The following is a 71,020-nucleotide window of genomic DNA, read 5'->3' as shown; positions in this document are numbered from 1 at the left end:
GGATTACTGCACAGGACCGGAAGTACAAGATTCCAGACTAGATCTGGGTGAGGAATTTCTACCCAAGAGGAACGCCTTCTGTGATTTAATCCCAGATTACTGCAGAATTGCTTCAAGTTTTTCAGACGACAGAGCAATCCAGCAGGTTAGCAGAATAACAGAGGAGTTGGGAGGGACCTTGGAGGTCTTCTAGTCCAACCCCCTGCTCAGGCAGGAAACCCTATACCATTCTAGACAAATGGCTGCCCAATCTCTTCTTAAAAACTTCCAGTGATGGAGCAACCACAATTTCTGGTGGCAAGCTGTTCCACTGGTTAATTGTTCTCACCGTCAGGAAATTTCTCCTTAGTTCTAGGTTGCTTCTCTCCTTGATTAGTTTCCACCCATTGCTTCTTGTCCTGCCCTTCAGGTATTTCAGACAATAGCTTGACTCCCTCTTCTTTTGGGCCAGCCCCTCAAATATTGGAACCCTGCTATCATGTCACCAGTGGTGGGATTCAGCCCTCTATTATATTTTTCAGGCAAAATACCTAACAAAAATATTTCTGGCTTTCAATCTTTATGTTACTTTATCATTTTTTTTTCTAACCACGTGTATATTTTTGCCCAAATATTTATTTTTTGCCTTTGGGCAGTTCCACCACATGTGATAGTAAGAACCCGATATCTGGTTGCATTTCCAGCATTTGGCGGATGTGTTTTTGAACATCTTTGCTGGCCTTGAGCGCTGTTGCAACTTCCAACGGCCACTAAGCGAACCGTCGTAAGTTGAGGACGGACCGGTATTGACGACGGTTGCATCGTCTCATATTTTTTTCTCCTTTCGTCCAAGGTTTCCTGGATGGTTCTGCTTTCCCACAATGCCTTCCGGCTTCTCTCTTTCCCCGCAGGAATACGAAGGCTGGGTCACCAACCTGATCCCTCCCGTCTGCCTGAGTTCTTGGCGGGGTCACCTAAAAAATGTGATCAGCCTCCGATACGTGGAAAAGTTCAAAGCTGTCCTCACAGCCAGCCAAGACTGCACCATTAAACTCTGGCTCTTGACCGGAAGACACATGGGTAAGGAAGGCATTTTCATGGGTCTTGGATGGGAAGTGGGGGAGCTAGCTCGGGTGGGCCGGGGGAGGGGTGAGAAAAGGGGTTTCCCCCCCCACCAAGGAGCATTCTCCTAGCTGGTGCATCTTGGCTGGGTTGCTGTTAGTAAGTCCTTGGCTCTACCTATCATTAAATGTGTTATGTATTGCTGTTATGTGTTATGTATTGCTTCCTCCTCCTCCTCCTCCTCTCCTCCTCCTCCTCCTCCTCTCCTCCTCCTTCTTCTTCTTCTTCTTCTTCTTCTTCTTCTTCTTCTTCTTCTTCTTCTTCTTCTTCTTCTTCTTCTTCTTCTTCTTCTTCTCCTCCTCCTCCTCTTCCTCCTCCTCCTCCTCCTCCTCCTCCTCCTCCTCCTCCTCCTCCTCCTCTCCTCCTCCTCCTCCTCCTCCTCCTCCTCCTCCTCCTCCTCCTCCTCCTCCTCCCCTCCCCCTCCTCCTACCTATAAACACCAATCCTTCTCACACTGATGATGTTGCCTAGTTGGGACATGAAATGTCAACAAGAAAACAATCACACTCAGAGAGCACCCAAGACCCACATTGGTCTCCTCCTCCTCTTCCTCCTCCTTTCTGCAAACCCCACTCTCTTCTAACACTGATGATGTTCCCTAGTTGGGTCATGAAATATCTGCAAGAAAAGCACCAAGCTCAGAGAGCACCACGGACTCAACAGTCCTCCTCCTGAATGAAGGCAAATAGACACGTCCCAGGATAATGTTACAGGATCCAATCTGGGTCATTCACAGAGTCTTCCTCCTCTTCCTCCTCTTTCCTTCTGCAAACCTCAGTTCCTTCTAGCACCGATGATGTTCCCTAGTTGGGCCATGAAACATCTGCAAGAAAACCACCAAGCTGCCATCTGTCAGGAATGGTGTAAGGTCTCCTGCTTGGGCGAGGTAGGGGGTTTGGGGTTAGACTAGATGATATACAAGGTCCCTTTTAATCTGTAAAAGTAAAGAAGAGTGGACATGTGATAAAGCAAAAAAAATATTTGGAGTATGATTCATATTTTAATTCAAAAATTTTTGAAAATGGAGATAAAAATGAAACCAGAACTTTTCCTTTTGGGCTCAATGAAAAAAGAACTGGAGAAAAAAATTTGGCACTTCGTTATTTTATATGTTGATGGCAGCAAGGCTGTTGCATGCCCCAAAATGGAAGGAGACTTCGATTCCTACTACGGACGAATGGCTGCAGAAGCTGATGGAGTCGGCTGAAATGGCAAAATGGACTCCTTTGATTAAAGAAAAGAATATAAAAGTACTTTTGTTTCCACTTGGTGCTTGAAGTGGAAAAGAATGAGAGTTTGATTTTGGGTTTTACCGAGTAGATTGATAGATCTTTACAGAAAGGGCTGGTTCATATTATTATGAAAAAGCAAAAAGTTGTGATTTGATGGTAATGCCTTAGTTTACTGCAACAGAGAGAGTCGGAAGTCAGTGATACTTTTTTTTAAAAAAATTGATTTATATGCCGCCCTTCTCCGGAGACTCAGGGTGGCTTACAGTGCGTTAAGCAATAGCCTTCATCCTTTTGTATATTTATACAAAGTCAGCTTATTGCCCCCACAAACTGGGTCCTCATTTCACCTATCTTAGAAAGGATGGAAGGCTGAGTCAACCTTGAGCCTTGGAGAGATTCGAACTTGCAATAATTGCAGACAGCTGGAGTTAAATTACAATGCTTTAGTCTGCTGAGCTATCCATGCTCCTTTTCTTCTTTCCTTCTCCTCCCTCACTTCTCTTCCCCCTTTTCCTCCTCACCCTTTTCCAATTTATTTTTTGTGTTGTGTATCTTATTTTATTTTATAACCCAATAAAAATATTAAACTCAAAAAAAAAAAAAAGTTTATTTCTGGGTTGACTCTTAGGGACCTTCGGACAGTCGTTATGGAATCTGGGAATATCACACTTAATTCCAGCAGAGGTCCCCGAGGAAATCCGTCATGTGGCATCTCTACACACCCTCAAGGTTCTCAATGAGGGCCGGCAACCTCACTGGGAGTGAGTAAACGTACTACTTGGCCCATAATGCACAAGTATATAATGTAGAAGTATAGAATAGGTGGTACCTTGCTCAATAGTAGTAACTGTGAGAGGGATCTTGGAATCCTAGTGGGCAGCCATTCAAATAGGAGCCAGCCGTGTGCAGCAGCTGCCAAAAAAGCCAACACAGTTCTAGGCTGCATCAACAGAGGGAGAGAATCAAGATCACGTGAAGTGTTAATACCACTTTATAAGGCCTTGGTGAGGCCACACTTGGAATCCTGCATCCAGTTTTGGTCGCCACGATGTAAAAAAGATGCTGAGACTCTAGAAAGAGTGCAGAGAAGAGCAACAAAGAGGATTAGGGGACTGGAGCATAAAACATTTGAAGAACGGTTGCAGGAACTGGGTATGTCTAGTCTTATGAAAAGAAGGACTAAGGATGACATGATAGCCGTCTTCCAATATCTCAGGGGCTGCCCCAAAGAAGAGGGAGTCAAGCTACTCTCCAAAGCAACTGAGGGTAGAACAAGAAGCAATGGGTGGAAACTAATCAAGGAGAGAAGCAACCTGGAATTAAGGACAAATTTCCTGACAGTTAGAACAATTAACCAGTGGAACAACTTGCCTCTAGAAGTTGTGAATGCTCCAACATTGGAAGTTTTAAAGAAGATGTTGGATAACCATTTGTCTGGAGTGGTGTAGGGTCCCTTGCTTGGGCAGGGGGTTGGACTAGATGATGTCCATGGTACCTTCCAACTCTGTTATTCTATTATTCAGTGGAACCTCCAGAAGCTGTGGATGTTCCATTGCTGGAGGTTTTAAAGAAGAGATTGGACCACCAAATGACTGGGATGTTATAATGTCTCCTGCCTTGAGCAGAGAGGTTGGATTAGAAGACCTCTGAGGTCCCTTCCGGCCCTAGGATTCAATGTCCTAAATTCTATGGGACCTTCTTGAGGTGCTCATGGCACATCCCTCCCTCCTTCTTGGTCTCCCCCAGGAGCACCCGCAAAATTGTGAAGACCCTGAGCCAGCAGAGGAGACAGCAGTCCATTCTGATGGACTTGGTGAGTCCCAAGTCCTCCCTCAGCATCGAGGCTGTGGAGAAGATGCAGGACCTCATCCAGAAAGAGACGTGGATGACCCGGTATAACGACGAGCAAATCGAGGCTTCCTTTCAGAGATGGGAGGAGTCTGGGAAGGTGAGTTTCTCTCCCTCTCTCTCCCTCTCCCTCCCTCCCTCCCTCTCTCTCTCTCTCTCTCTCTCTCTCTCTCTCTCTCTCTCTTTGTCTAACTATTTTTGTCTGTCTGTCTGTCTGTCTGTGTGTGTTCTGTCCCTGTTCCACTCACGCACCCCCACAGACGGCCCGGAATTAATAAGCCACACAACAAAACTCTTTGAAGATAAAGCTGGCAGCAACCCAGTGGCTAGCTGCCAATTCAGACTTTACTCACACAAAACAAAGATTAGACTGCAAGCATTCCGATAAAGCAGGCAAAGTTTCCGCAATACAAGGATTAGTCCAAATGCAGTCCGACAAGGCAGGCAAAGTCCAGTAACGCAGAGATCATGGATTAGTTCTAGTTTTTGCTCGTCACAAACTGAACCGGCCACCACACCCACATTTATACCCTGTGGGGTATGGTCCAGTGACTCAGCTAATCTCTGGCACGCCTTCCCCTCTGCTGCGCACGCTTCTCCCTGCGCCTCTGGCGAGGGTCCAGCCAGCACTTATCTCCTTCGTCGCTGTCCACCTGTGGCTGCGGGGATGTGCTTGGCTCTGAGCCGATCGTTTGGCCTTCGGTGTCCTCCGGAGGCATTGCCAGAGAGGAGGGTCCTGGAGAGGGAGGCCTTGCCAACTCCTCTCCCTCACTCTCAGAGTCTGCATCTGTCGATCGCCCAGGCTCAGGCAACGGAGCCACAACAATCTATCTGTCTCTCTCCTATTCTATTCTATTCTATTCTATTCTATTCTATTCTATTCTATTCTATTCTATTCTATTCTATTCTATTCTCCATTTAATTCCATTCCATTGCGTTCCATTCCATGTTTTCTCTCCTCTCCTCTCCTCTCCTCTCCTCTCCTCTCCTCTCCTCTCCTCTCCTCTGTTCTGTTCTGTTCTGTTCTGTTCTGTTCTGTTCCGTTCCGTTCTGTTCCGTTCCATTCCAGACAAATGGCTGTCCAATCTCTTCTTAAAAGCCTTCAATGATAGAGCACCCACAACTTCTGAAGACAACTTCTGTTTCACGGGTTAATTGTCCTCACTCTTAGAAAAGTTTCTGCTTAGTTCCAAATTGCTTCTCTCCTCGGTTAGTTTCCATCCATTGCTTCTTGTCCTAGCCTCTGATGCTTTGGAGAATAGGTTGACCCCCCTCTTCTTTGGAGGAGCCCCCTCAAATGTTGGAAGTGTGCTATCATGTCATCCCTAGTCCTTCTTTTTTTTTCTAGACTGGCCATACTCAATTCCTGGAACCGTTCTTCATACATTTTAGTCCTCCAGGCTTTTAATCCTCTTAGCTGCTCTTCTCTGCACTTTTTCCAAAGTCTCGACATCTTTTTTGGTAATGTGGTATAAGCCATGAGTAACATATCCTGGTTTGTTTGTCCACCTGCAGAAAAGCGACATCCTGGGCCACGCCTACAAGCAGAAGTCCCGCCGGCCTTTGCTGAAGCAGCTTCCGGAGGTGAAGGCCTCGGTGGCCAACAAGGACCAGGTGAGCAGAGAAAAGGGAGCTTTGAATGAAGGTGGAGACTTCGGAACTTCTCTTTGAGGGCCCACAGCTCACATGAGCCAACTTCTGGAGTGGGCTGGGAGTTCACCCATGTTCCTGGTCCCACCATCTGCTGAAGCTTCCAGAGATCATTTCTGCTTCAAGGTTTACAGTTTTCTGTTTTGTTGTCACTGAATGGAAGGATTTTGGAATCCTTGGTGCTCTCTGATCTTGGTTGGGTTTTTTTTTTTGCAGATGTTTTGTTACCATACTAGGTGACATCATCCGTGCTAGAAGGGAGAGAGGGTTGTGGGGAAGAGGAGGAGGAAGAAGAGGAGGAGGAGGAGAAGGAAGGCGGGAGGAAGAGGAGGAGAGCTGTTGTGTTCTTAGTGCCCTCTGAGCTTGGACCTTTCCTTGAAGATGTTTCATTACCAAACTTGGTACTGTCATCAGTGTCAGTAAGAAATGGGATTGAGGAGGAAGAGGAGGAGAACCGTGGAGTTCTTGAAGCTCTTTGAGCTTGGTTTTCTTACAGACATTTCCCCCAAAGGTGCTTTTTATCCAGAGGCAACTGAACTTTCTTGGTTTTTCTTTGAAGACGTTTCACTTCTCATCCAAGAAGCTTCTTCAGCTCTGACTGGATCATGGAGAACGGAAGGATTTATACTCCTTGCAGACAGCTGGTCATTTGCATCCTTTCAGAGAGTCATTGAGGCCACTTGAAGGTTTACCTGTGTCCTCAGGGCCTTCTTGGTCTTGTTGAAAGAACTGTGTTGTAGACCGAAGTTAGCTGGTGTTGTATCCCTCCCCCTCTGTTGCGGGAGGGCTGTTGATCTGTCCCCGTCCACACACACACACAAACACAGCCAGCCGAGGGTTAAGGAAACACTTTGGCACACACCCAGGTCTTTATCTCCAACTTGGCAGCGATTTACACACCGTCTGCCAAGTGCATTTATTTCCACAAAACAGAAAGATAAGATACTTAGCGTACAAAAGTCCAATCAGAATAATATTCCTCTCAGCAGTTTCCGGACGAGGCTTTAGTGACTATCCAAGGTTTACTTTTGTTCGTCACAAGGATCACTGGCCACCACCCTCTATTATATAGTCTCTAGGGTGTGGTCCAGAGACTCAGTTCTAATCCCTAGCACACCTCCTGAGCTGCTGCAATCGTTTATCACGCCTTCGGAGGCGTAAGTCCAGGAATGATGTCTCTCCCTCGCTCTCATCCGAGCCACCTGTCTCCCGGCTAATCTCCTCTCCCTCGGCCGGCACCTGAGACAGTGCCAGAGGGGAGGGGCCTGGAGAGGGAGGCCTGGCTGACTCCTCTTCCTCATGCTCGGAGCTTTCTTCCTCCGATGGGACAGGCTCAGAGGGCGGGGCCACAACAGCTGTTCAGTTTGGACACAGATGGCCCTATTTGACCCCTCTTCCAAACCAGTGGTCCTCTCTGTCCAAAATGTGGACTTTGCTGTCTTCAAAAGAGGGGCCTTTGTCTTTTTAAATGCAGATGGATGTGTCCTGACCTAAGCTCCCTTAAAAAGCAGGAAGCAGAGGCTTGGCCCTGGCAAAACCACTTTTATTTACACGACTGTGAATTCCTTTCATTCACAATCAGCAAGGCCTGTCCAAACAGTCTTTCAGAGGAATATTTATCAACACAGACCTTATCTCGCTTGGCAGGCTGCCACGTAACTCGTTTCCAAATGCAGTACAAGGCAAAACTTGGCACGGAGTCTCTCAGAGTCACGGAACGGACAAATTGTTTCCTGCAAAAGCCCACTCCCTGTCTGCTCCTCTTTTGTTTCCTATGGGAGGGGCCAATCACCTCCAAGGTGTGGCTTTACTCCCGAGTCGGCCCTGCATTCTGAGTTGTTCTTGTCTTCTGGCAGCTCTGCGCATGCGCACACTGGGGACAGGCTCCAGCTGTTCCTCTGCCTCTCTGTGCCTCCAACGCAGAGCCCTTGTCTAAGCTTTCCCCAGCCCCCAGGACTGGCCCAAGTTCCTCTCCAACTGTTCTGCCCCAGGTACGGATCCCAAAGAACGCAGCACACACAAAGTCCGTTCAAACCTCAGTTTACTGAATAAACCAGTCTTTTACAACAGTGGCTGTTAATTAATTGCATTAACAGCCACCAAGAATTCAAAGAATAATAACTGAAAGCTTACTATGGTTGGCAGAATGCCCAGAAGCAATTTGCAGGAAGCTGATAAGATAAGCAAGACAAGACACAAAGGTATGTGAACTAAGTTGTTCCCTGCAAATTGCTTCAGTCAGCGTTCCTCCTTAAATAGGCTAAGGGAGTGGCCAATTAGCCCCAAGCCTTACTCTCGAGGAGACCTCCTCCTGAGGAGCCACTCCTGCCTTTTGGCAGCTCTGTGCACCCGTGCATCGAGAAGAGGCTCCTCTTTTTCCTATTCACTTATGGGAGCTTCTGGAGGTTCTGAAGGCCCTGGCTGAATCCCTGCCTCTGGCACCACATCTTCTCCAGCCTCCTCATTGTCCGGCTCGAGTGCCAGCTGCACAGGCTGCTGGCGCAGCACCACACCAGCCTCCTCGCTGTCCGACTCTGCTGCCAGCTCCGCTGGCTGCCGGTAGGACACAACAGGATGGCCGAATCTAGTCCTATGTAGTCCTAGTTCTCCTATGTTGTGCCATGTGTTTGTGAAGTGGCTGTTTTGTTTCCCCAATGTACACATCTGCACATGGTTCAGTGCATTGTACTGCATATACCAGGTTGCTCAGTACAGGGCTTTGGACCAAGTTATTTGAAGGACCATCTTTTCCCAGTCTCATCTATTGGACTGTGGACTGTTCAATTTGGAGACAGATGGTGTCTTTGACCCCTCTTTCAAACCAGGTCCTCTCTGTCCAAAATGTGGCTGTCTTCAAAAGAGGGGCCTTTGTCTTCTAAATGCAGAAGGACAGCTGAATTTAGTCCTGATGGACTGGAAGTATAAATCCTTCCCTTCCCTACCATCCGATCAGAGCTGAAGAAGCTTCTTGGACGAGAAGCGAAACATTGTTAAGGATATTGTTGTGTTAACCAACCAGCAGAGTGTTGAGCACAGGGAAACGGAGCTGAGAGCGATGAATAAAATACATACAAACTGGTTTATCAAAGTTTTTTACTTTGTAGTGAAAAACAATCTCATAGTCTTTAATCAATCCAAGTCTTAGCCATGCAAATTAGTCCAGTGATACAAGAGTCTTCTTACCATACAAAACAGCAGTAGGTAATAAACTGCAGCACATTCACGCTGGTAACAGATCACGATGGTAGCATATCCAACCACGATGATAGCATATCCACACACAATGGTAGCATATCATCACACGATGCTGGTAGATCATCAATGACTACATTTCAGCTCCCTTCTTAAATACAGTTACAACAGAGCTTATCCAATCAGGATACAATGACTCAGCAGTACTTCTTAAAGTCATAGAATACATATTCATGTTAAAGTCATAGAACGTATATTGCCTGGACAACCTGTTAGACATACACCATATCCTAACAAACATCTTCCAAGAAAAAACAGAAAGTCCATTTGTTGCCTCTTGAAAAAAAAAAAAGCACCTTTGGCTTTAGAGGTTTAAGTTGCAGCAGGAGTGACCACGCGGGTGTAACCACGTTTTCTTTCCTCAGCCGCGGATCTACCACTGTATCCAGTACACGGATCTTCACCCGTTGATCAGTCCTCAAATCCCTGATGTTTTGGCGGAAGCCCAACAGATGCAGGCTTTGGCGGACATCAAAGGTCTCCGGAAGGGAAAACGATGGATGGCCTTGACTGGCGTGATGAAGCCCACTGTGAAGAACATGATGGTACGCAGGAACGCCCTCGTGGCCAAGGAGTGATTCCCCCAACCCAAATGTTCAGGAGCTCAAACTTGCAACTCTTTCCAGGCCCGATCCGGTCCCGTCTCCAAATCCCTGCGGAAGATTTTTTGCAAAAGGGTTTTAAGCGACCGAAGGTTGAAAATAAAGAGAATTAGTGAAAGTTCCATGGCTTGGGTGGTCTCTCCGGCCCAAAGGAGGGTGGAGGAGGGTCCCCGCTGGAGAAGGACATTCGGGGCTGATGCATAAGGTACCCCCTTCAGAGCCGGAGATTCAAGAGCAGGTTTTTAGAGGGAGGGGCTTATGATCCATTCCGAAGGGAAAAATGGGCTGATCGATTTCCTTCGTGGTTTCAAAGTTTTTTTTATTTTATTTATAACACAACACAATATAACAAACACAAAACATAGAACATAGTATATGTTCCCTTTTTACAACTGTTTCATAACGGTAAAATTCTAATATTTACATTTCCCCCCAATTCCCCTTATACTATTCATTTCCTTCTTGTCCCTTTTTCTCTTATTTATGCTATAATTCCTAACAAGCACAATATTAATTTTATACATTTTATACATTGTCCTATAAACATTTTACATTTATAATTTCTCCCCTGTCATTATTGTTGGCTTCAAAATTTTATTAGTTTATCAGAATATAATATATAGGTAGTCCTCAGAATGACAGAGATGGAATGGACCTTAGAGGTCCATCCTCCCCTCCCCTCCTCCCTCCCCTCCCTCTTCTCTTCTCTTCTCTTCTCTTCTCTTCTCTTCTCTTCTCTTCTCTTCTCTTCTCTTCTCTTCTCTTCTCTTCTCTTCTCTTCTCTTCTCTTCTCTTCTCTTCCCTTCCCTTCCCTTCCCTTCCCTTCCCTACCCTTCCCTTCCCTTCCCTACCCTACCCTACCCTACCCTACCCTTCCCTTCCCTTCCCTTCCCTTCCCTTCCCTTCCCTTCCCTTCCCTTCTCTTCTCTTCTCTTCCCTTCTCTTCTCTACTCTTCTCTATTCTACTTTACACTTCTCTTCTCTGCTCTTCTTTGCTCTTCTCTTCTCTTCCCTACTCTTCTCTGCTCTGCTCTGCTCTGCTCTTCTCTTTTCTTCTCTACCCTTCTCTTTTCTTTTCTTTTCTTTTCTTCTCTGCTCTTCTCTTCTCTTCTCTTCTCTTCTCTCCTCTCCTCTCCTCTCCTCTCCTCTCCTCTCCTCTCCTCTCCTCTCCTCTCCTCTCCTCTCCTCTTCCTTCCCTAATTATGGCTAGATCCTAACAGTCACAGCTTGTAAAGACAGGTTGTCCATTCTCAGGTCTGTTCAAATAATGCCTGGACAGCCATCTATCTGGGCTATTTAAACTCCCACCCAGGGCAAGGGGTTGGAGTGAGTAACTTCAGCAGCCCTTGGGTGGGGAAAAAAGAGTCAGTAAAGCCTGCAAGTGAAGCTTTGGGTGGTTTTTACAAAGGCCAGGCCATTTCTTGGGTGTGGGGCAACCTGGTCTCTATTTGGCTTCCACATGCCAGGATCTACCTGGCTGCCAGGCTGGGGTGCCCCTAATGGCATTGACTGACCTGAATTGCGTCCTCACCTCGTCAAGATGACGTCCGTCCCGGTCCTGTGCGGCACCGGCTGGCTTTTCATTAGCCACCGTTGTTCCTGACTTTGATCTTCTGGGTGGGCTTGGCAACGGGCGGCAAAGAGTTGGTGATGGATATCAGGGCTTTAGTAAGGCCACACCTGGAATCCTGCATCCAGTTTTGGACACCACATTACAAAAAAGAGGTTGAGACTTTGGAAAAAGTGCAAAGAAGAGCAACTGAGATGATTAGAGGGCTGGAGACAAAAAAAATATGAAGAACGGTTGCAGGAATTGGGTATGTCTAGTCTGATGAAAAGAAGGACTAGAGGTGACATGACAGCAGTCTTCCAATATTTGAGGGGCTGCCACAAAGAAGTTGTGATTGTGGTTGATTTGTGTTGTGGTTGATTTATTTTCCAAAGCACCAGAAGGCAGGACAAGAAACAACAGATGGAAACTAACCAAGGAGAGAAACAACTGGGAATCAAGGAGAAACTTCCTGACAGCGAGAACAATTAACCAGTGGAACTGCTTGCCACCAGAAGTTGTGGGTGTTTTATCACTGGAAGTTTTAAACAAATGGTTGGGACAGCCATTTGTCTGAAATGGTATATAGCAGGGGTCACCAACCTTTCGGACCTCAGGGACCACTAAATTCATAATTTTAAATCCTGCGGACCACTAATGTGATCTGCCTAATGACGTGCTGGGTGGGCGTGGCCAGGTGGTCATGTGACTGGGTGGGCGTGGCCAACTCGATGTCACTCACATCGAGGGATACCTCCCAGCCCCTCCTCACCTGCCCGCCTGGTTGAGGAAGCCCATCAAGTGGAAATGCTATCCAGAAAAATAGGTCAGAAATCTAACTTCACCCTATTTCTATGGAGATTTTCCGTCATCATGGTTTTCCTCTGAAGATGTTTCGCTTCTCATCCAAGAAGCTTCTTCAGCTCTGACTGGATGGAGGGGAATGGAAGGATTTATACTCCTTGCAGACAACAGCTGTATAAATCCTTCCATTCCCCAGCATCCAGTCAGAGTTGAAGAAGCTTCTTGGATGAGAAGCGAAATGCCTTCAGCCTTGATGCCTCTTGAAATTGCACCTTTAAGATTAACTTCACCATGCTTGTCCTCCAGTGGGGTCAATTCTCAACTTCCCAAATGATGGACCTGCCCTTTCCTGGTGGTCTCCCATCCAAATGCTTTTTTTAGTTTCTAGCAAGTCTACACGGGTGAACCCATGAAGTCAAGAGGATTTAAGTTTGACCGGAAAGGGACTTCACCCGAAAAAAAGATTGGGAACAAGAGATCCCTCACCCCATCACCAGGTCGAAGTGGAAGCTATGACCACTTCTGGATTACTCTCCACCCAGGTCCTGCAAGAAGGGTGGAAAAAATGGGAGAAGAAGCCCATTCAGGACAACCTTCTTGTGAAAATGATCATCTGCCCAACATCTGCTCTTTTCTAAGAGAAAATGGGCTGCCGGCCTCCAAAGCTTGTTTCATCTTGGCTTAGACCCAAAATGAAAAGCAGAAAAGAAAGGAGAGGTCCCATCTTACTCCACAGGTGTTGAGAGATGTTACTCAGCCTCAACCTGTTCCCCAAAGCACCTGAAAGCAAAATAAGAAGCAACGGATGGAAACTAATCAAGGAGAGAAGCAACCTGGAACTGAGGAGGAATTTCCTGACAGAACAATAAACCTGTGGAACTGCTTGCCTCCAGAAGTTGTGGGTGATCCATCCCTGGAGGTTTTCAAGCCAATTGGACGGCCATTTGTCCAGAACGGTACAGGATCTCCTGCTTGAGCAGGGGGTCAGACTAGAAGACCTCCAAGGCCCCTTCCCACTCTGTTATTCCACTCTGATCTTCTCTGCAGTAAGGCTCTGTCATCCCCACATGAGAGAGGGCTTCTCTTAGGCACACCTTCTGCATTGTTGGCTCTGTTCTCCGGCTCCTTTGTGTTATATAAGGTCACTTCGTTCCCGGCTGGGTGAGATCTGGGGAAGGCAGCCGCCGACGGTCAGATCAAGATCAAACAGATCTTCAAGAGGTAAGGTGCAAGGAAGGGGTGGAGAGGGGACCTCTGGAAGTAGAACACCCCCCGATCGACACTTTCAAACCCCAAGGTTGAACCAATAGATAGATAATAGAATTCTTTATTGGCCAAATGTGATTGGATATACAAGGAATTCGTCTTTGGTGCATATGCTCTCAGTGTACATAAAAGAAAAGATACGTTCGTCAAGAATCATAAGGTACAACACTTAACGATAGTCATAGGGTACAAATTAAAAAACAGTCTATATAAATCATAAGGATACAAGCAACGAAATTACAATCATAAGTGGGAGGAGATGGGTGGTGGGAACGATGAGAAGATTAATAGTAATGCAGGCTTAGTGAATAGTTTGACAGTGTTGAGGGAATTATTTGTTTAGCAGAGTGATGGCGTTCGGGAAAAAACTGTCCTTGTGTCTAGTTGTTCTGGTGTGCAGTGCTCTATAGCGTCGTTTTGAGGGTAGGAGTTGAAACAGTTTATGTCCAGGATGCGAGGGGTCTGTAGATATTTTCCCAGCCCTCTTTTTGACTCGTGCAGTATCCAGGTCCTCCATGGAAGGCAGGTTGGTAGCCATTGTTTTTTCTGAAGTTCTAATGATCTTCTGAAGTCTGCATCTGTCTTGTTGGGTTGCAGAGCCAAACCAGACAGTTATAGAGGTGCAGATGAAGACTCCATAATTCGTCTGTAGAACTGGACCAGCAGCTCCTTGGGCAGTTTGAGCTTCCTGAGTTGGCGCTGAAAGAACATTCTTTGTTGTGCTTTTTTGATGACGTTTTTGATGTTAGGTGTCCATTTTAGGTCTTGAGATATGGTAGAACCTAGAAATTTGAAGGTCTCTACTGTTGATACTGTGTTGTCTAGTATTGTGAGAGGTGGAAGTGTGGGAGGGTTTCTCCTAATGTCCACCACCATTTCTATGGTTTTGAGTGTGTTCAGTTCCAGATTGTTCTGGTTGCACCACGAGGCTAGTTGTTCAACCTCCCATCTGAGCTGAAGGTCCTGCCTGCCCCACATGATGTGGACGATGGCTCCCTCTTGACTTGGAAGGGGTGATGCCGCCCACCCCTTCCCTATTTCTCATCACTTGAGACTTTCAAGAAGAGACTGGACTGCCATTTATCAGAAATGGTGTAGGGTCTCCTGCTTGGGCTGGGGGTTGGACTAGATGACCTACAAGGTCCCTTCCAACTCTGTTAATTTGTTAATCATTTCTTTCAGAGGCTTCCTCTTCTAATCTGTGTGTGTGTGGGGAGGTGGGTCTGCAGGATATTTATTTATTGATACAGGTAATCCTCAACTTACAACAGTTGGTTTAGTGACCCACTAACAACAGCTCATTTAGTGACCGTTTGAAGTTATAACACCCCTGGAAAAAGTGACTTTTGACTGTTTTTCACCCTTACAACTGTTGCCGCGACCCCGTGGTCGTGTGATCAAAATTCGGACACTTGGTAACGGACTCATATTTATGATGGTCGCAATGTCCTGGGGTCACGTGATTCCCTTTTGTGACCGTCTGACCAGCCAAGTCAATGGGGGTCAAATTCACGTAACAACTGTGCTACCACTTTAGCGGTTCATTTAACAGCGACGGCAAGAAAAGTCATAAAATGGGACAAAACTCCCCAAACCAATGTATCGCTTAGTAACAGAAATGTTGGGCTGGATTGTGGTCGTAAGCCGAGGACTAGCTCTATCCCACCTTTATTAGAGTCAACGGGAGTGAGAGGGGCGGCGCATAAATTTAATAAATAATTTTTACAAACAACTCCAAGCAGTAAACGTATCCTACTCCTATTTTACCTACAACACCCACCCTGTGAGTATGGCCGAAAGGAATCAAAATCATGGCTGTGACAGGTTAATCAAACTTCCATCTGTCCCTCATCAAAAACAGGCAGTTTTAGACAGAAACTCCAAATATAGAATGAATGCTCTGTTTGTGTAATTTTATCTTGTATTGCACACAGCTTACAAAGGAGTTGTTTTAAAGGAGGAAAGTCTTTGTCCAGTTAAGTTGACCCAGTGTCTTAGCAATGAAGAATAGAAGATAAGATTTCTAGACACCGGGCACTTGCTATCACATATGGTGGACGTGTGTGAAAGCAAAGAATTACTGGATAAAAATACATACTGTATTTTTCAGAGTATAAGATGCACCTTAGTTTTTGGGGAGGAAAATAAGAAAAAAGCTGATTGGCGGATGGGTGGATCAGAATACCCCCAATCAGCTGTTTCCAGAGGTGAATTTTAGCAACAGGTTCCTTGGTTGTGAGCTCTGTGCCTTGCTTTCCCCCCCTTTTTTTCTGCCTCTGAATCTTCTGAAACACTGTTTCAGAAAAAACGTTTTTTTCTGCCTCTGAAAGCCTCCAAAACAGCTTCAGAAAAAAAGCCTCTGAAGCTCTGTTTCTGAGGCTTTTTTTCTGAAGCTCTGTTTGGAGGCTTTTTTTCTGAAGCTTTTTTTCTGAGGCTTTTTTCAGCCTCTGAAACCTCTGTTTGAGAGGCTGGGTGGGGCTACATTCGGAGTGTAAGACACACCCAGATTTTCACCCTCTTTTTTGGGGAAAAAGGTCTGTTTTATACTCCAAAAAATACAGTACATGGTTAGAAAAAATGTTAAAGATGCATATAGATTATACGCCAGGAATATTTTTGTTAGGTATAAGACCAGAAAAATATAACAAGGGGAATTTGTGTTTTTAATATTGCATGTTTTGACGGCAACAAGAATTGTATTTGCACAGTATTGGGAAAATGAAGAAACACAGAGAAGGAGATGTAATTAAAAAAAAAATTAGATTGCTCAGATAGACTGCCATTAAAGATAAAAGAAAAGGAAGATGCAGAGTATTTTCAAATATGGGATTTGTTTTATAAATGGTTAGATAATAGAGGCAGAAATTAGGAGCAGGGAAAACATTATTACGTAAGGAAATTGACCCAGACAATACACTGTTCACAAAACAGAATAGAATGAATGAGCTTGAAGGGACCTTGGAGGTCTTCTAGTCCAGCCCCCTGCTTAAGCAGAAGAACCATTTATGTATGTTAAATGAAAATGCACAACTAAACTATTAAGTCTAAAAAAAAAGAAGAAGATAAGATTTCGAGCTGCATTGCCTCTCCATCTGAAAGTCTAGAGAGAAGACCAGATACGTTCTAAGAATTAAAGAGAGTAGAGATCAGAATGAACCAAGAAAGATTACAGTAGAAAAGGAAGGTTTGGGAGAAAATTGTGCTGGACTTCCATAGCAGATGACACCTTGACTTCTTTTGGCCATGCAGTGCTGTGTACCCGATGGCCTGAAGGTCTCTTCTTCTGCACCCACCTTCCTTTTGGACCTCCATCCTTGGAGGCCACCTGAAATAATCCAGGTCTTTCTTCTGTCTCCAGGTTCCTTCAGCATGGCCATTCTTCTCCTTCTGAGTGTCCTGGTCACCTGTGTCTCCTTTCATGGGACGTCGGCCAACACTGGAGTTATCATCTCCGGAGGCGCATTGGATAATTGTAAGGGGGCTCAGATACAAGGTTGACTTCTGCTCCTTTATTGATGGATTTTGGCTTTGTCTCAGTGAGGTGTTCCTTTCTCTCCTCAACGATCTCCACAGTGGACCTAATAGGATGACGGAGTTGGAAGGGGCCTTGGAGGTCTTCTAGTCCAGTGGTCACCATCTGGTGGTCTGCGAGAAAATTTTGGTGGTCCACAGAAAAATTACTTGCATTTTTTATATTGCACTAGATCAGGGGTCTTTAAACTACGGCCCCTGGGCTGGATACGTGCAATGAACGTTTGTGTTGCTGCAGAGAGTCTCCCCCTTTGGGGTCTTTTTGTGTGGGTCGGAGGGGGGCAGAAATTCTGACTGTGGGTCTGCTTCTGGTGGGGGGCTTTGGGCGAAGGCTGGTGGGAAGCACCGCTGGTGGCAAAGAGCCGGAGGACTTTATTCCAGTGGGACAGCATCATGGCCTGGAACTGGCTGACCATCTCAGCCCGCTGAGCCACCAGGCGCCGGTACCTGGCCTTGCACTCCCGTAAGCCTTCCCTCTGCTTGGAAAGCCTATGCTCCTAGTCCTCAGTGAGGAGCTTCTGCTGAGCCTCCTTTTTGGTCAGATCCAATTTGAACTGAGCTGTTTTGCCAACTCTTTCTCCTGGTGGCTGCTTAGCTCCAACAACTGCTTCCTGCTGGGGCCCTAAGGAGCCTGGGTGGGGAGGCAAGGATTGGCTGGGAGGGGAGGGGTGAGTAGAGGCTGGCGAGGCACCCCTCGACGTGAGTGACATCGAGATGGCCACCCCCACCCAGTCACATGACCACCTAGCCACGCCCACCCAGTCGGTCACTGGCAGATCATATTAGTGACCCTTGGGATTTAAAATTATGAATTTACTGGTCCCTGAGGTCTGAAAGGTTTGTGACCCCTCTTCTAGTCCAAGCCTTGCTCCAACAGGAAAGCCATTTCAGACAAATGGTTATCCTATCTCTTCTTAAACACCTCCAGTGATGGCGCATTCACAACTTCTGGAGGCAAGTAGTTCCACTGGTTAATTGTTCTCACTGTCAGGAAGTTCCTCCTTAGTTCCAGGTTGCTTCTCTCCTTGATTAGTTGCCATCCGTTGCTTCTTCTCCTGCCTTCGGGTGCTTTGGAGAATAGATGGATCCCCTCTTCTCTGTAGCAGCCTCTCGAATATTGAAAGATGGCTATCCTTCTCTTTTCTTAGACTAGACTTTGGGCATGCGTAATGTGCCACTTTGAGCACTTTATGCGTGTCCAAAGTGGCACATGAAGCCATGTCACCTGGCATACGCAGCATCACCTGTTCCTCTCCCGGGTTTCTGGCATCCATGTGCATGAGACAATTTGGCCTTTGTGCATGTGGCAGTGCCGGAAACCGGAAGAGTTTGTCTTCCGTATTCCTGCATGAGCATGGACGCCGGTAAGCTGATCGGCGTGTGCGCATGTGCGGCAGTAAGGGGAAAACTTGCTGATCGGCAGGCGCCCACCAGAAACTGGAAGTACCTTAACCGGCACGTGCATGGCAGCTCCTCTTCCTGGTTGCAGCCCTGATGAGTGCGTGCACATGCGCGAAGTGCTCCCTTTTTGGTACTTGGTGCCGAAAAGGCTCACCATCACTGGACTAGACATACCCAGTTCCTGCAACTTTTCCTCATATGTTTTAGCCTCCAGTCCCCTAATCCTCTTGGTTGCTCTTCTCTGCATTCTTTCTAGAGTCTCCACATCTTTTTTTATATCATGGCGACCAAAACTGGATGCAGGATTCCAAGTGTGGCCTCACCAAGGGATTATAAAGCGGTATTAACACTCCACGTGATCTTGATTCCATCCCTCTGTTGATGCAGCCCAGAACTGTGTTGGCTTTTTTGGCAGCTGCTGCACACGGCTGCCTCATCTCTAAATGGTTGTCCACCGGGACTCCAAGATCCCTCTCTCAATTACTGTTATTGAGCCAGTTCTTACTATTGACTTCTGGTTCAGAATAGAATAAATATAAAATAACAGAGTTGGAAGGGACCTTGGCAAGTCGTTCCACTGTCTCACTGTTAGGTAGGTTCTCCTTAATTCTAGATTGCTTCTCTCCTTAATTAATTTCCATCAAATCATTCTCCATCGAATCCATTTCCATCAGTTGAGTTATTGGAAGCTAGTTGTGATGTGAGGGAGTCAAGCTACTCTCCAAAGCACCTGAAGGCAGGACAAGAAGCAACGGGTGGAAACTAATCAAGGAGAGATCCAACTTAGAAGTAAGGAGAAATTTCCTGACAGTGAGAACAATTCTTCAGTGGAACAACTTGCCTCCAGAAGTTGCGAATGCTCCAACACTGGAAGTTTTTAAGAAGATGTTGGATAACCATTTGTCTGAAGTGGTTGTAGGGTTTCCTGCCTAAACGGGGTTGGACTAGAAGACCTCTAAGGTCCCTTCCAACACTGTTATTGTATTCTATTCATCTTCAGGCTTGCACCCAACTCATGCTCGTGGCTGAAGGTCTTCTTTTTCTAATGCTGAAGGTCAAAGAAGGGGTCAGCTGTTCCCTCTCAACTCCACTTTTGATGAAGTTGGCTAAGATGAAGTTGCTGATTGTGCTCTGGCTTTCTTCTCCTTTTCAGTTTACCAGTCTTCCAGAGAACCTTTGCAATCAGAACTGGAAGTTTACCTGAAGGCTTTGGCTCCCTTTATCGTGTCTGGACACTTCCTTGAGTGAGTACCACCGTGCCCACCCCCGCTCTCAACTAAAAAGGGGAAGACCAAAGGTCAAAGGGCATTTCCCCGTGGGGCAAATTTTGAAGTGGGCAGGATTGAATGGACATAAAAGTTATAACTTGCGTAAGCTTTATATAGTGTGAAACTAATTTGATTTCAGGGTGGATAAAAATCAATGACTTTTTTTAAAAAATCAAAAAAATCAGATTTTTTTGATTTAAATCAGATTTTTTTGATTTAAATCGGATTTTTTAAAAATTTTTCTTTCTTTTTTTTTCTTTTAATTTGATTTATATGCCGCCCTTCTCCGGAGACTCAGGGCGGCTTACAATGCGTTAAGCAATAGCCTTCATCCTTTTGTATATTTATACAAAGTCAGTTTATTGCCCCCACAATCTGGGTCCTCATTTCACCTACCTTAGAAAGGATGGAAGGCTGAGTCAACCTTGAGCCTTGGAGAGATTTGAACCAGCAGAAATTGCAGGCAGCTGTGTTAATAACAGGGTACACTAAACCACTGTACTATCAAGGCTCCTATCGAAGTTATCGAAGTTATTTTAATAAAAAACTTTTGGGGTAAGAATCTATCGTAAGATAGTTTTCTATTTAAGATACATAAATAATTTAGTTTATTCAGCATGAAATGGAGCTTAGTTATGTAGCACGAGGCTGTATATTCTGCAACACTGGGACTATCGGTGAGTCAACAGTAGGAGTAGCAGAGATGACAGTTGCTCTTTAAAAATTATGATTTAAATCGAGTTGATTTAAATCAAGCCTTTTTTACTAGTGATTTAAATCATGATTTAAATTGTGATTTAAATTGACTCGATTTAAATCAAATCCACCCTGTTTGATTTTATTGATCAAGTTTATATGCTGCCCCTCTCTCACTATCTTTTGGAGCGGCTTTTCGTGACGTAACCAGAAGTTGAAAACGACAATTTAAATCTTTTATTTATTATATTTGTTATTGTAATTTCATTTTCAGACATTTCATGACCCAACTAGGTAACGTCATCAGTGCTGGGAAGGAATGACGTTTGCTCTCTTTATAGACAAGTAGCTTATCCTAATGGTATTGGTGGGCGAGGTCTTGATAGTTCCTTGATGAGGCTGTTGTTTACTGTTTGACTGTGTGTCTAAATTGGTAGTTCCTTGATTGTGGTATTATTTACTAGCATCAATTAAGGATTGTTGGTCTGGAGCAGTGTTTCTCAACCTTAGTAGTTTGAAGATGGGTGGACTTCAACTCCGGGGGATTCTGGGAGTTGAAATCCACCCATCTTCAAGCTTCCAAGGTTGAGAAACACTGTTCTAGGGCTAATCTTGGTGTTAATCTCCGGCATGGAGATTGTTCTGATCTTTTTGTTTCCCTTTTGATTGTTTCTTTTGAATGGTATGTCACTATTGTTTATCTCCGTGTGCCTGTTGATGGCTGGTTTGTCCGAATGGCAGGCTTCCAGGAATTCCCTAGCGATTTTGTACTTGGTTTAGGTTACTCACCGTTGGAACTGTGATGTAGTCTCTCCGTGTGTTGTGCAATTGAGGACTTTTCAGCATGTCTTTTGACTGCTATCACTCATCACTCTCACCAGAGGTGGGATTCAGCCGGTTCAGACCAGTTTTGAACGAACCGGTAATGGCGACCTGCGGTCGGGCTTGTCCACCCGCCCGGGCGCAATCCAGTCCTATATTGCTGTGTTTTTGACGCTGCATGCATGTGCGGATGGCGCGTGTGAGCGAATTGCCGTGTTTTGTAACGCCGCACACATGCCTGGATGGAGTACATGCACATTTCCAGTGTTGGGCGAACTGGTAGCTACAGTATGCGAAGCCCCAATGCTGACTCTCACCAATGTTGACAGGGCTAACTACCATATTGAAACAGAGAGCAAACCCCTCTCCCTTCTAGCACTGATGATGTTACCTAGTTGGGTCATGAAATGTCTACAAGAAGACAACCAAGTTCAGTGAGCACCAAGTGCTAGAAGGGAGAAGGGTTTATGGAGTGGGGAAGGAGGAGGAGGAGGGGGAGGAGGAGAGAGAGAGAGGAGGAGGAGGAGTTGAATTAAATAACTCCTCCTCCTCCTCCCCTCCTCCTCCTCCTCCCCCTTCTCCTCCCCCCTTCCCTCTTCCTCCTTCCCCACTCCACAAACCCCTCTCCCTTCTAGCACTGATGATGCTACCTATGAAATGTCTACAAGAAGACAACCAAGTTCAGTGAGCACCGAGGACCCTTTAATTCAACTCCTCCTCTTCCTCCTCCTCCTCCTCCCCTTCCCTCCTCCCCCTTCCCCACTCCACATACCCCTCTCCCTTCTAGCACTGATGTTGTGATCTAGCTGGGTCATGAAACATCTGCAAGAAAACAACCAACTTCAGAGACCACCAAGGACCCCCCCCCATCATCCCATTCCGAACCACAAAACATTCTCTTTTATCGGTGCTTTGGGTCAGACATGCCTTCTTCAAAGCTCCCCTTTGTTCCCCAGAACTAAGCTGGGGATCCCCAGTGCTGAGTTGGCAGTCAGCCGATGGGGATGAGGAAGGGAAGGGAAAGGAGGGAGGGAGGGAGGATGCTGAAAAAGGTTTGATTTTGAATTCCCATCTTCCACTTCTGCAGGGTCACCATCACCGCTGTGGTCGTAACCAAAATAGAACTGAGCTTGGTACCTGGCTTGGGCCTGAACGTTTTAGTTTGTGCATCGATTCATCTCCGTTGTGTGACGTGCGTATCCTTACCAGCGTTTGTGGTGTGGGTCCTGCACAGCCTGGGTTTGGGACCAACGTGGACCCCTGTGCAACATTGACCTGCAAGCTGGGGGGAGGAGTGTCTGCTGGGTGTGGACAGCAACATTGTGGTGGCCATCCATGTGTGGTTGAACTTCCATCTAACAGACTAACAGCGTTGGAAGGGACCTTGGAGATCCTCTAGTCCAACCCCCTGCTTAAACAGGAGACCCTACGCCATTCCAGACAAATGTCTTCTTAAAAACCTCCAGTGATGAAGCACTCTGGAGGAAATCCATTCCACTCATGAATTGTAACAGACTAACAGAGTTAGAAGGAGCTGTTCTGCCCCAGCTATGGACCCCAAAGAACGCAGCACACACAAAGTCCGTTCAAACCTTAGTTTACTGAATAAACCAGTCTTTTACAACAACGGCTGTTAATTAATTGTATTAACAGCCATCAAGAATTCAAAGAATAATAACTGAAAGCTTACTGTGGTTGGCAGAATGCCCAGAAGCAATTTGCAGGAAGCTGATAAGATAAGCAAGACAAGACATGAAGGAGAGTGAATGAAGTTGTTCCCTGCAAATTGCTTCAGTCGGCGTTCCTCCTTAAATAGGCGAAGGGAGTGGCCAATTAGCCCCAAGCTTAACTTTTGAGGAGACCTCCTCCTGAGGAGCCACTCCTGCCTTTTGGCAGCTCTGCGCACCCGTGCATCGAGAAGAGGCTCCTCCTCTTCTTCCACTTTAATTATGGGAGCTTCTGGAGGCCCTGGCTGAATCCCAGCCTCTGGCACCACGTCTTCTCCAGCCTCTTCACTGTCCGACTCGAGTGCCAGCTGCACAGGCTGCTGGCGCAGCACCACACCAGCCTCCTCGCTGTCTGAATCAGCTACTAACTGCACAGGCCGCGTACGGGCCACAACAGGGACCTTGGAGGTCTTGTAGTCCAACCCCCTGCTCACGCAGGAGACCCTATGCCATTCCAGACAAATAAAATGGGGCAAAGCTCACTTAATAAGTGTCTCACTTAGCAAGAGAAAGTTTGGGCTCAACAGGGGTCGTGAGGCAAGGAATACCTGTACAAGTAACCCTCGACGTACGACCATTCTTTTACCAGCTGTTATGATAGTGCTGAAAATAGTTCGGTCCTTGCACTTATGGCAGGTCCTCACACTTACAACCATGGCCTGACATCAACTCCACGGGCACACGATCATATTCCTGTTGCTTAGCAACCAGTTTGCATTTACGGCTGGCTGCAGAATCCTGCAGTGCCATTATCTCAATTTGCAAACATTTTACCCATTTCTGGCAAAACCCAAGAACGGCTTCACACTTATGACCTTCAGCATTTGCTTAACAAGAATAGGTTGGCTCTTCCCCCACTAAGAATTTAAAGGAACAAGTTTTAACTCTTCAGTCCCAGAAACCTGATTTTAATATAATAGAATTTCTCTTAGAGGAGATTGAAAGAAGGGATGAGATTGTGAATCAGCAACTTGAAAAATTTAAGCAGGAAACTAAGGAATTGGTGAAATCCAAGTTTGACTTTTTGCAGCAAAAAATTTTAAAATTGTCAGAATTCATGATTCGGTTGGATACAAATACTAATTTACTAGAGTCAAAAATGGATGAAATTCAAGATAAATTGGACAATAGAATTCAAAAAATTGAAAATGATTTGTTAAATATTCAGGATTATAGTTCAGAAGAAAAATTTAAAATGGATGCTGACCAAAAGTCTGGTAATGTAGAATATCTGGAACAGAGGATTCAAAAAGAGGTTCTAAAGATACAATATAATTTCATAGAATATGCAATAAGACTTAGAGGTTTGCAGGAAAATAACAGAGATGACTTAAGGAAAATATCTTCTGAATTTCTAGCTGGGATTTTAAAGATTCAACCTGAGGAAGTGTTTTGTAGGATTGACAGAGCTTATCGAATAAACTCCTGGACTGCCAAGCAAAGGCAATTGCCTAGAGATGTGGTAATCTATTTTTCAGATAAAGAAATTAGGAATAAAATTGTGCAAAATTCCTTCAATTCTAATTTGCAATTGTATGGAAGAAAGATTTGGATTTACAAGGAACTCCCACCTAAGATACTAATGGAAAGGAAGAAATTTGGCTTTCTGGTGTCTGAGTTAAAAAGGAGAAATATTCAATTCCGGTGGGACGTCCCAGTTGGTATTATATTGAGATATCAAGGAGAAAGATACCAGTTAAATACTGTTGAAAGGGCGGAAGAATTTTATCAAAATAGGTTGAAAATGAATTTAACGTCTTCAGATATAATACAGGATAAGCAGAAGGAGCTGGAACTAAAGACAGAGACTGTACCAGATAAATTGCCTTTGGATTTATCGGATACCCCAGCTGGATTATCTACAAATTTGAGAGAAGTGCCATCTGATTTTAATGTGATGACTTATCAAGGCAAGGACAAGCATGGAAACCAATTAGAGGATATACAAGGGATAAAAAAGAAATGCGAGACACAAAAAATTAGGATGGAGGTCAAACCCACAAAAAGAAAACAAAAAAAGAAATAGGTTGTACAAAAATAGAAATTTCTAACCCAAGCAACAGTGAAGCCAGTGATTTTAAAATATGAATGATTATGTGAAAACATAGAGGAGGCGACATATTGGTCAATATCATCCTGAGGATAGTGGCAGATCTCTGCATTGCCGTAATTTTGGGACATGGAAAGAGCCTCAAATTGATGGTTTTGAATTATCTACTTTGAAACTTCTTTTTGTGTTGATAAATATATTATAATTATCTTGAATTATAAGGCAAGAGAATCACATTGGGACATGCAGAAGATCGGGTTGTTACCCAATACGATGATGGAAATTAATAATCCTGATGAAACCCACAATTATTATTATATGGAATACAATTATAATGTCACTCGGGTGGTTGTTTTTACTTTTATATATATAAGAAGATGTTTACTACTGATGGGGGCAGATATGATTGGAGATCTTGAATAAACTGTTGCATCCGCAAGTTATGTCACCCTATTATGGATGTTGGTTTTAACAATCCAGTGGAAAGACTTCAAGAAGATATTATATGGACTATAAATTTAAAGTTATTGTCTTTTCTTTTTTTATTTAGATATAATGGAATATATATATATATATATTTAAGTAGTGTGGGCAGTGAATTAAAGATATCAAGAATTGTTGTGTATGGTAAATTTGTAAGACAGTGGGTGAATAAGCTAGCTACAGACTGATTAGTTTAAGAAAAGGGATTTTTAAGTGATACATTTAGGGGAGTGGAGGAAATGGATAGAGTGGAATAAATGTTAAATTAGATTTTATGGGGAGCCCGCTTTGAAATGTTATTAAAGTAGGACTTATTGTATAGTTTTAAAGTGGAAGGTGGTTTTGAATTGTTGCAATAATGCATAGATATAAAACACTATTATGCTAAATTAGAGTTATTTTATAATAGTTATAGTATAATGTGTTTGTTTTTTTTTGTTTTTTTTTTTCTCTTCTTCTTTTCTGAAATGTATGGATAAAGGGGGATTTATAATACTTTTAGTAAGTAAAGGTCAGTATTTTGAGGAGGGAGTAAGTAATCTGTTATGAATTAGGGTTTTTTTTTGTTACGAAGAAGTCACAGGGGGGGAAGGGTGGGGAGGGGGGGTTAGGGAGGGGGGGGAGGGGGGGGGAAAAGGGGGAAAAATTTGTATTTGAAAACCTTTTCAATAAAAAAAAAAAAAAAAAAAAAGAATAGGTTGGCTCAGCGACCGCAGCAGGTTTGCTTAACAACCATCGTCAAACACGTGGTCGTAACATTGGGTGCAATTCGCGTTAGGACCACAATGGACTCCCAGCAGAAATTTTTCAATTTCTCTCAATTGTGGTCATAAGACACGGTCATAAAATCCGGCCCCACTTGAGTTACAACTGCAGTGTCTTACGACATCAATTCCTGTTCCGGTTCTGGTCATAAGACGAGGACTGCCCGTAATCCATTTTATTCCTTCGTGCCTTTTGAATAAAATGCTAGCGAACTCCCGTTTGCTAAGTTAAATAGGAGCCAAGAGTGTGTGGCGGCAGCCAAAAAAGCCAGCGCAATTCTAAACTGCATCAACAGAGGGATGCAATCAAGATCAGGTGGGGTACTACTACCACTCTACAAAGCCTTAGTAAGACCACACCTAGAGTATTGCATCCAGTTTTGGTCACCACACTATAAAAAAGATGTGGAGAGTCTAGAAAAAGTGCAGAGAAGAGCAACCAGGATGATGAGGGGACTGGAGGTTAAAACATACGATGAACGGTTGCAGGAACTGGGCATGGCTAGTCTAGGGAAGAGAAGGACCAGGGGAGACAGGAGAGCATCTTCAAATATTTGAGGGGCTGCCACAGAGAGGAGGAAGGGGGTCAAGCTATTTTCCAAAGTCAGAAGGCATAATGGATGGAAACTGACCAAGGAGAGATTCAACCTAGAAATAAGGAGGAATTTCTTAACATTGACAGCAATCAACTGATGGAACAGAAGTTGCCTTCAGAAGTTGTGGGAGCTTCATCACTGGAGGCTTTCAAGAAGAGACTGGACTGCCATCAGTCAGAAATGGTGTAGGGTCTCCTGCTTGGGCAGGGGGTTGGAGTACTTGACCTCCAAGGTCCCTTCCAACTCTGTGAATCTGTATAAATCTGTATAAAGTTCGTGGCGGTTCAAAACTGCAACCTTGGATCAAAGTGGGTGGGTGGGTTAACTCTGGCTCCTGTACTCCTGTTTGTTTGTTTGTTTATTTAATTTATGTATTGTCTCTTCTCTCCCCTCTGAACGCAGGCTGGCCTCGGTGAGCGTGACTGTGATCGCCAACGTCTGTGTCACTCTCCGGCTGAGAGTCACCTCTCTGGAGCTGGTCGTTGATGACTGCAGTGCTGTTTTTGGAGAAATGCGACTTGATCTCTTGAGGTGGAGGCCGTGTTTTCTTGTTCCCTGGGTGGTAGAGGAGGGCCCGGTCATCTGGGGTCATCTCTCTCTCTCTCTCTCTTTCTCTCTCTCTCTTTGCGATGCCTCTGTACCTGCCATTGGCACAGTATGGCACGGAGTCCTAGAGAGAGTCCTGCAAACGGCTGAAGGTTGGGAAGGATGCCTGAACTGTCCTGGTGGACCATCACTGGACCTCTCCCGAATACGAAAGGAGGGATGGACCACACTTAGAATCCAGCATCCAGTTTTGGTCACCACACTATAAAAAAGATGTTGAGACTCTAGGAAAAGTGCAGAGAAGAGCAACAAAGAGGATGAGGGGACTGGAGGTTAAAACATACGAAGAACGGTTGCAAGAACTGGCATGGCTAGTAGTGATGAGAAGGTGTTTTGGAGAATAGGTTGACACCCCCCCCACTCTTCTCTGGGGCAGCCCCTCAAATATTGGAACACTGCTCTCATGTCACCCTTAGCCCTTCTTTTCGTTAATCTAGATATACCCAATTCCTGTAACTACTCATTGTAGAATTTAAACCTCCAGACCCATTCCTTATCTTTGTAGAAGAAGCCTGGTGTTTTATGGAGGGTACAGAATAACCGAGTTGGAGGAAGGGATCTTCGAATCCAACCCAGTGCTCAAGCAGGAGAACCCAGACCCATGATGGCGAACCAATGGCACGCGTGCCACAGTTCATATCTGTGGGCACGCGAGTATTGCTGTAGCTTGGGTCTAGTGCACATGCGTGCATACGCGCGCCGGCCAGCTGATTTTTGGGCCGTCCGGGCCCACTGGAAGTTGGGAAATGTGCTGTTTCCGGGCTCCGGAGGGCCTCCGGTGGGTGGGGAAGGCTGTTTTTGCCCTCCCCAGGATCCAAGAAAGCCCCTGGAGCCTGGGGAGGGCGAAAAAAACGGGTCTACCAGGCCCACCGGTAACCTTTTTGCCATCGCGTGCCCAAAGTGTGTGGGGGGGCACGGGGGCAATGAATTATAGGTGTGGGCACGCACACGCGCAAGCCCCCTGCGCAATCCCCCACTTTTGGCACGTGACGGCAAAAAGGTTAGCTATCATTGCCCTAGACCAGTGTTTCTCAACCTTGGAAGCTTGAAGATGGGTGGACTTCAACTCCCAGAATCCCCCAGCCAGCGCTGCTGGCTGGGGGATTCTGGGAGTTGAAGTCCACCCATCTTCAAGCTACCAAGGTTGAGAAACACTGCCCTAGACCATTCCAGATGGTCTAATGTCTTCTTAAAAGCCTCCAGTGATGAAGCACCCACAACATCCGGAGGCAAGCTCTTCCAGTGATTAAGTGTTTTCACTGTCAGGAAATTCCTCCTTAGTTCTAGGTTGCTTCTCTCCTTGGTTAGTTCCCATCCGTTGCTTCTCGTCCTGCCTTCAGGTGCTTTGGAGAATAGGCTGACCCCCTCTTCTTTGAGGCAGCCCCTCAAACATTGGAAGACTGCCATCATGTCACCCTTAGTCCTTCTTTTCATTAAACTAGACCTACCCAACTCTTGCAACCGTTTTTCATAGGTTTTAGCCTCGCAGTTCGAAAGCACGCACATGCAAGTAGATAAACAGGTAGCATTGTTCCTTGGGCCTCGGCATGCAGTCATGCTGGCCACATGGCCATTTGGACAATGATGGCTCCCTTGGCTAAGGAATGATGATGAGCACGGGAATGGGACAACTCACCACAGCTAACTTGCTGCGGCCAACTCATTGCCGGACAATTTACCATTTCTGTTTAATTATTTCAAGTACATAAACATTATTTTAATTTTGGCCATTCTCACCTCATTCTGTCCCTCCTTTTTGCATCCTTTCTTTAGTGATTCTATTCTACCATTTCTCTGATATTAGTGCAACTCTTGTCCTGCAGCGAGTTGGTCAAATTTATCAGATTAATAGAGTTGGAAAGAAGGGACCTTGTAGGTCATCTAGTCCACCCCCCTGCCCAAGCATGAGACTCTACACCATTTCTGACAAATGGCAGTCCAATCTGAACCAGATGTGACAATCCGAATTGTCATAGACCCGATGAGCACTGACCCCTAGAATCGGACACGACTGGACAGGCGAAATCTTTACCTGTGTTGTTAGCTTGGGATTTGCTCACCATAAAGTTAGCTGAAAGTTGGGTGTCCCAACATTGAGCATCGGGGACCCCGGTTCCTCCGTGTCCCTCCCGGAGACACCGACTCAGGTCTCATCCGTGTCTCTCTTTCCTTCCAGCATATCGATCCAGGTGCCCAGAGTTGCACTGATTGGTGTTTTAGGCGGTCCGGTGAGTGTTGCTGAGGATTTCCACTTTCTATTGCAATGTTTCTCAATTTTAACCACCGTGAGGCAGGTGGACTACAGCTCCCAGAATTCCCCAGCCAGCCGCATTATGAAATGGCTTCCTGGAATTTTCTGGAATAAAATCAAAACCTTTGATTTTAGCTTTTGATGAGCGGAAGGATTTTCGTAGTAGGCTCATGCCCTGGCATGCATAGACCCTAATAGTCCTCGACTTACGACAGTTCATTTAGTGACCGAAGTCACAACGGCACTGAAAAAAAAAAGTGACTTAGGATCGTTTTTCACACTTATGACCATCGCAGCAGCCCCGTTTCAAGCTCCGAATGATTCACATTCGGAGGCTTGAAAACTGACTCACATTTATGACAGTCAGAGTTTCCCGGAGTCACGTGGTGTCCTTTTGTGACCACCTGACCAGCAAAAGTCAATGGGGAAAGCCAAATTCACTTAACGACCCTTAACCCTTATATCAATATAAGGGTTAAGGTTGAGAAACACTGATTTAAATATATTTAAATCAGTGTTTCTCAACCTTGGAAGCTTGAAGAAGGGTGGACTTCAACTCCCAGAATCCCCCAGCCAGCGGTGCTGATTTAAATGAACTTCATGGAAAGTTGGCATAAAAATTTAGGAAGCTAATGAGGGGGAAAAAAAACCCCTCATAAGGTTGTTTAGAGTCCGCAAAGGGACAAACCAGATGCCAATTTAACACTCACAGGTATTTATCAAGGGACAACAATACTACAAAGTCCATGTTGTGCAGCCTTCAAATGAGACAACTAGCCTGAAAGATTATGAAGCATAACGTCAGGGTTGGAGGTGGTATTATTTTGATAATCGACTGCAATTGAAGCAAGTTCATAATCAAAATCATAAGTTTTATTTGTCAAGCATATATAAGATAACAGGTAAAAGTATAAACATAATTTGAATACATGAAAAGAGTAAGAGTAAAAAGGAATATTAGGACAGGGACGGAAGGCAGGCTGGTGCACTTATGCACGGCCCTTACAGACTTCTTAGGAATGGGGTGAGGTCAACAGTAGATAGTTTAAGGTTAAAGTTTTGGGGGTTTGGGGAAGAAGCCACAGAGTCAGGTAGTGCATTCCAGGCATTGACCACTCTGTTGCTGAAGTCGTATTTTCTGCAATCGAGTTTGGAACGATTTACCTTGAATTTGTCTCTATTGTGTGCTCGTGTATTGTTGTGGTTGAAGCTGAAGTAATCATTGACAGGAAGGACATCGTAGCAGATGATTTTATGTACTATGCTTAGGTCAGACTAAAGACGGCGAAGTTCTAAATTGTCTAAGCCCAAAATTTGGAGTCTGGTGGCATCAGGTATTTTATTGCGGTTAGAGGAATGGAGGACTTTTCTCGTAAAATATCTCTGGACTCTCTCGATTGTATTTATATCCGATATGCAGTGCGGGTTCCAGACAGATGAGCTGTATTCAATAATTGGTCTAGCAAATGTATTGTATGCTCCAGTTAGCAGTACAACATTACCAGAGAAGAAGCTACGCAAGATTAGGTTAACAACTCTTAATGCCTTTTTGGCAATGTTGTTACAGGGGGCTCGGGCACTTAGTTCTTTAGAAATGAGTACTCCAAGGTCCTTGACAGTTGGAAGCCTTTTTTTTTTTTTTTACTTCTCTCTTTGAACATGGCTCCCCCCCTTTCCCCCCCTAACATTCCTTTCTTTTAATAAGCATTGAATAAGCGTTGTTATATTTTGCAAACAAGATCTCATCGTGTCGCTCGATTCGGCTTCTCTTGCAGATTTGCCAGGCATATACTGTGGTGTGTAGGAGGCTGAATTTCCTGCTCGTGGTTGACTTGGGTAAGCAATCCTCGTTTGCATCCAGACAAGCATTTATAGCTAACCATGAAGCTGGGCTTCATTTTCTATTATCCTTCTCATCTTTCCTACTACCTGCTCCCGTTGGTACCTTACGACCCTCCCCTTGTTAGCATCAAATACAGCTAACCTGTTTAAAAAATGATTGAGCAGGTTTTCCACAATTTTTTTTTAAAAAAGAGGGGATATAATTTTTTTTAAATAATTGAAATAAAAATCTATTCTATGCTATTCTATGCTATGCTATGCTATGCTACGCTACGCTACGCTACGCTACGCTACGCTACGCTACTCTACTCTACTCTACTCTACTCTACGCTACGCTACGCTACGCTACTCTACTCTACTCTACGCTACGCTACGCTACGCTACGCTACTCTACTCTACTCTACTCTATTCTATGCTATTCTATGCTATTCTATGCTACGCTACGCTACTCTACTCTACTCTATGTTACGCTACGCTACTCTATTCTACTCTACTCTACTCTATTCTATTCCATATAAAAAAACCCATAAATCTTGGTCCTACCACGGAAGGGAAGGAAGTACGCATTCACACAATGTACTGGATCCCTCTTGGAAGAGTTGAGAAAAAAGAGGGAAAGCTTTAGGAGATCTGGATACCTTGTTGGGAGGATTCCTTACCGGGTTTAACCTGGATGGATTTGCTGCTTAGCATTAATGGGGTACATATTTCAGCTCAGTTCACATGAGACAGAAAGTTTTAAGATGGGTGGACTTCAACTCCCAGAATTCCCTGGCCATTATGCTTTAAGATGGGTGGACTTCAACTCCCAGAATTCCCTGGCCATTATGCTTTAAGACGGGTGGACTTCAACTCATGAGCTGGGGAATTCTGGGAGTTGAAATCCACCCATCTTGAAGCATTCTGACTAAGGAATTCTGGGAGTTGAAGTCCACCCATCTTAAAGCATAGTGGCTAGGGAATTCTGGGAGTTGAAGTCCACTCATCTTAAAACTTTCTGACTGGGGGATTCTGGGAGTTGAAGTCCACCCATCTTAAAGCTTTCTGACTGGGGGATTCTGGGAGTTGAAGTCCACATATCTTGAAGCATTCTGACTGGGGAATTCTGGGAGTTGAAATCCACCCATCCTGAAACACTCTGACTGGGGAATTCTGGGCATTGAGATCCACGCAGCTTATAATTGCCAAGGTAGAGAAACTTTGCATTAAAGCATCAACTGCCCAGGTTCCCACGCACAGCCTCTGTGGTTAGTTTATAGCTCAGTTTCCCATGCAAACCCAGAACATCAGCTTAATTGTTATTTTAACATTTCTGCATTTATGATTTTGCGCTATTATCAGCTGCCAGGGGTCGCTTTGGAAAAAAGGAGGTGGGTGTCATAAATGTAATAAATAACTAAAACAAAGAATTGAGTCCATCCTGGTAAAGATTAATTGCAGGCTAGCCTTGTGAAGGAACCCTCCTGCTTTTGTTAAGAATGGATGGAAGTTGGTTATTTGGTGTAGGGCAGTGGTGGAATTCAAATTTTTTTTACCACCGGTTCTGTGGGCGTGGCATGGTGGGCGTGGTGTGGCATGGTGGGTGTGGCTTGGTGGGCATTGCAGGGGAAGGATACTGCAAAATCCCCATTCTCACCCCACTCCTGGGGGAAGGATACTGCAAAATCCCCATTCCCATCCCACTCCTGGAGGAAGGATATTGCAAAATCTCCATTCCCACCCCACTCCTGGGGGAAGGATACTGCAAAATCCCCATTCCCACCCCACTCCTGGGGGAAGGATATTGCAAAATCTCCATTTCCACCCCACTCCTGGGGGAAGGATACTGCAAAATCTCCATTCCCACCTCACTCCTGAGGGAAGGATACTGCAAAATCCCCATTCCCACCCCACTCCTGGGGGGAAGGATACTGCAAAATCCCCATTCCCACCCCACTCCTGGAGGAAGGATATTGCAAAATCTCCATTCCCACCCCACTCCTGGAGGAAGGATATTGCAAAATCTCCATTTCCACCCCACTCCTGGGGAGAAGGATACTGCAAAATCCCCATTCCTACCCCACTTCTGGGGGAAGGATACTGCAAAATCCCCATTCTCACCCCACTCCTGGGGGGAAGGATACTGCAAAATCCTCATTCCCACCCCACTCCTGGGGGGAAGGATATTGCAAATTCTCCATTCCCAGCCCACTTTGGGGCCAGCCAGAGATGGTATTTGCCGGTTCTCCGAACTGCTCAAAATTTCTGCTACCGGTTCTCCAGAACTTGTTAGGATCTGCTGAATAGCATCCCTGTTGTAGGGTTTCGTGCCTAAGCAGGGGGTTGGACCAGAAGATTTCCAAAGTCCCTTCCAACTCTGTTATTCTGGAGTCTATTCTGCTTGGCCAGTGCAGATTCTGGTTTGTTTTAAACCAGGTTGCCACCATTATTTGCATTTATTTTTGTTGGTTTGCTTTGCAGCTCCAATTTCCTTGCCGGCGGGCTGCAGGTATGATCGGTTCCCTCCCAGGATCACCGCTTCGTTGCTCGAGTTGCCTTTTGTCGTGAGTGACTTGCCGTTTTTTGGGGGGATGGGGCAGGACTGGTCTCCATCCAGGGGTTCCTCTTTGCTGTGTGCAAAAGCCTGGAGCTTCTGCAGCTGTTAGGCCCACATACGTGTGTATGTATGTGTGAGCAACGATGGCAACTCTGCAACTAGTGGACTTCAACTCCCAGAATTCCTGAGCCAGCTAATGCTGGCTCAGGAATTCTGGGAGTTGAAGTCCACCAGTTGCAAAATTGCCATTGTTGTACATACTTCTGCTTGGTGGGATGCCATGTTATCCTCTGCACGGACAGTCGTGGGGTCCCCCCCCCAGTGCCTTTCTTGCGTGCATGCCTTGTACACACATTTGTTAGGAAGGCTGCAGCACACTGACCCAAGTTAGCCACAAATGGATGGAGCACCGTTTGCTTGGCAAGTCCGCAGACCGTGGCGGTTTCCAGGCCTTGCCCCGTTGTATCTTGCAGGCAGTCTGCGCAGGGGTCTCCAAACAACAGCCCCCTGTTCTCAGTTGCGGCCACTTGTACACCGGAGCCCTGGACAACAACTTTGTGTATTACACCAGCGCAGAAGACTTGACTTGTTTGTTCACTGCTCTGTTGGACGCAAAAGTCTTTGACAAGGAGATCACCCCGGTGAGTAGCAATAGTAGTATGTAGCAGTAGTAAGTAGCAGTAAGTAAGCAGTAAGTAAGTAGTAAGTGAGTAGTAGTAAGTAAGTAGTAACTAGCAGTAGTAGTATGTGTCTGTGGGGTCTTGCCTGTGTAATATTTTAAATTGTAAATGAATTTTAGTTGGGGTGTTTTAAACTTATTGGGCCAAAATTTTGTTTAATTCTTTTTAAAATTTTAAATTTTGTACGTGATGTTTTTATTCTTGGCTGTTCACCGCCCTGAGTCCTGTGGGAAAAGGGCGGTATAAAAATCTAATAAAATAAATAAATAAATAAATAATCCAAAGATGGAATATCTGGTCCAATTCGGTGAAAGAGATGGGTTGCATACTTTGAGGGAAGCCCTCTCTGTTCGAAGGAACCACGAAACATTTGTCTACGGAGATTCTCCATCACCCAGGTCCCAAAAGTTCTTTTCCAAGAAGCAACTGGACTTTGTTTTTCCTTGAAGACGTTTTGCTTCTCATCCAAGAAGCTTCTTCAGTTCAAAATGTTTTCAAGGCAAAAAAAAAAACCCCAAGAAAGTCCAGTTGCCTTTGGAAAAACACCAGCAAAAGCTGACTGGAAAAGTGCTTTCCTCCGTGTTCTCCTGGTTTTATTCTTTGGTGGGCCAGATCTCTTGATGGACTCTTGCAACCGAGCCCAGAAGACGGGCACCAAAATAAGGACCATGGTCTTCTCTTTGCAGACGACTATGACCACCACTGTCATCGTGGAGAACTTCCCACAGGTACGTCTTCCTTCGAAGCCTTCGCGGGTTGGTTAGATGTTCCATCTTGGGAAGCAACTGATGGATGCCTCCTGAGATCGGCAGCGTCAGGTTCCTCCCAGCGACGGAAAAGGGGAAGGGTCTTCTTCTCCTTCTGAGGTGAGCCAAGGGATCTCCTTTGGAGAGGCTCTGTCCTATGGAGCAGAAATAAATTTTATGTTTCCGAAGACAAATTATGAAGAGTCAGATTCAGATGAAAATTTGGATAAAGGGGTTGATTGATGTCAAGATAGACATGGGCAATCCTTCCCAAAGATCTGTAGATTTCAACTCCCATAATCCTCCAGCCAGGGTGGATTTCAATGCCCATAATTCCCCAGCCAGGATGGACTTCAGCTCTCAGAATTACTCAGCTATGGTGGACTTCAATTCCCATAATCCCACAACCAGGGTGGACTTCAACACCCATAATTCCCCAGCCAGGTTGGACAACTCCCATAATCCCCCAGCCAGGGTGGACTTCAACGCCCATAATTCCCCAGCCAGGGTGGACAACTCCCATAATCCCCCAGCCAGGGTGGACTTCAGCGCCCATAATTCCTCAGCCAGGGTGGACTTCAGCTCTCAGAATTACTCAACTATGGTGGACTCCAATTCCCATAATCCCCCAGCGAGGGTGGACTTCAACGCCCATAATTCCCCAGCCAGGGTGGACTTCAGCTCTCAGAATTACTCAACTATGGTGGACTTCAATTCCCATAATCCCCCAGCGAGGGTGGACTTCAACGCCCATAATTCCCCAGCCAGGGTGGACTTCAGCTCTCAGAATTACTCAACTATGGTGGACTTCAATTCCCATAATCCCCCAGCCCGGGTGGACTTCAACTCCCATAATTCCCCAGCCAGGGTGGACGTCAATTCCCATAATTCCCTAGCCAGGGTGAATGTCAACTCCCAGAATCCCCCAGCCAGGGTGGACTTCAGCTCTCAGAATTCCCCATCCAGGATGGACTTCAATTCCCAGAATTCCTCAGCCATGGTGGACTTCAATTCCCAGAATTCCTCAGCTAGGGTGGACGTCAATTCCCATAATTCCCCATCCAGGATGGACTTCAGCTCTCAGAATTCCCCATCCAGGATGGACTTCAATTCCCAGAATTCCTCAGCCATGGTGGACTTCAATTCCCAGAATTCCTCAGCTAGGGTGGATGTCAACTCCCATAATTCCCCAGCCAGGGTGGACGTCAATTCCCAGAATTCCCCATCCAGGATGGACTTCAATTCCCAGAATTCCTCAGCTAGGGTGAATTCTGGGAGTTGAAGTCCACCCACCTTAAAGTGCCCAAAGTTGAGAGACACAGCTTGGACCCCCTTGGGTGAGATTCTCATCCCGTTGTCTGAGGATAAACCATGAACAAACCCTCATAACAATGGAGCCAACCAAACCAAGCATACAAATTCCATCCTGAGGAAATGAATGATTGAGTGATTGATAGCAAGGGAGTCAAAAAAATCATGATATTACTCGTGGCCCCTCGGTGCCACCACCCTTCCAAATCCCGATTTCTTATCATTTTCTGGCAGGAAATGCATGGAAACCGTTCCACAGGTGGTCCTCGACTTACGACCACAATTAAGCCCAAGATTTGCATTGCTAAGCAAGGCAGTTGCGAAGTGAATTTTGTCCCATTGTACGACCTTGTTTGCTAAGCGAATCACTGCCGTTGTTAAGCGAGTGACAAGGTTGTTAAGTGAATCTGGCCTCCCCATGGACTTTGCTCGTCAGAAGGTCGCAAAAGGGGATCACGTGACCCCCCTCCCCCTAGGACACTGTGACCGTCATAAGTATGAATCAGTTGCCAAGCACCTGAATTATGCTCACGATGCTTCAAAGGTCATAACTGTGAAAAGTGGTCGTAAGCCACTTTTTTCAGTGCTACTGTAACGTTGACCGGTCACTAAACAAACCGTTGTAAGTCAAGGACTAGCTGTAATAGCTTCCCCCCTTGCAAAGCAGATCCAAAATTTACAAGCTTCCACATCTATCAGCAACCCAGTTGACCTATCATACGTAGGAAAGAAAAAAAAAATAGATAACAGGTTAGATAAAAATTTATAAACGCCCATCATCCTTAGAATGAAATAACAATAAAACAATATTTGCGGTTAACACCAGATTGGACTCCCCAGAGTCCTGGTGCAAACTGATCACATCTCTTGCATACACACAAACACCTCTAATTGGGTGGGGTTTTGGTTTTGAAGTGGTGTAGGGTTTCCTGCCTATACAGGGGGTTGGACTAGAAGACCTCCAAGGTCCCTTCCAACTCTGTTATTGTTGTGATCTAGGCTTCCTGAGTCATAAAAACACACGAGTAATCCCCAAAACCTCTTTTATTGCAACAGCAGTGAATTATGTTCATTCACAGCTGAGTCCCAATTAGTTGCAAAAAGTCCTTTGGGATAATTACCCATCTTTATCTCCCTTGACACTCTGCCAAAGACCTACTTGGCAAAGCCACACAGAGTCCAGAATCAAAGAGAGATGCCGACTGGGAACAGAATTAACAACGTTGCTTTCCTGCAAAGGGCCCACGTGCCTTTGCTCCTCTTTTAAGCCTTATTGAAGGAGCGAATCATCTCCAGGCCTTACTCCAGAGTCGTCCCTTTTGTTTTAACTGTTCTTTCCTTCTGGCAGCTCTGTGCATGCGTGCACTAGGAACAGGCTTCTCCTGTTCCTCTGCCTCTCTGCTGTCCGACTCTGGAGGCTCCGGAGTCTGCACATCACTCCCAGATGGCCCTGGCTCCATCTCTGCCTCCGACGCAGAGCTCTCGTCTGGGACTTCCCCAGACTCCAGGACTGGTCCATGTTCCTCACCAGCCTCCTCACTGTCCGACTCCACTGCCAGCTCCGCAGGCTGCTGGCGGACCACAACAATTATTCTATTTCTATTTCTAATTTCGCAATCTCCTTGAGCAGGTGAAGGTAACTTCTCTTTAACTTCTGCAGGTCAACTGCCCGAGGGGTTTGTCTGTCGTTGTTCGGATCGTGTGTACAAGCCTTAAAGCTGAGATCAGGACATCTAGTATCTATATTGATTTCGGCTTCGGGGTCACAATTGGATATGTCTCATCAGGGGGAGGATATGTCCCCGTTCTGCATTTTGTTGTGGTAAGCAGCACAACTGTCCAGCCAACTCTGGGAAAGTCCAGCCTTAATCCATGGCAGATTTATCTGGCTGGTAACTCAGTCATAGTAACTGTGAGAGGGATCTCGGAGTCCTTGTGGACGATCACTTAAGTGACCCCTGATTTAAATGATTAAACCACATCATCTCGAGGGTGCTGCTGTCCAAAATCTAAATGAGCTAGCCAGGGGTGGGCTCCTGGGGGTTCGGCAGGGTTTGGGTAATCCTTTAGCCAAGGATCTCCGGGATTCGGCGAACCCTCAAATGCCACCCCTCGCTGGCCATGCCCACGGAGCCTGGGGAGGGTGAAAAACAGGCTTCCCGGAAGTTCCAGAAATCCGGAAACGGGCCTGTTTCCGGCCTCCGGAGAGCCTCCAGACCCCAGGGAAAGCTGTTTTCAACCTCCCAGAGGCTCGAGAAAAGCCTCTGGAGCCTGGGGAGGGTGAAAAAAACAGGCTTCCCGGAAGTTCCAGAAGTCTGGAAACGGGCCCATTTCTGACCTCTGGAGGGCCTCCGGACCCCAGGAGGCTCGAGGAAAGCCTCCAGAGCCTGCAGAGGGCAAAAAACACCCCCCCCTGCTGTGGTGCAGGTGGCCGACTAGGCCACACCCACCATGGCCACTCCCACCCAGCAACGGAGCAGCAAACCCATTGCTAAAAGATCTGAGGCCCATCCCTGGATCTAGCTATTTGGCTGTAGGCTTAACCAGTCTAATAACAACATCCATATTTTAAGTTTTACATAACTTAATTTTATTCATACGTCAATTTATCATTCGTACGGCGTGTTTTTTAAATAATTAAATGTCCTGGTGTTTTATGTTTTGACACACATTTTATACACATATTTGATACACACCGTGGGGTGTGATGGCTCAGGAATTAAAGACCTGGAATCTTGTCACCTGGAGAGCTGACAGCCCGGGTTCGAGCTCCGCGCGACAGGGTGAGCTCCTGCTTTCCTTGCCTCAGCTCCTGCCCACCTAGCAGTTCAAGAGCATGCAAATGCGAGTAGATTAAGAGGTACCACTTGGGTGCGAAGGTAACCACGTCCCGTGTGCTTCAGCTTATAGTCATGCTGGCCACATGGCCACAGAAAATGTTTTTGGACAATGCTGGCTTCCTCAGCCAAAAAATGGAGATGAACATTGCACCCTAGAATTAGACGTTACTGGACAAGGGAAATCTTTACTTTTTTTTTTTTTTTACACATTTTATATCTTGTTTTTGTGAGTTTTATGCATTAATGTATTTATGCTGTATTCTGTTATACCATACTAAATAACTAAATAACTAAGTAGCTAACTAAGTAACTAAATACCTAAATACTTAAGCAACTAAATACCCACAGTAAATAACTACATAACTAAGGTAACTACATACCTAAATAACTAAGTCACTAAATAGCTAAATACCCAAATACCTAAATAACTACCATGTTTCTCCGAAAACAAGACCTTGTCTTATATTTTTTTGAACCCTGAAATAAGCGCTTGGCCTTATTGCCATGTGCTCAAAAGCCCAATTGGGCTTATTATCAGGGGAGGTCTTATTTTGGGGGAAACAGGGTAAGTAGTTAAATAACTAGTAACTAAATACGTAAATAACTAAGTCACTAAATACCTAAATAACTAAGTAACTAAATGGCTAAATACCTAACTAACTAAATAGCTAAACACCCAAATACCTAAATAACTACCGTGTTTTCCTGAAAATAAGACCTTGTCTTATATTTTTTTGAACCCTGAAATAAGCACTTGGCCTTATTGCCATGTGCTCAAAAGCCCGATTGGGCTTATTATCAGGGGAGGTCTTATTTTGGGGGAAACAGGGTAAGTAGTTAAATAACTAAGTAACTAAATAACTAGTAACTAAATACCTAAATAACTAGGTCAGTAAATACCTAAATACCTAAGTAACTAAATAACACATAACTTAAATAACTAAATTTCCTGATGCTTGACACACCAAATGGACTTTGACCATATTTGGTAGAATTCTTGATACTCTTTTCTTCCCCATTTGTAGACAGGAAGGTTTGGTATCCGGGCTACCATTAACTGTGCAAGGAGATTGGTCTCGATCACAATGACTACATTAAGGTAATGGATCTAAACTTGAATGGTAAGGATTGGATTATCTGGAAGTTGGAGGCAAGAAGATGTTTGAGTCGGGAAGGGGGGTGATATAAGGGTACGTGAGAAAGACCTTGAGAAACAGTGTAGAAATGCTGCATAAGGGACAGTTAGAAAAAAGATGCCTTAGCCCTCAGCTTTATAACAGGTGGAGAGAGTCACTCAGAAGAGACCCTCCCTAGTTTCTCAGGCTGTAAAGGTGACAGTGAGAGAATTGTACTTTCAGACTTGCAAGGTTTTTGCAATAGGTGGGAAAGACCTTGGGAGACGAGGAAACGAGGCACAGCCAAGGAAATGGTCAGATAACAGTCAGCTGAGCCTGCAGCTGGATAATGGGTGGAGAAAAGACACTCAGAAGGGACCCTCCCTAGTTTCTCAGGCTGTAAAGGTGACAGTGAGAGAATTGTACTTTCAGACTTGCAAGGTTTTTGCAATAGGTGGGAAAGACCTTGGGAGACTAGGAAAAGAGACACAGCCAAGGAAATGGTCAGATAACAGTCAGCTGAGCCTGCAGCTGGATAATGGGTGGAGAAAGCACACTTAGAAAGAGCCCTCCCTAGTCTCTCAATCTGTAAAGGTGACAGTGGGAGATTTCTACTTTCAGACTTCCAAGATTCCATTAATGTCACTCTACAATCAAGTAGAATTAGCTCGCCTCATTGTGTTCCCTGTCCGGATTCCCTGAGAAGGCTGCCAACGAAGAGAGATTTAGCTACACCACCTTGAATTTCTGGAGAAGGCCTGGCACAGTGGTGGGATTCAGCCGGTTCGCACCACTTTGGGAGAACCGGTGGTTAACTTTCTGAGCAGTTTGGTGAACTGGTTGTTGGAAGAAATCATTAGGGCAGAGAAACGGTTGTTAAATTATTTGAATCCCACCACTGGCCTGGGGTAGAGAGCTAGATAATAAATTAGGCAGGAGAGTGGTTACAATCATTCTCTGGGAAAGGCTGGGAACTGGCTTAAGATCGGAGGAGGGTCTGGATAAGATGCTGATTACATCTTGGGTCATGATGGTTTGTTTCTCCACCCAGTGCGTTCAACATTGTGGGATCCTGTGCAACGGGCTCGTGCGTAATTGATGTGAGTACGTGGCAAGGAGTACAGGAGGACAAGGGCAGGAGGCCTTGAGTCCCGTTTTTAAATTTATTTATTTATTAAATTTATATGCCGCCCCTCTCCGGAGACTCAGGGCAGCTATCAATAAAAGTCTCTTTCTCCGTATCTAGAGAATCAAAGGGATGTAGAATTAGTTCAGCTGAGATCTTGAGTTCAGCTAAGAGCCAGTTTAGTATAGTTGTTAAGGTGAAGGCTTAGAAACAGGAGATTAACAGAGAAATAGAGTCAAGATCACGTGAAGAGTTAGTACTGCTTTATAAGGCCTTGGTGAGGCCACACTTGGAATTCTGCATCCATTTTTGGTCATCACAATATAAAGAAGATATTGAGACTCTAGAAAAAGTGCAGAGAAGAGCAACCAGGATGATGAGGGGACCGGAGGCTAAAACATACGAAGAACGGTTGCAGGAACTGGGCATGGCTAGTCTAGTGAAGAGAAGGACCAGGGGAGACAGGAGAGCATCTTCCAATATTTGAGGGGTTGCCCCAGAGAGGAGGAAGAGGGTCAAGCTATTCTCCAAAGCCCCTGAAGGCAGGAGAAGAAGCCACGGGTGGAAACTAATCAAGGAGAGAAGCAACTTAGAACTAAGGAGAAACTTCCTGACAGTTAGAACAATTAATCAGTGGAAGGACCTTCAGAGGCTGTGGGAGCTTCACCCCACTGGAGGCTTCCAAGAAGAGATTGGACTGCCATTTATCAGAAATGGTGTAGGATCTCCTGCTTGGGCGGAGGGTTGGACTAGAAGGCCTCCAAGGTCCCTTCCAACTCAGTTATTCTTTGTCTTCTTCCTTTTGCAGAGTGCTGTCGCGGAAAGAGTCTTCCCTCTGGGAACATGGTGTAGACAGATATTGAGTGGTGGGTATTGCTGGCAGCCACCTTTGGCTCCAGCCACTGGTAGAATTATATTCTCTGGAGGGAGGATAGGATCATTAGTCCTGGAACTGGTTGGTCCCACTGATCACCTGCACAGGTAGATAGATACCTGTGGAGTTTCTCCCTTCTTCGTTTTCTGGAGGAAGAAGACGATGGCGTACAAGGGGCACATCTTTGTAGGCCCTCTGGGTCCATGGAGTCCCAGGAGCAGCAATGGTTTGGGGGGTGAGAGGGAAATTTAGGAAGGCAGGAGGTTCCCGTGTAGGAGAAGAGCAGGTGGGGCTGGGGTAGTGGTGGAGTTGAACGGATTCATGTCAGGTGCAAAGAACCAGGACCAATGGTTAGATTACAGCATGGAAGATTTATTAAAGTTTATGCAGGGGGTCCTCGACGTACGACCACAGCTGAGCCCAAAATTCCTGTTGCTAAGTGAGACATTTGTTAAGAACCGTGGTGGCGCAGTGGTTAGAATGCAGCACTGCAGTCTACTTCCGCTGAGTGCCGGCTGCCAGCAGTTTGGCAGTTCAATCCTGACCGGCTCAGGGTTGACCTATCCTTCCGTCCTTGCAAGGTCGGTAAAATGAGGACCCAGATTGTTGGGGGCAAGAGGCTGACTCAGTAAACCGCTTAGAGAGGGTTGTGAAGCACTGTGAAGTGGTATATAAGAGCTATTGCTATATTTTCCTACCCTTCTTTCCTTCCTTCCTTCCTTCCTTCCTTCCTTCCTTCCTTCCTTCCTTCCTTCCTTCCTTCCTTCCTTCCTTCCTTCCTTCCTTCCTTCCTTCCTTCTTTCCTTCCCTCCCTCCCTCCCTCCCTCCCTCCTTCCTTCCTTCCTTCCTTCCTTCCTTCCTTCCTTCCTTCCTTCCTTCCTTCCTTCCTTCCTTCCTTCCTTCCTTCCTTCTTTCGTTCCTTCTGTTCTGCCCTAGCTACGGACCCCAAAGAATGCAGCACACATAAAGTCTATACAAAGCTTATTTTACTCAAATAACTTTTTTCAACCAAAGGCTGTTAATAAACGTGCTTAACAGCCTACAAGAATTCTAAGATAAGGTAATCACAATTCTTACTAAGGTTGGCAGAAAGCCCAGAAGCCATTTTGCAGAGAATCCAGACGCGAAGGAGAGTGAACTAAAGTTGTTCCCTGCAAATTGCCTCAGTCGTTGTCCTTCCTTAAATAAGCTAAGGGAGTGGCCAATTAGCCCCAAGCCTTACTCTCGAGGAGACCTCCTCCTGAAGAACAACTCCTGCCTTTTGGCAGCTCTGCGCGCCCGTGCATCGAGAAGAGGCTCCTCCTCTTCTTCCTCTTCACTTATGGGAGGTTCTGGAGGTTCTGGAGGCCCTGGCTGAATCCCCGCCTCTGGCACCACATCTTCTCCAGCCTCCTCACTGTCCGACTCGAGCCCCAGCTGCACAGGCTGCTGGCACAGCACCACACCAGCCTCCTCGCTGTCGGAATCAGCTACAATCCGCACAGGCTGCTGACGGGCCACAACACCTTCCTTCCTTCCTTCCTTCCTTCCTTCCTTCCTTCCTTCCTTCCTTCCTTCCTTCCTTCTTTCCCTTTCCCTTTCCCTTTCCCTTTCCCTTTCCCTTCTTTTTCCTTCCTCTCTTTTTTCTTCCTTTCTGGTAGCGTAGTGGTTAGAAGACAATATTGCAGGCTGACTCTGCCCCCAGCCTGGCGTTCGAATCTCTTCAGGCTCAAGGTTGACTCAGCCTTCCGTCCTTGCGAGATCGGTCAAATGAGGACCCAGATTGTTGGGAGAAAGAGGCTGACTCTGTAAACTGCTTAGAGAGGGCTATAAAAACATTGTGAAGCGGTATATAAGTCTAAGGGCTATTGCTAAGTTAGTTTTTCTTGACTTTATGACTGTTCTGGCCACCGTTGTTAAGTGAATCACTCCATTTGTTAAGTCAGTATCACGGTCGTTCAGTGAGTCTGGCTTCCCCAGGGATCAGAAGGTCGCAAAAGGGGATCACATGTCCCCAGGACACTGCGACCGTCATAAATGTGAAACAGTTTCCAAGTGTGTGAATTTTGATCGATGGGGATGCTGCAACGGTCGTAAGTGTGAAAAACTTTTTTCCACTGCCGTCGTAACTTCAAACGGTCACTAAACAAACGGTTGTAAGTCGAGAACTTCCTGCACATGTGTTTGTAGTTGTTTGCGTCCGACAGTGGAAGACGACGCAGGATGAAAATCTCTTCCGTTCTTTTTTGAATCGTCTCTCTAGTTAACCTGAAAGAAAGAATTCACTTATTGTTACCGACCCACTTCTCCTGTGACACATGCAGCAGCGCCGTTTACCGCCAGGTGAGAGAAAAATATCTTGTTTCCAAGGGCTGGCTGGGTTTTTGTTCTGCCCCAGCTACGGACCCCAAAGAACGCAGCACACACAAACTCTATACAAAGCTTATTTACTCAAAATAACTTAGTCTTTATCATTCAAAGGCTGTTAATAAACTGTCTTAACAGCCTACAAGAAGCTAAAGATAAAGTAATCAGAATCTTACTAAGGTTGGCAGAAAGCCCAGAAGCAATTTGCAGAGAATCCAGCCGCGAAGGAGAGTGAACTAAAGTTGTTCCCTACAAATTGCTTCAGTCGGCGTTCCTCCTTAAATAGGCTAAGGGAGTGGCCAATTAGCCCCAAGCCTTACTCTCAAGGAGACCTCCTTCTGAAGAACAACTCCTGCCTTTTGGCAGCTCTGCGTACCCGTGCATCGAGAAGAGGCTCCTCCTCTTCATCCTCTTCACCCATGGAAGCTTCTGGAGGTTCTGAAGATCCTGGCTGAATCCCCGCCTCTGGCACCACATCTTCTCCAGCCTCCTCACTGTCTGACTCGAGTGCCAGCTGCACAGGCTGCTGGCACAGCACCACACCAGCCTCCTCGCTGTCTGACTCGAGCGTCAGCTGCACAGGCTGCTGGTGCAGCACCACACCAGCTTCCTCGCTGTCGGAATCGGCTACAATCTGCACACGGGCCACAACATTTTTATTTTAATCTGTTTATTCTCATTTATCCACCTCTTGGCTGCCTCAGCCATCGAGGTAGATCTACAGGGGTGGTACTAACTTTACTTTCCCTACCTGTTCGCAAATGTGACTTCTGCACATGCTCAGGGCCATCCGCGCAGGGCCTTTGCTTGTGCGTACGCCATCCGTGTATGCGCCTGGCCTCAAAAATGTCCTTAAATAGGACGGCATAGAGCCAGGGATGAGAAGCGAAACGTCTTCAAAGAAAAACCAGAAAATCCAGGGTGCCTCTTGGAAAAATAAAAAAGCACCTTTGGGTTTTAACAGAAAGAAACTTATCAGTTATGTTTCCGTACAAGTTGAGCTAAAACCAAGCATGCCCCCTCTTCCTTCTTCTCGTCTTTTAGGGATGTGCCTACATCTCCTGCTCTCCAGGCTTTCGCTAGTAGAAGTCGGGCCGGAGAAGACCGTCCGAAGAGCAGGCAAAGGGGGTGTTGCTTGCTCTCCTTTGGAGTCATGAATGATAGAGGTCTCTTGGTGACTCACGCAATAAATGCTTGAAATGTTTGCCTTGTTGTTTTTTTTCCCCTTCAGGGTGGGTAGCTCCAGTGTTTACGGATCTGTGGAAATTGGGATCGTAGAAACACCCAGGAGCATAGAAGAGTCCAAAGGCAGATGCATGAATAAATGTGATAAATGTATTTATTCATATAACAAAACATATTAACTATATACAAAGGCTGTCTTAATATCCATTAGGGTAGGGGGCACACAGCGTGTGTGACCACCCCTATCAAAGATCATGTCTCATGGAGGACAAACGTAAAAGAGAGCTTGGTGGAAAGGTTAGAGGGGGTTTTATACTCAGTGTAAGCCCCTCCTCTCCACATAGGGGTGGGGGCACTTCCTGCCTCCACTAGTGTCTGTATGATACACGTGCCAATGGCTTGCAAATACTTGACAGGATCTAAAGAAGAGATTTTTGTTAAAGCATCTTTATGGGGCATTCTGGCTCTTCTGTCTTTTAGTTTAAAAAGAGTGGGGGTGGGGGGTGGGGGTGGTGGTTTTCTTACAGACGTTTCATGACCCAACTAGGGAACATCATCAGTGCTAGAAGGAAGTGGGGTTTGGAGGAGGAGGAGGAGAGGAGGAGGAAGAAGAAAGGGAGGAGGAAAAGGAGGAGAAGGACTGTGTGGTCCTTGGTGCTCACCAACTAGGGAACATCATCAGTCTAGAAGGAAGGGGGTTTGGAGGAGGGGGAGGAGGAGGAAGAGGAGGAGGAGGAGGAGGAGGAGGAGGAAGAGGAAGAGGAAGAGGAAGAAGGGGAGGAGCAGTTCCTGGAGGGGGTGGGGGGGTCCTTGGTGCTCTCTGACCATGAAAGTTTTCTTGGAGACGTTTCATGACCCAACTAGGGAACATCATCAGTGCTGGAAGGAAGTGGGGTTTGGAGGAGGAGGAGGAGGAGGAGGAGGAGGAGGAGAGAAGGAGGAAGGAGAAAGGGAGGAGGAAAAGGAGGAGAAGGACTGTGTGGTCCTTGGTGCTCACCAACTAGGGAACATCATCAGTCTAGAAGGAAGGGGGTTTGGAGGAGGGGGAGGAAGAGGAAGAGGAAGAGGAGGAGGAGGAAGAGGAGGAAGAGGAAGAAGAGGAAGAGGAAGAGGAAGAGGAAGAGGAGGAAGAAGAGGAGGAGGAGGAAGAGGAGGAGGAGGAAGAGGAAGAGGGAGGAAGAGGAAGAGGAGGAAGAGGAAGAGGAAGAGGAGGAAGAGGAAGAGGAAGAAGAAGAAGAAGAGGAGGAGGAGGAAGAGGAAGAGGAAGAGGAAGAGGAGGAAGGGGAGGAGCAGTTCCTGGAGGGGGTGGAGGGGGTCCTTGGTGCTCTCTGACCATGGAAGTTTTCTTGGAGACGTTTTATGACCCAACTATGTAGCGTCATCAGCGCTAAAGGGTGAGGGGGTGTTTGCTCCCTGTTTCTATCCAAGTGGCTTGCCCTGTCGGTGTTGGTGGGGGCGTTTTTAACCTTTTGTCAACGGGAAACAACGAAGAAAACTTTTCCTCGTTCCTGAGATTCTTTTTCATCGGCAAACAGCCGACAGTCACCCTCTGTTGCCACCCATCACTCCTATTTTATGGAGCGACACCTGGCAGCCTTATGGCAGAACAAATCTGATTTCCAATTACGATTTCATGGCTTTGCATAGATCCCCCAACTGCTCGGGAAACACCCCAGAGCCTCAGTCCTTCAGATTACGTATTTCTATATTATTTTTCAGGCCCTACAATCTGTTCCCGTTCCGCTCAGCACCATTTCATTGCAAAATGGCCCCTTAAGTGCCTCTGGTTACTTGTCATTATTTTGTCCGTATTTTTATGACACGATAGGATTTTTTATTTTTTGCCATTCAGGAAAAAGGAAGAAATAACGAGGGTGCTTCAGAAAACGGATGCTCGTTAGCAGTTTATGAGCTGAGCTAAAAAAGGAATACTGCAAGTAGAACTCGACACCCCTGCGCTTAGTGCATATTCAACAGACCTTCCTACTCCTGTTTCCCCCACAACAACAGTCCTGTGAGGTGGGCTGGGCTGAGAGAAAGAAATTTGCCCAAAGTCACCTAGGCTAAGGCGGGACTGGAACTCACCGTCTCTTAGTGATTGGGCTAAACTCACACCTTTCATGCCTAAGGCGGGACTAGAACTCACAGCCTCCTGGTCATTGGCCCATAATTAACCAGTGGCTTTCATGCCTAAGGCGGGACTAGAATTCACTGTCTCCTGTTGATTGGTCCAAAGTCACCCAGTGGCTTTCATGCCTAATCCAGAACTAGAACTCACAGCTGCCTGGTCATTGGCCCAAAATCAGCCAGTGGCTTTTGTGCCTAAGAAGGAACTAAAACTCACCGTCTTCTAGTGATTGGCCCGAAGTCCCCTAGTGGCGTTCATGCCTAAGGCAGGACTAGAACTCACAGCCTCCTGATCATTGGCCCAAAATCAGCTAGTGGGTTTCTTGCCTAAGGCGGGACTAGAACTCACAGGCTCCTAGTGATTGGCTGAAAGTCGCCCAGGGGCTTTCATGCCTAATCCAGAACTAGAACTCACAGCTTCCTGGTCATTGGCCGCAAATTAAGAATTAATCAGTGGAACGGCTTGCCTCCAGAAGTTGTAGGAAGCTCCATCCCTGGAGGTTTTTAGGAAAAGAGTAGAATGGCATAGCGGTCTCCTGCTTGAGCAGGGGGTTGGACTAGAAGACCTCCAAGGTCCCTTCCAGGTCTTATTCTGATTGACTGATTTTGTAGAATGTATTAGGAGTTATTTGCTTGCTCAAAGCACGGGGGTTTCCTGGGTTTATTTATCCGGAGAGGCGAGCATTTCTGATGTGTTTTAAAAAGCCTCTTTCCTTCCAATCTTCGCACGAGCCCCGCGCCATGAATCACTCCTCGTTTTCAGCGTGTGGGTCTGGTTTGGGTTGTAAAATTTCCTATTAGTGTCAAGCCCTGCTAAATAGCCGGCAGCATCCTTCCCGCGTTTTGTCATTCCGAACACTCGGCTTCCTTTAATGGAGGAGAACCGGAGGTGGGCGTACCTCCTGACCTATGCTGCCGACGCAGAAGAGATGGGATTTAATGCGCCAAGCGTCGGTTTAGCAAATCCGTAGCTACAGGGAGAAGCTGGCTTTCGGAGGAGGAAGACCCGTGGCCCTTTTTCTGTGGCTGAGTGACGTGGCCTTTTGGCAGGCAAGGAAGTTGGCGTAGTAGCTGAAGATCAAATATGGCTTGTTAGGTCCATGCAAGTTTTCCAATGAGACAAACCGAGACAGGAATAGGATAGAATAACAAGAGATGGAAGGGACCTTGGAGGTCTTCTAGTCCAACCCCCCTCCTCAGGCAGGAAACCCTAGACATGCCCTCGTCACCTCTCGTCTGGACTATTGTAACGCTCTCTACATGGGGCTCCCCTTGAGGTGCACTCAGAGGCTCCAACTGGCGCAGAGTGCGGCCGCACGGGTGATTATGGGAGCGACATGGAGTTCCCATGTAACACCTCTCCTGCGCGAGCTGCACTGGCTCCTGGTGGTCTTCTGAGTGCGCTTCAAGGTTCTGGTCATCACCTTTAAAGCGCTCCATGGCTTAGGACCTGGTTATCTATGGAACCGCCTGCTACCACCAATAGCCTCCCACCTTCTCTGTGCGGGCACCTACGATCTGGAACGAGCTCCCCCCGGAGATACAGAGGATTCCGGATCTGTGCACCTTCCGTCGCGCGCTTAAGACTTTTTTATTTCACCAGGCGGGCCTGGCCTAAATCTTCTCCCCTTTTTAAATGTAAATTTTAATTTGTTTTTAAATTATGGGGTATTTTAAATTCAGCCAAATTATTTAATTCGTTTTTAATTTATTTTAAATTTTTGTATTTATGTGTTTTTATCTTGTGGCTGTTCACCGCCCTGAGTCCTTCGGGAGAAGGGCGGTATAGAAATTTAATAAAATAAAATAAAAATAAAATAAATAGACAACATCTTCTTAAAAACTCCAACTGCATCTCAGAGACACCCAGAGAGACTCCTGAGATACACCTGAGACTCACCCAGAGAGATACAGAGCGCGTGGCTGAAGTCACTTCGATGGAGCGAAAGAGCTGCGTCACTGCCTTGCAAGGACGGAGAGCTCCCCATGCTGTGGGATGACTCCAGGAGGGGCTGATGGACTTCGCTGGGAGGAGAGCTTTTTGGCTGTTGGTGTTTTCTTGCAGGCTTTGTTTTTTATGTGTTCTTTTATTAAACCAAATCGTTTCTCAAGACTCCTCTCTCAACTTGCATGCTTTGGTGCGTTTGTGTGTGTAATCGGATCACGGTCCCTTGAGTATCAGAACCTCATTCACAAGGGTTTTTTTTTTTTTTAATTTGATTTATATGCCGCCCTTCTCCGGAGACTCAGGGCGGCTTACAATGCGTTAAGCAATAGCCTTCATCCTTTTGTATATTTATACAAAGTCAGCTTATTGCCCCCACAAACGGGGTCCTCATTTCACCTACCTTAGAAAGGATGGAAGGCTGAGTCAACCTTGAGCCTGGTTAGATTCGAACCTGCAGTAATTGCAGGCAGCTGGTGTTAATAACAGTGCATTAGTCTGCTGCGCTATCAGGGCTCCTATCTTCCTCCTCCCCCTCCCCCTCCCCCTCTTCCTCTTCCTCTTCCTCCTCCTCCTCCTCTTCTTCTTCTTCTTCTTCTTCTTCTTCTTTTTTTAAATTTGATTTATATGCCGCCCTTCTCCGGAGACTCAGGGCGGCTTACAATGTGCTCAGCAATAGCCTTCATCCTTTTGTATATTTTTATATGAAGTCAGCTTATTGCCCCCACAAACTGGGTCCTCATTTCACCTACCTTAGAAAGGATGGAAGGCTGAGTCAACCTTGAGCCTTGGAGAGATTCGAACCAGCAGAAATTGCAGGCAGCTGTGTTAATAACAGGGTGCACTAAACCACTGTACTATCAAGGCTCCTTGATAGTACAGATAGGAGACCTTCAAGGTCTCTTCCAACCCTGTTATTCTGTTATACTCTTAAGGACTAAGGATGACATGATGGCAGTCTTCCAATATTTGAGGTGCTGTCACGGGTGGGACGGGACACAACCTATTTTCCAAAGCACCAAAGAAGGCAGGACAAGAAGCAACGGATGGAAACTGAACAAGGAGAGAAGCAACCTGGAATTGAGGAGAAACTTCCTAACAGTGAGGACAATTAACCAGCGGAACAGTTTGCTCCAGAAGTGGTGGGTGCTCCATCACTGGAGGTTTTCAAGAAGAGATTGGACTGAAATGGCACCAGGTCTCCTCCTTGAGCAGGGGGTTGGACTAGAAAACCTCCAAGGTCCCTTCCAACCCTCTTATTCTGCAAATTGCAATGGTTGCTTTGAGTTTGAATGCCTCCTATGCCCAGAGGTTCATCTTCTAATCTAGACTCTACAAAGGTTAATCGGTATTTGGTTTGGTGGCAATGTTCTTGGCTGGATCAGAAGCCCTCCAGCCCTCGGTCCCAAAGGTGCTTTTTTCAAGAGGCAACTGGACTTTGACCCCCTCATTGTGAGGCCATGTGTGTCCAAATTGAACAGCCCCTTTCTCAACAAAGGGGGAAGGATACGACACCACCCATCTCCAGTCTACAACACAAGTCCTTTCAACAGGCTCCGCACCCATTTGCACCACTCAGGTGACCCTGAGGACACAGAGAAACCTCCAAGTGGCCTCAAGGACCCTCTAAAAGGATGCAAATGACCAGCTTTGTCTGTAAGGAGTATAAATCCTTCCATCCATCATCATTCAGGCAGAACTGAAGAAGCTTCTTGGGTGAGAAGTGAAACGTCTTCAAAAAAATAAATAAGACAGTCCATTTGCGTCTTGAAAAAGCACCTTTGGGACAACCATGTCCAGGATGATGGAGAATCTCCATAGGCACTCCATAGACTATGATTCTATGTTCTAATGGGAGATTAGATTAATTTAATATTTAATTTAATTTAATATTTAAATGTATATACCGCCCTTCTCCCGAAGGACTCAGGGCGGTGAACAGCGAGAAGTAAAAAACATCAAATACAAAATTTAAAAACAATTAAAAAATATATTAAACAATTTAGATTAGATTAGATTATATTAGATATTAATTATAAGCAACTGCATTCTCTTCACTGATGATGTAAAACTATTCAACACCACTGACAATGCTGCTACTCTACAAAAAGACCTCGACTATGTGTCAGAATGGTCAAACAATTGGCAACTCCAAATCTCAGCCAACAAATGCTTTGTCTTAAACATTGGCAAAAAACAATCAGAACACAAAATACAACAAGCTGGGAGGATACGACCTAACAGAGGACCCTCACTCTGTCAAAGATCTTGGAGTACTCATTTCAAATGATCTAAGTGCCAGAGCTCACTGTAACAGCATTGCTAAAAAACCATTAAGAGTTGTTAACCTAATCTTGCATAGCTTCTTCTCCGGTAATATTGTACTGCAAACTAGAGCATACAATACATTTGCTAGACCAATTATTGAATACAGCTCATCTGTCTGGAACCTGCACTGCATATCAGACATAAATACAATTGAACGAGTCCAGAGATATTTCACGAGAAGAGTCCTCCACTCCTCCACGCGCAACAAAATACCTTATGCCACCAGACTTGAAATTTTGGGCTTAGACAATTTAGAACTTCGCCGTCTTTAGTCTGACCTAAGCATAGTACATAAAATTATCTGCCACAATGTCCTTCCTGTCAATGACTACTTCAACTTCAACCACAACAATACACGAGCACACAATAGATACAAACTCAAGGTAAACTGTTCCAAACTCGATTGCAGAAAATATGACTTCAGCAACAGAGTGGTCAATGCCTGGAATGCACTACCTGACTCTGTGGTTTCTTCCCCAAACCCCCAAAACTTTAACCTTAAACTGTCTCCTGTTGACCTCACCCCATTCCTAAGAAGTCTGTAAGGGGTGTGCATAAGCGCACCAGCGTGCCTTCCGTCCCTGTCCTAATATTCCTTTTTATTCGTATCCATTTCATGTATTCATAATCATGTTTACACTTGTATCTGTCATAAAATACATGCTTGACGAAAAATACAAAATAAAAAAAAAACCAACACTGTAAACCAGGATTTTTCAAACTTAGCAATTTTAAGAGATGTAGGATTTCAACTTCCAGAATCTGGAGTTGAAGTCCTACATCTCTTAACATTGCTGAAGTCGAGCAATATTGCCATAAACCCCGAGCAGAAATGACTCAGAGAAACTATTGCTTTGCTCTTCAATTCTCCTGTGAATACTACTCTGTCTTACTACCAGTAGGGTGCACTAACACCCAAGAGAAGCCGGCGCTGCTACTCGCTTATCCCAAAAACTCATTTCTTTTGAAGACCACGTCAAATTCTGCAAGCCTTGCTGGCTGCCAGAACAGGCTGAAACCCCCACTTTTCTCTAAAATTAGATGTTCCATGACTGCAAAGCGAGGATAGAAAAGGAGATTTTTAGCACAGGCAGCGGAATAAACCAGTTAGAGGGAGGCTCTCCCAGTGCCTCCAATTCGTACAGCTCAGGTCCCTTTGAAGAATTAATAATAGTAAATAAAAATGAGCCGGCATGAATGGCCCTGAATGTTTTGGGAGGGTGAGTTGTTCCCTTGGTCCCCGTAATCTCTCATCAGAAGATTTAGTAATCCTGTATTTCTAGATCTTCATTATATATGATGTAGTTCCTTCTCGGTCTTCATGAGCTGCCGAATAGCTTTTTGGGCCAGATGTCTAAAGGGTCAATTTGAGATCCCAAACAACTGCACCAGGGGTGAAATCCAGCAGGTTCTGACAGGTTTTGGAGAACCCGTAGCGGAAATTTTGAGTAGTTCGGAGAACTGGCAAATACCACCTCTGGCTGGCCCCAGAGTGGGGTGGGAATGGAGATTTTGCAATATCCTTCCCCTGGAGTGAGGTGGGAATGGAGATTTTGCAGTATCCTTCCCCTGCCATGCCCACCAAGCCACGCCCACCAAGCTACACCACACCCACCAAGCCACGCCCATGCGGTAGTAAAAAAATGTGGATTTCACCACTGAACTGCACCCTAAAAGAAAGATGCAGGCAGGGGTTCTGTTTGCTTCATCTAGGGAAATATCGTAATTTTACCTTAGTGCATAGCAGGGATGAGGTTACTTACTTTGGTAATGAAACGTCTACAAGACATCTGCAACGTGATCCAAGGTCAGAGGGCACCCAGGACCCCACAGTTGTCCTCCACCACCTCCTTTTCTCCATAAATTCCAGATCCTTCTGACACTGATGATGTTCCCTGATGTTCAGGTCATGAAACATCTGCAAGAAAACTGCCACGCTCAGAGAGCATGTCCTCCTCTTTCTTTTCTCCCCCCTCCCCCTGCTCCTCCTCCTCTGACATTGATGATGTTACCTAGTTGGGTCATGAAACATCTGCAAGAAAACTGCCAAGCTCACCAAGGACCTCACAGTTCTCCTCCTCTTCTTCTTCTTCTTCTTCTTCTTCTTCTTCTTCTTCTTCTTCTTCTTCTTCTTCTTCTTCTTCTTCTTCTTCTTCTTCTTCTTCTTCTTCTTCTTCTTCTTCTTCTTCTTCTTCTTCTTCTTCTTCTTCTTCTTCTCCTCCTCCTCCTCCTCCTCCTCCTCCTCCTCCTCCTCCTCCTCCTCCTCCCCCCCCTCCTCCTCCTCCTCCCTCTCTTCTAGCAGTGCTACCTGTTATCTGTCCCCTAGTTGGGTCATGAAATGTCTGCAGAAAACCCCTGAGGTCAGAGAATACCAAGGATCCCACACCTCAAATCTTCTGCAAACCTCATTCATGTCCAGATCTGATGATATTACCTACCTGGGTGATGAAATGTCTGCAAGAAAACCACCAAGCTCAGAGAACACCAAGCACCCCACAGTCCTCCTCCATCTCCTCCCACTTTTCCTCCTCCTCCTCCAATCCCCCTCCCTTCTAGCACTGATGCTGTTACCTAGTTGGGTCATGAAATGTCTGCAGAAAATCCCAAGGTCAGAGAACACCAAGGATCCCACACTTCTCTGCGCAAACCTCATTCACATCTAGCACTGATGATGTTACCTAGCTGGGTGATGAAAAATCTGCAAGAAACCCCCCCCCCCCAAAGCTCAGAGAGCACCAAGGACCCCTCATTTCAACCCTGAGCTACGATTAAACTATTCTATTGGTGCACCGGTATAGTTTTCAGAGTCTGGTCAGCCCGAGGCTGAAACTATTTTCCCACTTGGGAAACGCATTAGTAGTTCAGAGGGGCCCAAAGTCAAGAATATTTCATTTCCCCACTTGAGTGGATCGGCGTGTCCTTCTCATTTGCTGGCCAAGCCAATCCTGACATGATGCCCGAGTCAGTTGTTGGCTGGCTGTCACAATCGATCAGTTCTCGGGGAACCGAGGCTCTGGCGGAGGAAAAGCCACCGTCGTCCGTCGTCCGTGGGCTCAGCTGTTTCCATCAGGAACTGTCTCTCTCTTTGCAAACCGATTTATTAGCCTCCGCGCCGAGTAAATGGGATTCGGTTCATCGGTATTAATATGTCGTTGGACAAATTCATTCCCTCCTGCTTTTAAGTTTCTTTTCTGACAAGCCACTGAGAAGCCCCAGAAGGGTTTTTGCTGGGCTCTGGCAGGGATTCAAACACGATATATCCCCTTCCCTTCACAGCAAATTCATATTTTTGATCTAAAACATTAGGGAAATTTGGAAATGTTATGAACAGGCGATACGTCCTATTTAAGCAGGGAGGTAGCCCAAGGAGGGAGGAGTGCTCTTGAGTCATTCAGCAAAATAACTTCTTGAATTCTTTTCTATGCTCGGTGTTGGGCTTTAGTAAAAATGCAGATGGACCCTGGGAGTGGGGTGCCCCAAGTAATCCAGGTGTGGCATCAAGGAATTACCAACTCAGACAGACAAACTAAGAATAAACATCAGCCTAATGAAGGAGCAATCGAGAAGAAGACAGCCGATACAGATAGGGCAAGCCACTAGTATATGAAAAGACAACTGATCTCACTGCTTACTAGCCCTGATAATGTTACATAGTTGGGTCATGAAATGTCTGCAAGAAAACAACCAAGCTCAGAGAGCAACAAGGACCCCACAATCCTCCTCCTCCTCCTCCTCCTCCTCCTCCTCCTCCTCCTCCTCCTCCTCCTCTTCCCATTCTCTACTCCATCAATCCCACTTCTTTCTAGCACTGACGATGTTCCCTATTTGGGTCGTAAAATATCTGCAAGAAAATTAAGCTCCAAGAGCACCAAGGACGCTTCCAGTCACTGTCATTGTCCTCCTCTTCCTCTTCCTCTTCCTCCTCCTCCTCCTCCTCTTCCTTCTCCTCCTTCATTCCACAAACCCCACTTCTTTCTAGTACTGATAATGTTCCCTAGTTGTGTCATGAAATGTCTACAAGAAAACAACCAAGCTCAGAGTGCACTAAGGACCCCACAGTCTTCCTCCTCCTCCTCCTCCTCCTTCCCCCTCCTCCTCGCTCCCTCCTCCCTCCTCCTCCTCCCTTCCTCCTCCGCCTACATTCCACAAACCCCACTCCCTTCTAGCACTGATGATGTTCTCTAGTTGTGTCATGAAATGTCTACCAGAAAACGAAGCTCAGAGAGCACAAGGACCCCACCATCTTGGTGGTGTAGCTGATTAAGCACTGTTTCAGTGCACCAGCTGCCTGCAATTATTGCAAGTTCAAATCTCACCAGGCTCAAGGTTGACTCAGCCTTCCATCCTTTCTAAGGTAGGTAAATTGAGGACCCAGATTGTGGGGGCAATAAGCTGACTTTGTATAAATATACAAAAGTATGAAGGCTATTGCTTAGCACACTGTAAGCCACCCTGAGTCTCCGGAGAAGGGCGGCATATAAATCAAATTAAAAATAATAATAAATAAATCTTCTTCCTCCTCTCCTCAACCCCCCCTCCCTTCTAGCACTGATGATGTTCCCTAGTTGGGTCATGAAACGTCTACAAGAAAACCACCAATCTCAGAGTGCACAAATGGACCCACAATCAAGGAACGTGATTCTTGACTTCCTTCCTTCCTCCTTTTCAGGCTTAAGCTGGTGTTTATTTACGTACTTACCCACTCTTGACTCTTATCGCTTACGCACTCTTGAATTCTTATTGCATTTCCTTCTGGCGGCTAATCCCCTTTGGTGATTGGCAGTTGCTCTTTTATTTTTTTATTGTTTTCAGAAAGCTTTTTTTGTCACAGGGAAAGCAGGGAAGAGAAGAGAGACAGAATAAGAGAGGCAGAGAACAGGTTAGGCAGGTTTTTCCGAGCTGTCAAAGCCAACAAAGTTGAACATGCAAACAGCTCAGCGCTAAAATGGGTGGATATAATTCAATCCCCGAGACAGCTGCACTTTATGTAGAAGGAAAAAAAAATAATAATCAACGATGGGTGTCATTTGAAAAGACCACCGCAGTGGGGAAAAGTGGGGAGTTCTGGAAGGAAGGGAGGGAGGGAGTTGGCAGTCAATCATCTCAGAAGCCACTCTTCCTTTTCTTTGGCCCTGGGTGGCCTTATGGGGAGGAACAGGATCAGATTTAACCTTGGGAAGGCCAGATCCTCCAACACTGGAAGTTTTTAAGAAGAAATTAGACAACCATTTGTCTGAAGTGGTGTAGGGTTTCCTGCCTAAGCAGAGGGTTGGACTAGAAGACTTCCAAGGTCCCTTCCAACTTTGGAATTCTATTCTATTTTAGATCACGGTCGATTCAGGAATTATTTGCTTGTGAAGGTTTTCCATGGATGGGATGCCGACAACCGCTTAAATATGAGCCAGAGGTGTGCTGCAGCCCCCCGAAAAGCCAATGCGATTCTAGGCTGCATTAACAGAGGGTTAGAATCAAGTGTTGAAGTGTTAATACCACTTTATAAGGCCTTGGTAAGGCCACACTTGGAATTCTGCATCAGGTTTTGGTCGCCACAATGTAAAAAAGATGTTGAGACTCTGGAAAGAGTGCAGAGAAGAGCAACCAAGAGAATGAGGGGACTGGAGGCTAAAACATATGGAGAACGGTTGCAAGAATTGGGTATGTCTAGTCTTATGAAAAGAAGGACCAGGGGAGACATGATAGCAGTCTTCCAATGTTTGAGGGGCTGCCACAAAGAAGAAGGGGGTCAAGCTATTGCCCAAAGCACCTGAAGGCAGGACAAGAAGCAACGGATGGAAACTTATCAAGGAGAGAAGCAACTTGAAACTAGAATAGAATAGAATGGAATGGAATGGAATGGAATGGAATAGAATAGAATAGAATAGAATAGAATAGAATAGAATAGAATAGAATAGAATAGAATATAGAATATAGAATATAGGAATGGAATGGAATGGAATGGAATGGAATAGAATAGAATAGAATAGAATAGAATAGAATAGAATAGAATAGAACAGAACAGAACAGAACAGAACAGAACAGAATAGAATAGAAATGAAGTGAACTAGAATAGAATAGAATAGAATAGAATAGAATAGAATAGAATAGAATAGAATAGAATAGAAAATATGGAATGGAGTAGAATGGAACAGAACGGAACGGAACGGATCAGAACAGAATAGAATAGAAAAGAAAATATGGAATGGAATAGAATAGCATAGAACAGAATAGAATAAGTTTAAGTATACTCAAACTTATTAGGATGAAGAATGAACTAATATGAAAGTTAAAAGAGAATATATATGATTAACAATGGATAAGATAAGATAACCAACTGAAATAATGTTAAGAAATTAGGATTTGAGGGCGGATGGTGATACTGTTTATATAATAAGTATAGAAGTATTAAGATAAGATAAAAAAGTAGGGAAAAAGAATTCTTTGGCAGAAATTGAAATTATGTAAAGTGTATTTGGATATGATAAATTATATATGATTTGGTCAATGTTCATAAAATATGTGTGTGAAAGAAAAAACCAATAAAACTTATTTCAGAAAAAATAGAATAGAATAGAATAACTTTATTGTCACTTTGAATGTACACTAATTGGCATACATTAAAAATGAAATTTCAATGCATGCACCACCTCTAATTTTACACTACATATCTTATTTTCGGAGTATAAGATGCTCCGGAGTATAAGACGCAAATTAGTTTTTGGGGAGGAAAACAAGAAAAAAAAATTCAGCCTCTGCCTACCAGCAACCATCGGTATTCATCTGGCTAGCCTCCTTGCAGCAAACAGCAAACAGCCTGGTCAGCTTCAGCTGTTATCACAGCCTGATTTAGCATGAACAGCTGATTGGCAGTTGGATCGGCCTCCCGGAATACTGCCATTCAGCTGTTCCAGGCTGCGGGGATCGCCAGAGCCTATCATCACCTCCACGTGTCACATTTTTGGCCAGTTCCAGGCAGTGTTGATTGCCGCCGCTGCCAATTCCTGCCACCTGGAACCGGCTGAAAATGCAATGCATGGAGGTCAAAAACAGAGTGTGCGGAGGCTGAAAACGCAATGCGCAGGGGCAAAAAATGTGACACGTGAAGGTGTTGATTGGTGGCGATGTGTTGTGGTGATCTCCGCAGCCTGGAACAAGTCTAAAATGGGGCATGCGGAGGCCAAAAACGTGATGCGCGGAGGCCAAAAACAGCTGAAAGGTGGGTGCTGGTGAGTGGGCGGGGCTTCGGCAACATTTGGTGTATAAGACACACCACAATTTTCACCCACTTTTAGGGGGGAAAAAGTACGCCTTATATTCCGAAAAGTACGGTAAACATGACAAGATAAATAAATAAATATAAAATGATGTATATTCCCACATAGATTATATAACACAGAGAAACAACACAGTCTAGTTATACATGTTTATGACGAGAGAAACGATCTTGTGAGTTTACCAGACGGACGGCCTAGGGAACAAAGCTGCTCCAGAATCTGGCAGTCCTGCTAACTAAGGGATAGAATCAAGATCACGTGAAGTTTCGGTTGCCACAATTTAAAGAAAGAGCCACCTGGAAGAAAAGAACCAAGCTCAGAGAGCACCAAGAACCCCTAAGTCACCTTGGCCTGAAGATTTAAATTTCTTCCGAGCGAAGAGTTATTCCTTATCTACGCTTCTGTCAATTACACATTTCGATAGACCCGCTCCAGTGGTGGATTTCTACCGGTTCGCCCCGGTTCACACGAACTGGTAGCAGCTGCCCATCTGCCTGGACCAGTGGTGGGTTTCAAATTTTTTTTTACTACCGGTTCTGTGGGCGTGGCTTGGTGGGTGTGGCAGGGGAAGGATACTGTAAAATCTCCATTCCCACCCCACTCCAGGGGAAGGATACTGTAAAATCTCCATTCCCTCCCCACTCCAGGGGAAAGTTACTGCAAAATCCCCATTTCCTCCCGATCAGCTGAGACTCAGGAGGCAAAGAATAGATGGGGGCGGGGCCAGTCAGAGGTGGTATTTACCGGTTCTCTGAAGTACTCGAAATTTCCGCTACCGGTTCTCCAGAACTGCTCAGAACCTGCTGAAACCCACTTCTGGCCCGGACGTCACCATGGACGCTCTGCACATGGGCAGAAGCCCCGCACGTGAGCGAAGCAAGTGCATAGCTCCAAACTGGTAGTGAAGGTAACTGAAAACCACTACTGACCTGCTCCATCTAGTTATGAAACCAGTTTAAGAGAATGAAGAAGCAGGAAGCTCTTTTATGAGCGCCAAGAAGTTGAAGCCATTAATGCAAGAATTTTACATGCATGCTTGCATTGTTAGCGTTCCCCAAAATTCGCAACTGCCATACTGGCACTGAGCTTTTTTTTTTTTAAAAAAAAAAGTTTCTATTTTTATTTTTCATAAACACATTTACATGTACAGTCATTTCCATCATTTTTCATTCATCTTTTAACTTTCATTTTTCATTTTTACTTTTTCGGGGCTGCTCTTTTACCCTTTACTTTTACTCCAACCTTTCTTCTTCTCCTCCCCTTCTCTTCCTTCCTCTTTCTCCTCCTACTTTCTTCATTCTTCCTCTCCTTCTCTTTCCTACTTCCCCTTCTCTTCCCCCACTCCTCTCTTCTTACCCCCTTCTAACCTTCTCCTCTACTCCTCTTTCCCCTCCCTCTTCTTCCTCTCCTTTTCCCTTTCTTCCTCCTCCTCTCCTCTCCTCTCCTCTCCTCTCTTTTCCCTTCCTCTCTCTCTACTCCTTCCCTTCTCTCCTGTTGTTTCCCTTTTCAGTTCAATCTAAAGTGGTATTCGAGCAGCCGCGATTTCCTAATTATTTTTATTCTCATTTCAATTTCTTTTTTATTTTATTTTATTTCTTTGCAAACAAAATATATAACAACATATAGATCGCGGTGAGAACCTTACACAATACATTATCTTCAGTCCGTTCATTTCAATTTCTTATTCAATTATTATTTATTTTTATTTCATCATTTGCGTACATTTTTATAATATCTCACTTTTTTTCCCTTTTACCCCCCCTCCCCTTTCTCCTTTTACTTGACATGGTATCTGTTTTTCTAATTGTTTTCTCCCATCTATTCTCTATCTATTTTATCTCTATGTCCTTATTCACATTTCTTTTCTAACCAATCATAAAATTTATCCCATGTCTTGAAATACATCGACTCCTCTTTATCTTCTATTCTCAATGTTAATCTATTCATTTCTGCACATTCTAAAATTTTCTTTATAATTTCTCCTTCCAACGGGATTTTCTCTGCTTTCCAGATTCGTGCAAATACAATTCTAGCCGCTGTTATTATACGAATAATCAAATATGTATCTTCTTTGCTATAATTCTCTGGTAAAATTCCCAATAAGAATATCTCTGGTTTTAACTCTATATGTTGCTGCAACATTCCCTCTAACCACGTTTGTATTTTCACCCAATATTGTTTTGCTTCTTTACACAATCACCACATATTATAGTATGATCCCAGCAACTGATGACATTTCCAACACTTGGCTGATTTATCTTTATACGTTTTAGCTAAATCTTTCTGGTTGCATATGCCATCTATAAAACATCTGGCACTGAGCTTTTGTGAATGTCACCAAGGAAATATAACTCAGTGTCCTGCACTCCTGGACCTGTTATTGAGTCAGATTTTTTCCCCCAAAACAGACTAAACCAGATTCCTGCCATGCTGGAGGTTGAGATTTATTTGAGAAGACGATTGAATGAGAGATTAGCTCTATGGGTGATCTGTTGGATGAAGCTGATAGGACAATCCTGTTTGGTGAAGCTGCAGCCTATGGGGACTGAAAGCAGCAGAAATGGAAGTCATCCTTCCATGAACCTCTTCCTCGCCCACCCAAGTTTATTTATTTTTTATTTATTTTTTTACAAACATATCAATGCATGGACAGTGTGGCACCTAAGTGTCTTACATTTTAGTACAAATAAAATGATATTCATCATATTTACTACAGTTGACAAGCTTATTTATTTATTAAATTTTATTTATTTATTAAATTTATATGCCACCCCTCTCCGGAGACTCAGGGCGGCTAAATATAGTTCTCGTAATAGTACACATATTTTTGTTGAGTTATAATCTTTCATTGTTTAGTTATTCAATAGTTCAATGTGTTATTTTTATGCCAATCACCGTATTCTGAGTGTCATTCCTTTTACTACAAATAAAATATTAATAATCATATTTGTTACATTTAACAGGCTTATATGGTTCTAATATAAGAGGACCCAGTTTGTGGGGGCAATAAGCTGACTTTGTATAAATATACAAAAGTATGAAGGCTATTGCTTAATGCATTGTAAGCCGCCCTGAGTCTCCGGAGAAGGGCGGCATATAAAAATAAATAAAAATAAATAAATAAATAAAAGTAATAGTCATACACATGTTTATGTTAAATTATAATCTTCCATTATTTAATTATTCAATATTTCAGCATGCTATTTTTATGTCAATCACCCAGAGGTGGGTTTCAGCAGGTTCTGACCAGTTCTGGAGAACCGGTAGCAGAAATTTTGAGTAGTTTCAAGAACTGGTAGTAAAAATTCTGACTGGCCCCACCCCCATCTATTCTCTGCCTCCCAAGCCCCAGCTGATCGGGAGGAAATGGGGATTTTGCAGTATCCTTCCCCTGGATTGGGGAGGGAATGGAGATTTTACAGTATCCTTCCCCTGCCACGCCCACCAAGCCACGCCCACAGAACCGGTAGTAAAAAAATGTGAAACCCACCACTGCAATCCTTATATTGCTCAAACATTGTTAATACTACCATCGTTCAAGTTCTGATTTCCCCTCTTATTATTAAAGATATATATTCCGTTAATCCCCCCCTCTCTAATTTCTTCCATGAACCTCTTCCATGGACCTCTTCCTCAAGTTTTGGGGGCTAGGCAAGAGTTCCCCTGGCTGCCTCTCTTCTGAATTTGGGTGTATTTATAATGGTTGCAGCATCCCAGGATCACAGGAGGATCATTTGGGATCTTCTCAACCGCTTCTGATCACTGAAGTCCATGGAGGAAGCTGGATTTGCTTCATGTCCAGTGATTTGCTTAACCACAGTGGCCAAAAAGTTCATTAAATTGGACACGATTCAATTTAATGATCAGTTTAACAATGGAAATCCTGGTTCCCCTTGTCGACGTAGGTTGAGAGCTTTTTGTAGTTTCTTATGCATTGCATGTAGAACCAAAAACTCAAATGGTTATCACTTCTGGGTCTGGTTTCTGGTTTATCACCGTGGTGACAAACGTTGGATATCCATCTTTAGGGTTGAGTTGAGGGAAGAAACGGTTAGTCAAGAAAAGGTTCATTCCTTGGTTATCTTTTGAAGTGATTGACCCCCCAGCCTCCCTCCAGAGTTCATAAAACCCACAGGAGACCAACATTTGCATAGGTTTTCCCCATTCTTGGCTAGATGCTCAGCATATAAAGATGGCCAATTCCAGGTTGCTTCAGAGAGCGGGAGAAGGACCAGGAGGCGGCCCTCAGCTCTGAAGGTCCATCAACACAGTCGCTAGGCAGGGGCTCCAGGAATTTCTCAGGACAATTTCCCACCTCTGGTAGGTCTTAATACACTGACAGCAGTGTTGAAATGTAAAATTTGTTACTATCGGTTCTGTGGGCATGGCTTGGTGGTGGGGGTAATATGACTGAGTAGCCGTGGCCAACTTTTTTTTTTTTTTAACTTTTAAACCCATTTTTTCTACAACCTCTTCGGCTGAAGACGTTGTGAAAAAAATGCTTTTAAAAGCCTCTGACGATCCCAGCTGACTTGCCTGATGGACAGAGGCTTTTTTTTCCTTTTAGAAACATTTTTTCTATAACCTCTTCGGCCGAAGAGGTTGTTGTAGAGAAAATGCTTTTAAAAAGCCTCTGATGATCCCAGCTGAGCCAGAGGCGATCATCAGAGGCTTTTTTTTTAACTTTTAAAAGCGTTTTTTCAGCCTTTTTTTTTTTTAAAAAAGCTTCTGATGATTGTGCGACTCAGCTGGGCAATGGGAGGGGGGCAGGGATTTTTGCAACCGGTTCTCTGAACCACCCGCCTCCATCGCTACCAGATCGGGCGATCCTGTCCGAACTGGGAGCATTTCACCCCTGACTGACAGGCTAGACTAGTGATGGTGAACCTATGGCATATGCGTGCCGGAAGTGGCACGCAGAGCCATCTCTCCGGGCATGCCAGAAATCGCCTGCTCCTTTTCCGGGTTCCGGTGCACCGGCCAGCTGGTCTTCGCAGGCACGCGGGAGTGCTGGAAACTGGAAAATCAGCTCCGTGGTGTACATGCACGCCAGGGGTGGGTTCTACTTACCTTTACTACCGGTTCGCAAGGGGATTGTGGGAAGTCTGCTCTCTGTTTATACGTAAGTGGTTCTTCCTATCAGTGACACTAGTTGGGTTGTAAAAGCATTTCAAGAAAGCCACAGAGCTCAGAGAGCACCCTCAACCCCACAGTTCAACCCTGGGATATAAATATTTCCCCCCCCCCCAGACTTGTTCTTTCAATCGAGGTAGCCTTGTAGGGGTCTGGCAACCAACTCTACCACTTCCTGCCAAATAGGAGCCTCCTTTCTGCATAGGACCATGATGGCGAACCTATGGCACGCGTGCCACAGGTGGCACGCGGAGCCATATTAGTGGGCACGCCAGCTCAACTCTGGGGCGCATGCACGCACCAGCCAGCTGATTTTCGGGCCTTCTGGGCCCACCAGAAGTAGGGAAACAGGCTGTTTCCTGCCTCTGGAGGGCCTGGGGGCAGGGTGGGGAAGGCCCGTTTTTCTTTCTTACCTGGCTCCAGGTCCTCTCTGTGTATCTGGGAAGGGCGAAAACAGCCTTTCCCACTTCCTTGGAGGCCCTACAGAGGCTGAAAGGGCCCATTTCCCGACTCCCGGTGGGACAGGAAGTGACGTTTTTTCCTGTCCCCAGCCTCCAGAGACTCCTAGAGAGGCTCCTAGAGACTCCTAGAGAGGCTCCTAGAGACTCCTAGAGAGGCTCCTAGAGACTCCTAGAGAGGTTCTGGAGGCTGGGGACAGCAAAAAATGTCACTTCCTGTCCCACCGAGAGTTGGGAAATGGGCCCTTTCAGCCTCCGTAGGGCCTCCAAGGGAGTGGGAAAGGCTGTTTTCGCCCTTCCCAGATACACAGAGAGGATCTGGAACCAGGTAAGAAAAAAAAAACGGGCCTACCAGGCCATCATGTGCCAGGAGTGGGGGGAGGGGGTTGCACATGCATGTGCGTGGGCACGTGCGCGCATGACCCTCCCCTGCCCCCCTGGCACGCGATGGCAAAAAGGTTAGCCATCACTGGCATAGGAGGTGTAGAAAAATGGTGTTGGGAGGAGTGATTTTGGTTTTCAACGACAGGTGTGACTACAGGACGATGTGGAAGATTCTGGTCCTTGTCCTTTTCGGGACCCTGGTCAACTTTTCAGAAGGAAATAAAGTGGGCCTCATCTCCATGCTGAGCTTTGCAGAATATGAATCAGGTAAGGAATTAGACCCTCGGCCATTTTCCTCCAAAGGAAGATGTTTCTTTCTTTCTTTTTTCTTTTTTTAAAGTTTTTTATTAGTAGTTCAAAATTAAAAACATTGGACATAGGTATGACATCAATGGTCCAAAGCATCTTCCAACACTTTAAACTAATACATAATATACTAATGGTAATATAATAAAAACTTATACGTTATTTAAACATAATATAATAATAGTAATTTATACCTTATTCCTATACAATTATACATATCTATACCTCCATATACCTATCTATACCATTCACATACATACATAACGTACATAATAACGTACATAATTCTAGTCTAACACTACACATTTGTCTCGGCTATCCTCCTTTTATCTAACCATTCATAGAATTTTACCCAGATTTTATAGTACAATGTTTTGCTTTTATCCTTGAGTTCCAAGGTGAGTCTATTCATTTCTGCGCAGTTGAAAATTTTTAGTAGTATTTCCTCTTCAGTTGGGGTATCTTTCTCTTTCCATTGCTGCGCAAAGGCTATCTGTGCCACTTTAAGTATACGCAGTAGTAGATAATTTATGTCTTTCTTGTATTTGCCCTCTGTCATTCCCAAAAGGAAAAATTCCAGTTTGACTTCTATGTTTATTAACAAAATTTCTTCCAACCAACTCTTTATCAGATTCAAATATTTCTTTGTCTTTGGGCATTCCCACCGCATATGATAGAAGTTCCCCGGAGCCACCTCACACTTCCAACATGCCAAGGAATTTCCCTTATTGATTCATGCTAATCTTGTGGGGGGAGGTGCCACCTATAAAAGATCTTATATATATATTTAATTTTTAATTTTTAATTTTTTTTACCAGAGAATCTGCCAATTGCTCAAATCAATACTATGCCCAAAATATTTACTCCAAATTATCATTGTTTCTTTGACTAGGAACATGTTTCTTAAGTCATTCCATGGCAGGTGACCATGTCAGAAATACAGGTCATTTTCAATTTACGACGGTTCGTTTAGTGACCGTTTGAACAGCACTGAAAAAAGGAATTTTTTAAAAAAAAGTCAAGTTTTTTATTTATATATAAGTATTTTGAATACAGTGTATTTTCCGGGCATACCATTTTACAAAAAGGGAAGAAAGAAAAAAATATAACACATATACTGAGAGCAATAATAATATAACAAAATAATTCTAATCATATTTATAATTATATTCGCTTATTTATGTTCCCATTAAATATATTGGCATACATATAATTATAGATAACATTCATGTTTTACTTAAACTTAACAATACTCTTTCTTCATCTAATTTCTACCTCTTATCTCTAACCATTGACAAAACCTATTCCATGTTAAATAGTATTCTGTGTCTCCTTTATCTTTTATTTTCAATGTCAATCTATCCATCTCTGCACAGTCCAATATTTTCATCTGGTGGGGTGTTCTCATTTTTCCAGTATTGTGCAAAAACGATTCTCGCAGCTGTCAATACATATAACATTAAGTATATAGTCCCTTTGTCATAATTTTCTGGTCTTATACTTAACAAAAACATTTCTGGTTTAAAATCTATGCGTTGCAAGTAGTTCTCAATTTATGACGGTTTGTTTAGTGACCGTTTGAACAGCACGGAAAAAAGGGACTTTTGACCACTAAAAGAATGGCTGTAACCCAAGGACCACCTGTATTTTTAAAACATCCCTCTCCCTCAAAGAGGGAATTTATTTATGATTCATTTTTATTTATTTATTTATTTATTACATTTCCATCCTCTCATCTCCCCTCCAAGGTGGTGGCTCATTCTGCCCTATCTCCTAGCTATCTTCCCCATGGGACTTCCCCATCTTGTGAAGCTATACCAGATATGGCTTTCAACCACAAAGATAGTTTGCCTTTGCCCTGGGTATTTACTACATGTGGAAAGTGAGGAGAAGGTCCTGCTTTAAGGATGGAGAATCAGAAATGTCTTCTCATGGATGGACTGATTGTCTTCTAGTTGTGGGCAGTCAACTGAAAAAGGACGGGCTTCTCCAGAACCAATTGAAGAAGATTGCCCTTGAAGATATTCAGCTTCCAGGACTACTTGGGTTGTTAAAGATCAATGGGTAGGTGGCCATCAAGAAGGTAACCTTCTGGAGATGTTTTGCACTAAGAGTCTTTGAGGAACATTTGGGTTAAGCTTAGGAAGGAATCACAGGACGGGTTAGGACTGCTCTATATTGCACTAGTGAGACCATACTTGAAATACTGGATCCAGTTTTGGTCACCATGATAGAAAAAAGATATTGAGACTCTAGAAAGAGTGCAGAGAAGAGCAACCAAGAGGATTAGGGGACTGGGGGCTAAAACATAAAGAACGGTTGCTGGAATTGGGTATGTCTAGTTTAGTGAAAAGAAGGACTAGGCATGGCATGATAGCAGTCTTCCAATGTTTGAGGGGCTGCCCAAAAGAAGAGGGAGTCAAGCACCAGAGGTCAGGACAAGAAGCCATGGGTGGAAATTAATCAAGGAGAGAAGCAACTTAGAACTAAGGAGAAATTTCCTGTCAATTAGAACAATTCTTCAGTGGAACATCTTGCCTCCAGAAGTTGTGGGTGCTCCATCACTGGAAGTTTTTAAGAAGAGACTGGATAACCATTTGCTTGAAGTGGTGTAGGGTTTCCTGTCTAAGCAGGGGGTTGGACTAGAAGACCTCCAAGGTCCCTTCCAACTCTGTTATTCTGTTTTGTTAGTTTAAGGAAAAGAAGGACTAGGGGTGAAATGATAACAGTCTTCTAATATCTAAGGGGCTGCCCCAAAGAAGAGGAGGTCCACCTATTCTCCAAAGCACCTGAAGGCAGGACAAGAAGCAATGGGTGGAAACTAATCAAGGAGAGAAGCACCTGGAATTGAGGAGAAACTTCCTAACAGTGAGGACAATTAACTAGTGGAACTGCTTGCCTTCAGAAACCGTGAATGCTCCATCACTGGAGGTTTTTAAGAAGAGACTAGACAGTCATTTATCTGAAATGGTATAGGTTCTCCTGCCAGAACAGGGGGCTGGTCTAGAAGACCTCCAAGGTCCCTTCCAGCTCTATTTTATTCTAATTTACACAAGTGGAGGCTAAAACATATGAAGAACGGTTGCAGGTATGTCTAGTTTAATGAAGAGAAGGACTAGGGGAGACATGATAGCAGTCTTCCGATATCTCAGGGACTGCCCCAAAGAAGAGGGAGTCAAGCTATTCTCCAAAGCACCTGAAGGCAGGAGAAGAAGCAACGGATGGAAATTAAATCAAAGAGAGAAGCAACCTAGAAATAAGGAGACAATTCCTAAAAGTGGGAACAATTAATCAGTGGAAGGACTTGCCTCCATAAGTTGGACAGCCATTTGTCCGGAATGATAGAGGGTCATCTGCTTGAGCAGGGAGTTGGACTAGAAGACCTCCAAGGTCCCTTCCAACTCTGTTATTCTGTTAAATGGGAAGAAGATCCGAGAAGGCCTCTGAAGATGGCCAAGGGGCTAGTTATGAGGAGAACATGAGGGGCTGGATATGGAAAAGCCAATGGACTCCCCCTACAATGCTATAGTTCAGTGAATGGGAGGGAGCAAGAGGTCATGATCAATGTCTCAGCCAAGCCACAATGGGCTTGTTGGCTCCACCATGTACAGATGGTGTCAGCTGTCTGGTTTGAATCTCCTACAGAAGTAGATCTTCCTTCGTTTCCTTTTCAGACCAACGTTCGCAGTTCAATCTCTCTGACTTTCATCTTCTTCTCTCTTTCAGGCTTAATATTGCGGACGTGGTGCTCACAACACACAAGTTGAACTATGTGCCAGGACTCAGAGGAGCTGAAATGATTACCGGGATCCGCCTGAGCATTGGTGGCTCTCTGTGAGTAGGACCTTTCCAATGTCATGTCTACCCATATTAAAGCTGCTGAGGTCGAAAAGCCCGTGATTCACGTCTTGAAATTAAGAATAGAATAGAATAGAATTCCTTATTGGTCAAATGTGATTGGACGCACAACGAATTTGTCTTTAAAGTTGACCTTTCCAAATTTTGGAGTCACTCAAGAAATTATGCTTTGCAACTTCAAGGGCAGGCAAAACAGAATGGTGGAAAATGCAAAGTGATCAGATTTCTCACTGGTTTAAGGGGTCTCTTTTCTCCCGTTGCTTCAAAACCTAACAATGTGAATGTGGTTTTTCACTTGTTACCTCCTTGTGTCTCACACATAGCTACATTGAGATGAGTGGACTAATGTTAGGATATGGTTTGAGCCTAACAAGTTGTCCAGGCAATATATGTGTTCTGTGACTTTAATATGAATATGTATTGTGTGGCTTTAAAGTTTTACTGCTGATTCATTGTAATGCTGAGTCGTACTGTAATAAATTGAAAACGTATTTAAGAAAGGTACTGTAAAGTATTCAGTTGATGATAAGCTACCATTGTGTGAGGAGTGCTATTCATTGTGCTATCATCGTTTGATGGATCTGCTACCATCGTGGTTTGTGAACCAGAGTGAGTTTATTATTCTAACCAACTAACGTTTGTTTGGTAAGAAGATATCTGTAACTACTGAACTGATTTAACTGGCAAAGACTTGGAATTTGTTTAAAGACTATGAGACTGTTTTTCCACTATAAAGTAAGCTTTTGATAAACCAGTTTGCATATCTCTTATTCATCGCTCTCAGCAACGTTTCCTTGGGCATTTACTCTGCTGGTTGGTAACACAACAACAATAACCTTAACAACTTCAACGCCCAGAATTCCCCAGCCAGCACAGCCCAAAGGTGCTTCTCCAGAACCGAAGAAGCTTCTTGGCTGAGAAGCAAAACATTTTCAAGGGAAAAAAACAAATAAACAAGAAAAGTCCAGTTGCTTTTTTGAAAAAGTACTTTTGGGACAACCCTGACCTGGATGATGGAGAATCTCCATAGATATCCAGGAAGCACATGCTGGTAGGGGAATTCTGGGAGATGGAGAATGTACGTTTACTGTCTGTGTGTGTCACTTCCTA

General features: G+C 45.0%; 3 protein-coding genes and 1 long non-coding RNA gene across 4 annotated transcripts in view; all 4 read left to right on the top strand.

Annotated features, from left to right (window-relative positions):
* The window catches only part of EFCAB8 (EF-hand calcium binding domain 8), a 60,849-nt gene extending 51,046 nt beyond the window's left edge, over nucleotides 1–9,803 (top strand). The window contains exons 22-27 of the mRNA XM_060692709.2: nucleotides 1–145; nucleotides 891–1,059; nucleotides 2,962–3,094; nucleotides 4,080–4,281; nucleotides 5,697–5,795; nucleotides 9,449–9,803. The exon at nucleotides 1–145 is cut by the window's left edge and continues 14 nt beyond it. Of these exons, the coding sequence (XP_060548692.2) occupies nucleotides 1–145; nucleotides 891–1,059; nucleotides 2,962–3,094; nucleotides 4,080–4,281; nucleotides 5,697–5,795; nucleotides 9,449–9,661 (961 nt within the window). The 3' untranslated portion in view covers nucleotides 9,662–9,803. The remainder of the gene's footprint in view (nucleotides 146–890; nucleotides 1,060–2,961; nucleotides 3,095–4,079; nucleotides 4,282–5,696; nucleotides 5,796–9,448) is intronic.
* A 24,475-nt stretch (nucleotides 9,804–34,278) lies between these two features.
* LOC117666659 (uncharacterized) lies at nucleotides 34,279–40,805 on the top strand. The gene is made up of 4 exons (XM_087888863.1): nucleotides 34,279–34,518; nucleotides 35,244–35,285; nucleotides 38,275–38,436; nucleotides 40,480–40,805. Exons 1-4 carry the CDS (start codon nucleotides 34,279–34,281, stop codon nucleotides 40,555–40,557), a joined length of 522 nt encoding a protein of 173 aa, XP_087744989.1. The 3' UTR covers nucleotides 40,558–40,805.
* A 527-nt stretch (nucleotides 40,806–41,332) lies between these two features.
* On the top strand, nucleotides 41,333–46,070 carry LOC148114460 (uncharacterized). Its single transcript, XR_015732943.1, has 4 exons — nucleotides 41,333–41,669; nucleotides 42,504–42,561; nucleotides 44,812–44,891; nucleotides 45,960–46,070. It is a non-coding gene; the product is annotated as an uncharacterized LOC148114460 (long non-coding RNA).
* A 24,902-nt stretch (nucleotides 46,071–70,972) lies between these two features.
* Nucleotides 70,973–71,020, top strand: part of LOC117666652 (BPI fold-containing family B member 4-like) — a 13,014-nt gene continuing 12,966 nt past the window's right edge. The window contains exon 1 of the mRNA XM_034419413.3: nucleotides 70,973–71,020. This exon is cut by the window's right edge and continues 154 nt beyond it. Coding sequence (XP_034275304.3) covers nucleotides 70,987–71,020 — 34 coding nt within the window. The 5' untranslated portion in view covers nucleotides 70,973–70,986.

This window comes from Pantherophis guttatus, chromosome 3 (genome assembly GCF_059756535.1).
Source record: "Pantherophis guttatus breed Tessera chromosome 3, ASM5975653v1, whole genome shotgun sequence".
In the NCBI taxonomy this organism is placed as follows: domain Eukaryota; kingdom Metazoa; phylum Chordata; class Lepidosauria; order Squamata; family Colubridae; genus Pantherophis; species Pantherophis guttatus.
This window is presented reverse-complemented; position numbering and strand designations above follow the sequence as displayed.

Coding starts and splice junctions, on each gene's coding strand:
- LOC117666659 (XM_087888863.1), top strand. CDS start 34,279: ATGGAGCACCGTTTGCTTGGCAAGTCCGCAGACCGTGGCGGTTTCCAG. Junction 34,519..35,243: donor TTGACAAGGAGATCACCCCG/GTGAGTAGCAAT, acceptor TTCTCTTTGCAG/ACGACTATGACCACCACTGT. Junction 38,437..40,479: donor CCGTTCTGCATTTTGTTGTG/GTAAGCAGCACA, acceptor CCCCATTTGTAG/ACAGGAAGGTTTGGTATCCG.